This window comes from Hyperolius riggenbachi, chromosome 2, assembly GCF_040937935.1.
Source record: "Hyperolius riggenbachi isolate aHypRig1 chromosome 2, aHypRig1.pri, whole genome shotgun sequence".
NCBI lineage: Eukaryota > Metazoa > Chordata > Amphibia > Anura > Hyperoliidae > Hyperolius > Hyperolius riggenbachi.
The window spans coordinates 537,565,590-537,637,678 of record NC_090647.1 but is presented as its reverse complement, the minus strand read 5'-3'; the positions used below and the strand labels follow the sequence as shown (position 1 = coordinate 537,637,678).

Genomic DNA, 72,089 nt, shown 5'->3' with positions numbered 1-72,089 from the left:
AGATTCCAATAAGACAAAAGCCCTAAAATATATACAAGAAAAGTAGTATCAGTCCTTTGTGGACCACGTGGCTCTGGCGTGGCCCCATAACCACTTTGCATTCTGGGGTTTTTACCCCTTAGGGCTGGTTCACAAGGATGTCTGGCTAGCTTTTGCCAGACGTTGCGCTCAAACACTGACGTAATTACGCAAGCTTTCAAAGGCTTTTGCGAAGCCTTCAAAGCTAGCGGTTGCGGTCCCTGCACTGTTTTACATGCATTATCTGCAACTGAAAGCAACATGTTGCTTTCGAAACGAGACACGATGCCGGGATCTACCGCCAGGCTTCCAAGAAAGCCTGCAAAAGCCGATACGGAACGCTCCCATTCACTTGAAAGGGATGGCGGTAGATCCCTGTAAACATTGCATCATATAGATCAATAAATTGTGTTAGGTAGTGATAAAGTTATTAGCGAATGAATGGGAGGTGAAAATTGCTCTGAGGCATAAGGTGAAAAATCCCCGCGGGCTGAAATGGTTAATATCAATAAATGTACAACGCTCAATACATTCATTCTGTGGACAGAATGGGCTTGATTCACAAAAGAATGCTGACTGCTAGCACGGCCGTTTTCGTGCGAATTTTCGCATTGCGCGCGATCGCGAATTGTTGCGCAAAAATGATATCAATTTCGCGCGAAAATTCGCGTTTGCGCGTGAAAATGTAATTGTTTCGTGTGAAAATTCGCAATCGCGCGCAATGCAAAAATTTGCGCGAAAACGGCCGTGCTAACAGTTAGCACTCTTTTATGAATCAAGCCCAATATCTTTGAAATAAGTATAGAACAATAAATAATAAACAATAAAATATAAGAATCCTCACGCAATGGCAAAAACGATGCTAAAAAATGACTGCATTTAAAATATGTAGGGAGGATAGTGATAAGACATCGCCTATATCCCTCTGCTATGCGCGTAATCGCATGAGTATATCCACATGTGTACTTAGTTCCTGCATGCATGTGCATACATGTATATATATGTGTTCATAGTTCCTGCGTGCGTAAATAAACATATACACATACTGTACATGAATACATGCGCATGTGCGCGCCCGCACGGCATGCACAGTAAGCCAGAGCCGAGGGCTCCGTGCAACTGCACATGTGCGGCCGTGCTCGCATGTCTACTGCGTGTCCATGCTGCACGACTGGCAGGAGCGTGGCCCCGATCTGGAGGGGGGCTACGCTCAGCGACAGGGGACATCTGAGTACCGAGGGAAGCCTCAATAGGATCCTGAGACTTCATTCTCTTAAGGTGAGTACTTGATTTTGATTCCGAGCTTTGGTTCGGGGTCGCTTTAACCTACGATTATAATTTTAAGGATCAGTATCGCAAAAAAATGTAAAATGTAAAATGCATGTGCAGGGGTGTAACTTCCATTCACGGAGTCTTCCCAGCGCAACTTTGATGGGGCTCCCCCAATGCTCACACCCTTGGTGCCCTTAATGGCCTTGGTGGCTCATCTCACAAATAACATAAAGAAGTGTGGCCATTATGATCTTCACACCCTTAACAAGCAGGGGCGTAGCTATAGGGGGTGCAGAGGTTGAGGCCGCATCTGGGCCCTTGGGCTAGAGGGCCCCCAAGGGGCCCATACTCTATTTCAGTATTAGCTTTTTATTTGGTTCTGTGCTGTTAATATTCACTAGACACTGTTCCCCATTCCCTTCTTGCTCCTCTGACACTGTAGTTGCCATTGGCAGGTTTTGGTGCACCGTATCCATTGTTATGTATAGAGTGCTTGGGGGGCCCCAATGTAAAACTTGCAACAGGGCCCATAGCTCCTTAGCTATGCCACTGATAACAAGTGTAGCCACATAAACACACGTCTGAAGGAAGGTTAGAGGTTGGGGGCCGCCCAAAGCTCTGGGCCCCTCTGCAATCGCAGGGGCTGTTCCCCTCTAGTTATGCCCCTGTGCATGTGTATGCATGTGTATGAAATGTACATTTTTGCCAGCGTAAAATGCACTATACATTTATTTTCACCTATATTCCTGTCACAGTAGGTGGTAAAAATCTGACAGATCTAGTCCATCTCCTGATGGGGTATTCTCAGGGTTTTCTTTGCAGGTAGTCTCCAACTTAAAAACACTCAGCTTACAAATGACCCACTGATGCAAGAGGTCCGAAAATGTGAAATTTGTCAAAATATTTTTTCAAAAAGACCTTCTAGTTTTTGAGAAAATCTGTTTGAGAAAAAATTCAAAGAATTTTTTTTTAATAGGTAAAATGACATTTTAGGGGCACAGGGAGGCAGAGGTGACAAAGTGGTGGTGGTGGTGGTGGTGGGGCATGGGGCAGAGGTGGCACAGGGAGGGCACTGAATGCACAGGGGAATGGAAGTGACGCAGAGAGGGACACTGAACGCACGGGGGGGGGGGGCACAGAAGGGGGGGCAGAGGTGGCACAGAGAGAGACACTGAATGCACAGGGGAATGGAGGTGACACAAAGGGGGACACTGGAGGCACAGGGAGGGGACACTGGAGGCCCAGGGGGGTACAGAGGAGGCACAGGAAAAGCACTGAATGCATGGGGGAACAGAGGTGACACAGATGGGGGACACTGGAGGCACGGAGGCACAGAGGGGGGTGGAGTTGAGGGGGCAGAGGTGGCACAGAGGGGGACACTGAATGCGCAGGGGAACTTAGGTGACACAGAGGGGGGCACTGGAGGCACAGGGGGCACAGTGGGGGGGGGGGGAGGTGGCACAGAGAGGGACACTGAATGCACAGGGGAACTTAGGTGACACAGAGGGGGGCATTGGAGGCACAGGGGGCACAGTGGGGGGGGGGGGGAGGTGGCACAGAGGGGGACACTGAATGCACAGGGGAACTTAGGTGACACAGAGGGGGACACTGGAGGCATATGGGGGCACGGAGGGTGTACAGGGGACAGAAATGGCACAGTGGTTTGGCTTAAAAACAGAATAAGGTTAAGAATGATCCTACAGTCCCTATCTTGTTCATTACCTGGGGACTACCTTTATTTTCAAAAGCTCTTACTGAATGGAGGTTGCTCCGTCCCACTGCCAAAATAGTGTGCAAGCGAGGCTGGTCAGCATCTTTGTATCGAGCCTTTCTAGGAAGGCTTTTTGTAAAGAATAAAAGGAGATACTGAGAATCCTTCATGAAGAGATGGACTAGTCCAAAACCTGTGCAGTTCTGTCAGATTTTTACTGCCCGACTGTAAGGAACAGCAACATATTAGAAAAGTAATTTATAGTGCATTTTACTCTGGAAGAAATGTACTTCTTATAAGCATACTAGGACTTTAGGCCCTCTCCCGCCACCTCCACTGCAATACCCTCACGGTCAGTGCGCAAACTGCGGTGTATGGGCAGGCAACAGATTTCTCTCCATTGGTCAATAAATTTTTTTTTAAAAAAAGCTTCATAATTCAAAAATACAGCTTAATCTAATCTCTCACTCAGAACCATCCCCTGGTGGTGCCAAACCCTAAGACTTCCCCCGGTGGTGCCTAACCCTATGACCCCTCCCCCCAGTGGTACCTAACCCTCAAAGTCCCCCGGTGGTGTCTAACCCTAAGACCCCCCTGGTGATGCTTAACCCTAAAACAACCCTGGTGGTGCCTAACCCTAAGACCCCCCCTTATGGTGTCTAACCCTAAGACCCCCCCCTTGTGGTGTCTAACACTAAGACGCCCCCTGGTAGTGCCTAACCCTAAGACCCCCCCGGTGGTGCCTAACTCTAACCACCCTACTGGTGGTGCCTAACCCTAAGACCCCCCTGGTGGTGCCTAACCCTAAATCTCCCCTGGTGGTGCCTAACCCTAAGACCAAACGTAGAAATGATAATATATTTGATAACGTAAAATCTGTACATACAAACAAAATAATAGGACCAAAAACTACCCCTCCTCTTGTTGCCCCCCCCCCCCCATTCCCATTAGATTGTAAACTCACAAGGGCAGGGCTCTCTCCCCCTTTGGTGTCTTGGAAATCATTATACATTTTATTCATCATGTTACTTTTATCACTGTCATTACCAATTCTGTATTCTGAATTCTGTATTTTGTATTTTGTCACTAATTATGTATCTTGTATATTAGTGTACACCATTGTCTGTATTATGTACCCCATGTTTGTTTCTTACTTTGTACAGCGCCACGGAATATGTTGGCGCTTTTTTAAATCAATAAAAATAATAACAATACATAAAACCCTAAGACCCCTCCCCCCAGTGGTACCTAACCCTAAAAGTCCCCCGGTGGTGTCTAAAACTAAGACCCCCCTGGTGATGCTTAACCCTAAAACAACCCTGGTGGTGCCTAACCCTAAGACCCCCCCTTATGGTGTCTAACCCTAAGACCCCCCCTTGTGGTGTCTAACTCTAACCACCCTACTGGTGGTGCCTAACCCTAAGACCCCCCTGGTGGTGCCTAACTCTAACCACCCTACTGGTGGTGCCTAACTCTAAGACCCCACTGGTGGTGCCTAACCCTAAGACCCCCCTGGTGGTGCCTAACCCTAAGATGCCCCCCTGGTGGTGCCTAACCCTAAATCTCCCCTGGTGGTGACCAACCCTAAGACCCCACTGTTGGTGCCTAACCCTAAGCCCCCCGCGGTGGTGCCTAACCCTAAGACCCTCCTGGTGGTGCCTAACCCCAAGATCCCCTGGTGGTGCCTAACCCTAAAATCCCCCCAGTGGTGCCTAACCCTAACCACCCGGTTCTACCTAATCCCAAGAAAATCCCCCCCCCCCCCCGTGATGCCTAACTCTAGCCCCTCCCCCGCGAAAAACACCCTTACAAATGTAGAAATGATAATATATTTGATAACGTAAAATCTGTACATACAAACAAAATAATAGGACCAAAAACTACCCCTCCTCTTGTTGCCCCCCCCCCCATTCCCATTAGATTGTAAACTCACAAGGGCAGGGCTCTCTCCCCCTTTGGTGTCTTGGAAATCATTATACATTTTATTCATCATGTTACTTTTATCACTGTCATTACCAATTCTGTATTCTGAATTCTGTATTTTGTATTTTGTCACTAATTATGTATCTTGTATATTAGTGTACACCATTGTCTGTATTATGTACCCCATGTTTGTTTCTTACTTTGTACAGCGCCACGGAATATGTTGGCGCTTTTTTAAATCAATAAAAATAATAACAATACATAAAACCCTAAGACCCCTCCCCCCAGTGGTACCTAACCCTAAAAGTCCCCCGGTGGTGTCTAAAACTAAGACCCCCCTGGTGATGCTTAACCCTAAAACAACCCTGGTGGTGCCTAACCCTAAGACCCCCCCTTATGGTGTCTAACCCTAAGACCCCCCCTTGTGGTGTCTAACTCTAACCACCCTACTGGTGGTGCCTAACCCTAAGACCCCCCTGGTGGTGCCTAACTCTAACCACCCTACTGGTGGTGCCTAACTCTAAGACCCCACTGGTGGTGCCTAACCCTAAGACCCCCCTGGTGGTGCCTAACCCTAAGATGCCCCCCTGGTGGTGCCTAACCCTAAATCTCCCCTGGTGGTGACCAACCCTAAGACCCCACTGTTGGTGCCTAACCCTAAGCCCCCCGCGGTGGTGCCTAACCCTAAGACCCTCCTGGTGGTGCCTAACCCCAAGATCCCCTGGTGGTGCCTAACCCTAAAATCCCCCCAGTGGTGCCTAACCCTAACCACCCGGTTCTACCTAATCCCAAGAAAATCCCCCCCCCCCCCCCGTGATGCCTAACTCTAGCCCCTCCCCCGCGAAAAACACCCTTACAAATGTAGAAATGATAATATATTTGATAACGTAAAATCTGTACATACAAACAAAATAATAGGACCAAAAACTACCCCTCCTCTTGTTGCCCCCCCCCCCATTCCCATTAGATTGTAAACTCACAAGGGCAGGGCTCTCTCCCCCTTTGGTGTCTTGGAAATCATTATACATTTTATTCATCATGTTACTTTTATCACTGTCATTACCAATTCTGTATTCTGAATTCTGTATTTTGTATCATTTTGTATTTTGTCACTAATTATGTATCTTGTATATTAGTGTACACCATTGTCTGTATTATGTACCCCATGTTTGTTTCTTACTTTGTACAGCGCCACGGAATATGTTGGCGCTTTTTTAAATCAATAAAAATAATAACAATACATAAAACCCTAAGACCCCTCCCCCCAATGGTACCTAACCCTAAAAGTCCCCCGGTGGTGTCTAACCCTAAGACCCCCCTGGTGATGCTTAACCCTAAAACAACCCTGGTGGTGCCTAACCCTAAGACCCCCCCTTATGGTGTCTAACCCTAAGACCCCCCCTTGTGGTGTCTAACCCTAAGACGCCCCCCTGGTAGTGCCTAACCCTAAGACCCCCCCGGTGGTGCCTTACTCTAACCACCCTACTGGTGGTGCCTAACCCTAAGACCCCACTGGTGGTGCCTAACCCTAAGACCCCCCCGGTGGTGCCTTACTCTAACCACCCTACTGGTGGTGCCTAACCCTAAGACCCCACTGGTGGTGCCTAACTCTAAGACCCCACTGGTGGTGCCTAACCCTAAGACCCCCCTGGTGGTGCCTAACCCTAAGATGCCCCCCTGGTGGTGCCTAACCCTAAATCTCCCCTGGTGGTGCCTAACCCTAAGACCCCACTGTTGGTGCCTAACCCTAAGCCCCCAGCGGTGGTGCCTAACCCTAAGACCCTCCTGGTGGTGCCTAACCCCAAGATCCCCTGGTGGTGCCTAACCCTAAAATCCCCCCAGTGGTGCCTAACCCTAACCACCCGGTTCTACCTAATCCCAAGAAAATCCCCCCCCCCCCCCCCGGTGATGCCTAACTCTAGCCCCTCCCCCGCGAAAAACACCCTTACAAACGTAGAAATGATAATATATTTGATAACGTAAAATCTGTACATACAAACAAAATAATAGGACCAAAAACTACCCCTCCTCTTGTTGCCCCCCCCCCATTCCCATTAGATTGTAAACTCACAAGGGCAGGGCTCTCTCCCCCTTTGGTGTCTTGGAAATCATTATACATTTTATTCATCATGTTACTTTTATCACTGTCATTACCAATTCTATATTCTGAACTAGCTGATTGCCCGGCGTTGCCCGGGTATGTATTTGGCTGGTGTTGGCTCCGCCTACTTTTTCTAACCCTAACACACAATTACTCACTGACCAAGTTTGTGAGCTTTGCGGTCTTTGGTATCAATAATCTGCATTGAAATGAAACAAATCTGATTGGGTGTGTGTGGCTCCACCCCCTTTTTTGAATTTGAACCCCAGTCACCCAATAACCAACTGTACCAGGTTTGAGGCCTGTGCCATTAACAGTTCAAGAATGGTAGCAATTAAATATTCCCCTTGAAAAACAACAGGTGAAGTTTGATTCACTTTTGTAGGCTCCACCCACTTTTCTGAATATTAATTTCAGTCACCCAGTGACCAACTGTGCAAAGTTTAAAAACCCTGCCATTAACAGAATGGCTGCAGTTTACTTTTTCTCAGTGAAATTTGTATTTGTCTTCACCCACTGATGACCCGGCGTTGCCCGGGTATGTATTTGACTGGTGTTGGCTCCGCCCACTTTCTAACCCTAACGCACAAACACTCAATGACCAAGTTTGTGAGCTTTGGGGTCCTTGGCATCAATAATTTGTATATTCCCATAGAAATTAAACAAATCAGATAGGCTGTTTGTGGCTCCACCCCTCTCCAGCATTTGAACCCCAGTCAACCAATGACCAACTGTAGCAGGTTTGAGGCATCTGCTATTAACAGTGTAAAAATGGCAGCAATTTAAATATTCCACTTGAAAATCAACAGGTGAATTTTGATTGGCTACTATAAGCTCCACCCACTTCCCTGAATATTAATCTCAGTCACTCAGTGACCATCTGGGCAAAGATTGGGAACCCTGAAATAAACAGAAGGGCTGCAGTTTACACTTTTCCAGTGAAATTTGGTTTTGGCTCCGCCCACTTTTTGTAACCTGGACACAAAGTCACTACTCAATGCCCAAGTTTGTGAGTTTTGGGGTCCTTGGCATCAATAATTTGTATTTTCCCATTAAATGAAACAAATCTGATTCACTGTTTGTGGCTCTGTCCCCTTTTCTGAATTTGAACCCCAGTGACCCAATGACCAATTGTACCAGGTTTGAGGCTTGTGCCATTAACAGTGCAAAAATGGCAGCAATTTTAATATTCTCCTTGAAAAGTGACATGTGATTTTTGATTGGCATTTTTAGGCTCCACCCACTTTTCTGAATATTAATCCCAGTCACCCGGTAACCAGCTATGCTAAGTTTGACAACCCTGCCATTAACAGTGAAGACGGGCTGCAGTTTACAATTTCCCAGAAAAATCTGTTTTTAACTCCACCCACTTTTTGTAACCTTGACACACAGTCACTACTCAATGACCAAGTTTGTGAGCTTTTGGGTTCCTGGCATCAAAATTGTGCTAATATAAGCAGTTTATCCAGCAAAGAAATCTGGCTGTTTTTGGCTCCGCCCCTTTACTGAATTTAAACCCCAAACACTTAAAGGGAACCTGAAGTGAGTAAAATTATTTAAAATAAACACATGACGTCGCTGCAAATGAATATTACATACTTACCTCACTGTCAGTTCCTCTCAGAAGCTCACTATTTTCTCCTTACAGTGATCACTTCCAGTTCTGACAATATTTTGTCAGAACTGAAATATACCAGTTGCTGTCAGTTATATATCAGCAGCTGTCAGTTACAACTGAATGTACAAGGTAATGTCCATGTTTCCCTATGGCTCAAGTGAGCGATATTACAGTTTAACAGTGTGATGAGCAGGAAGCTGTTATGGGGTAATGGCCATTTTTAAAATGGAGGACGGAGAATTCCATTGATCACAGTGGACAAATGGGACACGGGAGAGGAGAAAGAGATTGGGGAGTAGACTGCACGGAAGGTAAGTATGACCTGTGCATGTTTATTTTGACTTTTTATTTTCAGTTCAGGTTCTCTTTAACGACCGACTGTAGCAGGTTTGAGGCCTCTGCTATTAACAGTGTGAGAATGGCTGCAGTTTCAACATTCCCCTTGAAAATCAATAGGTGAATTTTGATTGGCTCTTGTAGGCTCCACCTACTTTTCCGAATATTAATTCTAGTCACCCAGTGACCAACTGTGTGAAGTTTGAGAACCCTGCCATTAACAGTGTAAGAAAAGCTGCAGTTTACATTTCCCCATGTAAAAAGTTAGTTGTTTTTGGCTCTGCCCACTATTTCTAATCTTGACATACAGTCACTTAATGACCAAGTTTATGAGCTTTGGCATCAATAAGTTGCATTTCACCATTGAAATTAAACTAATCTGATTGGCTGTTTTTGGCCCGCTCCTTTCAGAATTTAATCCCCAGTCTCCCAGTGACTGACTGTAGCAGATGTTAGGCCTCTGCCATTAAGAGTGCATGAATGTCAGCAATGTAAATATTCCCCTTGAAAATCAAAAGGTGAATTTTGATTGGCTGCTGTAGGCTCCACCCACTTTTCTGAATATTAGTCCCAGTCACCCAGTGGCCAACTGTGTCACGTTTGAGAACCCTGCTAATAACAGAATGGCTGAAATCAATCTAACAAATCTGATTGGCTGTTTGTGGCTCCACCCCTATAGTGAATTTGGACCCCAGTCACCCAATGAGTGACTGTATCAGGTTTGAGGCCTCTGCCACTAACAGTGTAAGAATGGTAGTAATGTGAATATTCCCCTTGAAAATCAATAGGTTCATTTTGATTGGCTGTTGTAGGCTCCACCCACATTTCTGAATATTCATCCCAGTCACCCAGTGGCCAATTGTGTAAAGTTTGGGAACCCTGCAATGTAAAAAATGAAGTTGTTGGCACTGCCCACTTTTTCTAACCTTGACATACAGTCACTCAATTATCAAGTTTATCAGCTTTGGGGTCCTTGGTATCAATACTTTGTATATTCCCACTGAAAAATAAACAAATCTGGCTGTTTGTGGCTCCGCCCCCTTCCTGAATTTGGACCCTAGTCACCCAGTGTCCAACTGTACCAGGTTTGAGGCATCTGCTTTTACCAGTATAAGAGAATGGTAGCAGATGAAATATTCCCTTTGAAAATCAAAAGGTGAATTTTTATTGGCTGTTGTAGGCTCCACCCACCTTCCAAAATCTTAATCTGTCACCCAATGACCAACTGTGCAAAGTTTGAGAACCCTGCCATTAACGGTGTAAGAATGGTTGCAGTTTATATTTTCCCAGTAAAAGTTGTTTTGGCGCCACCCACTTTTTGTAACCTTGACACACGGTCACTCAATGACCAAGTTTGTGAGCTTTCAGGTTCCTGGCATCAAAAATGTGTGAATGGAAGCAGTTTATCCACTAAGGAAATCTGATTGGCTGTATGTGGCCCCGCCCCTTTAGTGAATTTGGACCCCAGTTACCCAATGACCGACTGTAGGAAGTTTGAAGCCTCTATCATTAACAGTGTAAGAATAGCAGCAGTTTAAATATTCCCCTTGAAAATCAATAGGTGAATTTTGATTGGCTGTTGTAGGCTCCACCCATTTTCTTGAATCTTAATCTCATTCACCCAGTGACCAAGTGTGGCAAGTTTGAGAACCCTGCGATTAACAGTCTAAGAATGGCTGCAGTTTACATTTTCCCATTTAAAATGAACGGCTGAAATTTGATTGGCTGTTTTATGCTCCACCCACTTTTCCTGGATTTGTAACCTCGGTCACCAAGTGACCAACTGTGCCAAGTGTGGGGACTTTGGCTTGATTACTGTGAGAATGGCAGCCTTTTACATTTTTTTCATTGACTTGAATGGGTGGAATCTGATTGGCTGTTTGTAGCTCCGCCCACATGTGCAGGGGGGCCGCGAGACCCCCAGAACATATCATCCCAGGTAGTAAGGGATCTGTGTACCAAGTTTCGTTCAAATCGGTCAAGCGGTTTTCGCGTGATCGCGGCACATACACACACACATACACACACACATACACACACACATACATACATACATCCAATTTTATATATATAGATTCTGTATTTTGTATCATTTTGTATTTTGTCACTAATTATGTATCTTGTATATTAGTGTACACCATTGTCTGTATTATGTACCCCATGTTTGTTTCTTACTTTGTACAGCGCCACGGAATATGTTGGCGCTTTTTTAAATTAATAAAAATAATAACAATCCATAAAAACGTTGCAAGTTTCAAAACATATTTCAAAAACTTAAATGTTCTAATGTTGAAAACGATATTTATTGGGCGCCCTTTGGATTTCATATTAATGACATTTTCATTAGCACCTATGGGGAACGCAAATCACCCACTAGCCGCCGGCGCACAAATTTCCTGCTTCCGGAGAAAGGGGTACGTTTGCTCCAGTTTTCCAAAACACCATTCTTGATAAATGAGTCCTATAAACTCCTAAATTCCATGAATGTTATTGTCCAGGACAATACAGGTACACTTTACCGTGCTGCCATGCTGTTCCTGTACTAACTCTATAGTTATTAGTGAAAATTGTCCAGGGTGACACACAGAAGTGGAATTAGCGGCTGAATGTTCAACCTGCTGTACCAGAAATGGAAAGGGTGACTGGGCGGAGCCTCTCTCGTGTTTATTGCACATGCTATGTTATTAATTATACCTTATTTAAGCCAGCCTCTCCGTGACATGGCTTTAATGTAAAGGACTATCCTGAACTCATCCAGAAGGAATACAGTTATTTTTCTATTGGGATACTGAGGAGGAAGCAACACTCAGGCTGTATGGAAGGCAGCCACACTAGGTAAGGCCACCTTCTCATTGGTTTTCATTGGGCTGTTTGTGTGGAGTTTGGATGTTGTGGTTCTCATTTGTACTGGTTATCATCAGCAAATGCTAGCCTTATCTGCACCTGTGTAGTAGGCTGCTGTAACATTGGAGCAGAGATGGATTAAGATATTATGAGGCTCTAGGCAAACCAGTAGATTTGGACCTCTCTTATAGCCCTTTTGGTAAGCTGAAGTGGAGAGAGGTCACAGAAGGTGGCAGTTGGGCCCTTTGACACCCACTACGCCCCAAGCACCTGCCTAGGTTGACTGGTGAATAATCCTGTTTTGCTTTGGAGGTATTTAGAAAGAGCCTTTTTTGTATCTTTGGTAACAGAATACGTTGTGGGCAGTTTTGCGGCCTTTTCAGATGTTGAGGAACTGATGTGTTTTGTCACTTATTAATGGACTGTAAGCTCTTGAGCATTGAGTTGAATCTGGAGTGTCCAAGCCAAGGTTTTTTCTACCTATTAATATGTTGCACTGAGTAATTATTAGATATAACATTTATTTGATATTAGGATATGTTGAAAACCATATCATGTGATAGCAGCTCTAGACTGTTGACTATGTAATCTGTATCTGGCAGGTAAATCTAACTGAAAATGGTATGGTATGTACCTAGCAGCCTTTGATGAATTGAGGCCGTGCTAGGTACACACCATACAATTTACTGTTAGATTTACCTGCCAGATAGATTTTTCTGGCAGGTAAAACTAACAAAAAATCTAACAGAAAATTGTATGGTGTGTACCTAGCATAAGGAGATAAGTTAATAGTACAGATATCCAATAAGATTAGTAGAATCCCTATTGCCAGCGACTATTTTTCCAAGGTTTGTTCAATTTGATTTTTAACTTTTGATTTTAAAGATCTGTTACGTGTAAACATAACATGTCATAATGTGTGTTGACACCATAGAGGAAGGTCACCAGGTTAACCTTATTGTAAGTCTGTGTATCTAGTGTTTTAGACATATTATATAGCCATAAAACAGACAATTCATATAATTCCATTTTAGCATCTGCTGCAGAGATACATCTAGAGAGAGAGATTGAGATCTGTGCTGGCTGATAGCTACAGGATAGGCCAGAGATATTAGGGTACCACTGTGCAAAATCTTGAATTCCCGGCCAAGTACGAATTATCTTTTTGGCTGAGAAAAGCCTACAGTGTGTACATTGTTTTAGCTTTGTTATTCCCTCAAAATGCTACCCAGTAGGAGCTGTCTCTTTCATCTTTACCATTTCCAACTTTATCTCTTTAAGGGCTGGTGCACACCGAGCGGGTTTTCCCGCATTTTTACAGCCGCTTGCGGCTGCGGATACGCTAGAGTAATGTATTTCAATGGGGTGGTTCACACCAGAGCGGGAGGCGTTTTGCAGAAACGCATACTCCCGGGGTGAGGCATTTTTTGGATTGCGGAGGCGTCTCTGCCTCCAATGTTAAGTATAGGAAAAACGCAAACCGCTCTGAAAAACGGCAGTTCAGAGCGGTTTTGCAGGCGTTTCTGTTACAGAAGCTGTTCAGTAACAGCTTTACTGTAACAATACATGAAATCTACTACACCAAAAACGCTTCCCAAAAACGCAAAACGCTAGCTAAAACGCTTCATAAAAATAAAAAAAAGCGTTTCGAAAACCGCTAGCGTTTTGCGAATCTGCTAGAGGTTTTTGGTGTGCACCAGGCCTAACTCAGGTTTTGCAACCCTTTTATTACTTCATGTTTTAAAGTTTCTTTCCTATCATCAATAATGAAAATGAGGGAAGACCTGATACATATTTCTCCCGTGTCAGAGGGGGAAGGGTTAGAGGTACATGAGGTTGAGGTTCCTTTGATGTACTATTTAGCCAAGGTGTTTTTGTTTGATAATTCTTTTGTGGGTACTTTACTACCTATGTAGTTTGTTTGGAGTATTGTTTGTGAATATAATGCTGCAATCCTCTGCTGTTGAGAGTTCTGATATAAAGTCGTACTCATTGCCATTGCTTTGAATTAAAGCTTATTTTTTTTTAGTAAAAAGCACAGAGGGGCGTGTGCAACCAACAGGTTAAACAGAGAATTCTCTTAAAGTGGACCTGAACTCTTGCACAGGACAGAAGGAAAACAGAGAGAAATGCACCCTGTATGTATTTAGAGAGTTTAGCCTGTCTAATCCCCTCTCATTTGTGACTAATCACAACTGTAATTCAATCTCTCAGCTGTGTCAGCTGGCTGCCTCGGCAGAGCAGCTAATTTGTAAACACAGGATGTTAACCCTATGACTGCTTCCATGAAAGCAGGAAGTAGACACACAGCAGATTAATTGCAGGATTTGTATCAGCTGTAGCAAAGAAATGCTTTTCTTTATGGGTTATTATGCTGTTGCTTATCTTTTAGAGCAGAGAGGAAGTTCTGAGTTCAGGTCCACTTTAACCTCCCTGGCGGTATAATTACAACACCAATAAAGTTTTCAAAATGCGTATTATTCCTTAGTGCATTTGTCAGCACTGCATGTGACAATTGTTTAGGATCATGGAGGGTCCACTTCTTCAGAAAGTGCAGACATACCAACGGTATAATTTTTTCTAGATTTAGGGACTAAAAGCTGTGCAATTTTTTCATAAGCTTTTAGACCCAAAAAACAAGAAGGAAAAAAAAACACCGAGAGATCTGCAGCAGCTCCTGCATATAAATCACTCAGGTACAGGATTCCCACTCTGAGCTGCGGATTTCTGTCCTGAGCCTGACTCTGGGTTACCGCTAAGGTGAAGGCAAGCCCAGAACTTCCACCTGCACCTTCCATAGGCAGCCACATTCATCAGTATCAGGTAGAAGTATTCCAGAATCTATAATATTATATAATCTTACAGTCACAACTAGACAACTTTGGAGTATCCAATTGCTGATGACTCTTTGCAATTTCTTATCATTACCCCAACTTTTCTGACAATATCTCTGTACTCAGTAACAGGTCCACATGTGACAATTTAGTTGATAAGTGGTGATCGTTCCTCAGCACATGTGGAATCCTTGTCACAGGAGCGTTTGTTTGGAAACGTGACTGAATGACTGCAAGCTATTACTAACAGGTTCACATTAATGCCGTTCATTGTCACGGGAGTGAATTATCAGCTGCGCGCCTTCTGTTAATTATAGGTGTGCTATGTCTGGGCGCAAGTCAGAATGACAGCTTAAATTTAGGATCTTTTATTGCTGAGCCTGGTTCATGTAGGAGTGGTTTACAAAAGGCGGGAGGAGGTATTTCAGGGAATTCCACTATAGGAGCTCTGGAAGTCCAGACATAAGTGACTGTCTAGATCCATGTAGGCAGGCAGTGGTCTTTCTCTGTCTATAAGCCCCTTGATTAAGCAGTGTTCCCAGTGGCGTAGCTAAGGAGCTGTGGGCCCCGTGGCAAGTTTTACATGGGGCCCCCCAAGTACTCTATACCTAACAATTGATACGGCGCACCAAAACCTTCCAATGGCAACTACAGTGTGTGAGGGGCAAGAAGGGGATGGGGAACAGTTTGCTAATGATTACCACAATTCAAAGCATCTATAGAAGTGATTATTATGAGCACAGGACCAATAGAGAGCTAATACTGTAGTTGAGGGAGGGCCCTTTGGGGCTCCACTGGCCCAAGGGCGCTGATGCGGTCGCAACCTCTGCAACCCCTATTGCTACGCCCCTGAGTGTTCCATAAATAACCTTTAAAGGATACCCACATGGCATGATGAGCAGTGTTGTTCACACATTTTCGCCAAAGTGATTCTCGCATTGAAAATTGTATTTTTGATTTTGAGAAAATGTTTGTAACATTGAAAACATTCTCGAAAACGCAAAAAATCTTTATTTTTACCATGAAAATGCGATACTTTGTTATTTTTGCTACAAAAAAATGTTATTTTAGCACAAACATTTCGTGAAAAAATTTGAAAAATCGCAAACTTATTGCAAAATGATTTTTGATGGCATTTTCGCTCAAAAGTCAAATTTAACATTTGCGTGACAATTAATGTGAAAAGAATATTGGCATTTTTGTTGATCACTGATGACGAGATAAGCATTTATATATACAGTATAGTTTCAATTCTACATAGAATTAGGCTGGGTTACTTTTTTTTTTCTTTACTCACTGTAAGGGTTAAGTATTCAGGGCTGAAAATGACTCCTTTGTTACAGTCAGATTAGAGTCGGTCTGCACTGTAACTCTCACTGATAGCTAATTACAGACCATAAATCTCCTGCATGGCGCAGAAACATTTCTGAGTGCAGGGCACAGGTAAAAAGGTCAATAGCTCAAACTATGATATTTTATTACTGCCTACTGAAGATAGATAGACCCGTGAAAATCATTGCAACATTATCAGACTGAACAATAAATTTCAGATTTGTCAAATATTGACATGGTGAGTCTTTAATGAGGAGGTAAGTACACCAATGCCTGCCTTTTTAAACTGTTTTTTAATAAATGTTATCCTGCACTGGCACCTCTGTTTCACTAGTACATGTCCAAACAGAGTAACGTTCCTATTTTTAGATGTAGGCACTTTTTGTAACACCACTTTCATTTCTGACAAGATTTTGTCAGAACTGAAATATATCAGTTGCTGCCAGTTGTAACTGAAAGGACAACCGATGTGCAAGGTAATGTCCATGTTTCCCTAATGCTCAAGTGGGCGATATTACAGTTTAACAGTGAGCAGTTATGTTGTAGAGTCCATTTTTAAAATGGAGGATAGAGAATTCCATTGATCACAGTGGACAAACAGGACACAGGAGAGGAGAAAGAGATTAATGAGTAGACTACACGTTAAGCATAACGTTTGTATACAAGGTAAGTATGACGTGTATATGTTTATTTTGATTTTTAATTTGCAGTTTAGGTTTGCTTTAATGCGATTGGTTGCTCATAACAACAGAACAATAAGTAACTTATACATGCAGACGTGTTGTTGGCACTCAGTGAGGTTGTAAAGTTTGGGAGAGGTTCTCATGATGCAGCAAGAATAGTTTGCATACTAAGCAAATTATGGATTCAGAGTGTATAATTATGCTTCATTATATCTTCTATTATTGACAATGCAGATGAAGGAGAGGAAGGCTCAATAACCAGAGCTGTACTGCTCTTAGATTAGATGGATCAGAACCAGGATCTATGGCAGGGAAATCTTTCCAGCAAAATGCAGAGAGCTGTGGGGAGGCCTTGCCCTTGTACCTAAGATTTTCAGATTGCAATGCTTGGCTTAGTGCAGGGGTGTCAAACTCAAATACAAAGTGCACCAAAATTGAACACAGGGACCAAATCATGGTCCAAACATCTAGTAGACCCCTCCCTCTCTCCCTCATACAGTTCCTTGGCGTCTAGTGGCCCCCTTTCTTACCCTATACAGTTTCCTGGTGTCTATTAACCCCCTCCTTCCCCTATACTGTTCCCTAGTGTCTAGTGGCCCCCCTCTTTCCCCTATATAGTTCCCTGGTGTCTAGTGGCCCCCTCCTTCCCCTATACAGTTCACTGGTGTCTAGTGGCCCCCTCCTTCCCCTATACAGGTCTCTGGTGTCTAGTGGCCCTCCTCCTTCCCTTATACAGTTTCCTGGTGTCTAGTGTTCCTCCCTACTCTATACAGTTCCCTGGTGTCTAGTGGCCCTCCTCTTTCCCCTATACAGTTCCCTGGTGTTGAGTGGTCCCCCCTCCCCTATACAGTTACTTGGTGTCAAATGGCCCCCTCCTTCCCCTATACAGTTCCCTGGTGTTTAGTGGTCCCCCCTCCCCTATAAGGTTACTTGGTGTCAAGTGGCCTCCCTCCTTCCCCCATACAGGTACCTGGTGTCTAGTGCACCACTCCCTCTACAATATAGCTTTCCTGGTGATTTAGGTCTTCACCTCCAATACAGCTTTCATGGTGGTCTAGAATGAGCCAAACATAATGCAGAGTGGGGAAACCACTTGCGGGGCAAATTTGATGGTTCTGTGGGCCAGATTAGGCCCGTGGTCCAGAGATAGACATGCAAGCCTTAGTGCAATGTGGCAGGCATGATCCGCAGGGCCTGGGAAGAAGGGAAATGCAGCCCTCTGCACATAATGAGCCAGAATCAGCTCCATTAACATAAATCAGGCTTAGAGCGAAGGCACTCACGTTTTCCTGTTCATTGCTTTTTATCGCTCTGCCTCAGCTACAGGCGGCTCACACGCAGAGGCGTATCTAGAGGGGTACAGGCATGGCTCAAGTCGTGGGTGCCACAGCACCATGGGAGCCATGCCTGCTCCTGTGCTGCCCCTGCCATACCTGCTCCTGTGCTGCGCCGCCATGCCTGCCCCTGTGCCTCCCTGTCACTCAGACCTCAGATCAGATTAATTCTGTTATCTGGGGAACATGGTTACTTATGTAAGTAGTGTGTACTTAGCTTAGGCCTTTTTTCCATGGACTGTTGATAGGCAGTGAAATGCCTCTCAAACTCTCACAACTGCTCCCTGTTGCCTGGTAACTGCTTACTGCAGCCTGGCAACTGCTTGCTGGGCACACATTTTGTGGAAAAGAGGCATTAGTGTTAGAAAAGAGGATGAAGAGGAAATAAGAAGAGATATTTCCTAAAAAGTAACATCAGTAATATCCCGAGCCAAAAAACACAGGCAACCATAACACCTATACACGAGAAAGGGTGCTGGTTTTAGGGGGGATGGGGGCGCAGTTTCAGTATTTGCCATAGGCTCTGTATTACCCAGGTACACCTCTGCTCACACGGCTTGTGAAAAAAAAAAATATGCAAAAGAAAAGACTGGATAAACGCCTAATGAAATCCTGGCAGCAAGATCACCAGCAGGGATTGCCCTCCAAACAGAATGCCAGCTAAAGCAGGTCTTACCGGTCTAAGAATAGGCATGACCAAATAAAATATTTTAATAGGAGCTTCAGGCAGCAGAAGTGCTTCTCCAGGGCAGCAGGATGAGGCCGGGGGCACACATAGCAGAAACGCTAGCGTTGAGTAAAACGCTGCGCTTTATGCAGCAATGTTAGTCTATGGGACGCAGAAGAAGCTGCGTTGCAATGCGTTTTACAGTACGCTGGTAGTGTTGCATATTATGCAGGCTGGATGCCTAACACTCATAATGAAAGTCTATAGTGATGCATATGCATAGCGTTTTAATGCGTTTTACATGCTTTTCTATGCATTTTTGAATGTTGATGATGTATTTCTGCTTCCTCTTTACTTCCTGGTTATTTCGGACAAAGGGCAGGTAAAAAAAGCGAATGCACCAAAACACACCAAAAACGCAAACAAACAGTAAAATCCCACCTGTGATTCGCAAATGGGAAATGCAAAACGCAATAAAAACGTAATTCAAATACACAAACGCACCCCCATTTTTCAAGCTATGCCATATGTGGACCCAGCCTGAATATTAGCATACAGTCAGGTTGGGCTGGTGGCCCGCAGGTGGGAACCATTAGACCAAACGGCGTTGTTGTATTTAAGGCGTTGTATTTAAGGCTGCTTTCACATTAAGACGTTACAGGCGCACGTTAGAGCAGCCTGTAACGCAACCCCACTGCACAGTAATGAAAAATCAATGGGCTGTTCACAGTGCCCACGTTGCGTTACAGTGTAATGCAGCACATCTGTTGAGAGTGCTGCATGCTGTGCGTTATGCGCGGCTAAGTCGCGTTAGACTGTCTGCACATGCTCAGTAGTGTTGGGGAGGAGTGGAGAGCGGCCAAGCACATGGCTAATAAATATTCACTGCATGGTGTGACGTGCAGTGTTTACATCCTGGAGCGGCCGCTCTGTGCGGCGATTGGCCGGCGGGACCACATGATGCCGCATGCGTCCAAGAGTACGCATCACGGCATCACGGACGCCAGAGTGAGCTGCACAACGCGGCTCACTCCGACGTCCACACCAAAGAGCACCAGGCGTTGCGTTAGGGGCACGTTATGTGCCCTATAATGTCCCCTAAACGCAACGTCCTGGTGTGTTACTAGCCCAAAGGACCACTATCGTGAGAAATTGTAACATTTAAGGTGTACACAAGATGACATGTGACAGGATGAGATAAGCATGTGTATGTAGAGTGCAGAACATATTAATAACCAGGCTGTTTTACTTGTTTTATTTTGGTGCATAAAAGAGTTAATTTTCTAGGCATGGAAGTACCTTGTCAGTAATATAGTAAACATCACTGATAAGCAAATTACAGCCATACAAGTTTTCCTGGCAGAATACAACTTCTGAGGGCAGAGGGAGATAAAATACATGCACTGTTGACCTTTTTCTAACTCTGGGACACTTATTAGGCTGCCACTGAGCAGAGGCAAAAAAATAATAATATTCAATCTAGTTTGTAAATGTTTAAATATAAAGTAAAACCATGGGATAGCTAAAAAGGGTAATTTTAGGAGTAGGAGCATAAATTCAATAGTTTATTTTCACTTCGGGTTCAAAACTTGAAACATTTTACACATAATGTACATTTCTCCCACAGTGATTTGCACTATAAATTAAATTTCCCTTAAGTTGCTGTCACTTTCAATAGGCAGTAATAAGCTGACAGATTTTGGACTAGTCCATCTCCTCATGGGAGATTCTCTTTATTCTTTACAAAAACTTTTCCTGGTAAAGATCTATACAAAGATGTCAGTCAGCCAGCTTCCCTACTCACTTGCACATTATTTTGGCACTTGGATGGACCAGCTGCCATTCAGTATGCAGGGGCGTAACAATAGACCCTGCAAGGGATGCAGCTGCAGGGGGGCTCAGAAGCTGCAGGGGGCCAAGTGGGGGGAGGAGTTTCTTTTCCCTGTCCTTAGAGACTGACAACTAAGGGTATGGAGAAAAAAAATTCTGTTCTCTACACAATTTTTCTAATGACTGCATCTGCTCAGCCACTGATAAGGAATCATACAAAGTTTTGCAGACACAGATCTGTAGACAGTCCCTATTCAGTGTTCAGCAGGGTCAAGGGGGGCCCACATCTAAAGTTTCGCAGGGGGGCCCAATGAGTTCTAGTTACGCCAGTAAATATAGAAATAACTGAGAATGCCCCATGAGGAGCTGGACTAGTCAAAACCCTGACAGATCTTTCAGAATTGTACTACCTACTGTAAGTGACAGCAGCATAGGAAAAAAAGTTATGTATAGTGCATTTTCCTTTGGGAAAAAGGTACTTTTGTAAGTATGTATTTTAAAGTTTACAATTTTTCAGGACCGTTGTCCCTTATTGTAAAACATTGGCCCAGAGCCTATTAACTTTTCTCCTGAGTTTTTTTCCTAAAAGAGATTTTAAAACCTTATCGATAAAGTACCTTTAAAGCTCCCACCATTCAAGAAAACACACTATACATTTTCAAATTGATACAGATTTTTTAGTACTTATAACTACTTTTTGATACCTACTTTTTAGTACTTTTTAAAATGCTAAGTACTGAAAAGTTATTTTTAGATGAGATGAAAAATTATCTCCTGGGAGAAAACTCAGGAGAAAAGTTAATTGGATATAGGCCATTGGCCCTTATCTAATTCCCTTTTTCTCCTAAAGAGGAACTGTAACCAAGGATTAAACTTCATCCCAATCAGTAGCTGACACCCCCTTTCCCATGAGAAATCTTTACCTTTTCTCAAATAGATCATCAGGGGGCGCTATATGGCTGATATTGTGATAAAACCCCGCCCACAGTGTGATGTCAGGACCCTGTCTGTGAACCTTGTTGAATTGTGGGAAATAACAGCTGTTTCCAACTGCCTAGCATCCAGTATCTCCCTCTGTGTATATGTATATCTTTTAAAAAAACAACCTTGTATCCTATCACATTGTCAGGGGGTACGGATAAATAACGGCAGTTGGGGCTGTCCGTTTTTTTTTTCATGTCTGCCAGTAGTAAAGATGATGACCTGCATGCTGATTGTGGATCAAACCATATGAACAAATTACATGGCGAATATCAATCATTTTTTGGCCTCTCTTCTATTTTTCAACTTTTCACTGCGCAATGTAATTATTTATTTTTTTCCCCTTTTCGCTAAAGTTCCTCTTCTGTTTTCACATCATAAAATGCCTCTTAAAGAGGAACTCCAGCCTAAACAAACATACTGTCATTAGGTTACATTAGTTATGTTAATTAAAATAGATAGGTAATTTAATCTCTTACCCACCCTGTTTTAAAAGAACAGGCAAATGTTTGTGATTTCATGAGGGCAGCCATCTTTTTGGTTGAAAGGAGGTGACAGGGAGCATGAGACACAGTTCCAACTGTCCTGTGTCCTGAGCACCTCTCCCAGTTGCTAGGCAACGTTAACAACAACAACAGGAAATCCCATCATGCTCTGCACATCATCAGGGAAAAAAAGCCTGGGCTTTTTTTCTTTGATGGGTGGAACTTAGGTAAAAATGCTGCTAAAAATGATGCTTTGGTAAGAAAAACAAAGTTCTGATGCTGTGAAACTGTTAAAGAAACACCAAGCTTTTTCAGTTCTGCTGAGTAGATTTTTAGTCCGGAGGTTCACTTTAAGCCAGCAGCAAGCAAAAAAATACTCGGAATGATTTTGACAGTACTTCTTCACCTACCTTTGGTACTTTTTGAATTGCAGAGTGCTTAAAAGTTTTTTTAAACGGAAGGTGAAAATGTATCCCCTTGCAGAAAACTTGAATAAGGGCCACACATAACGTGTTTATTTATGGAAAGTGATTTCCTGTTTTCTTCTCTGCTTTTTGTTTCCTGTGGTTTGCAGCTGAATTAAAAACAAATATTAAATGACATGTCAACACAGTGTGAGTGTTGTGCATGTTGCGTAACTGAATTATGACTTAACTGCAATACAATGCTTGAGCCAAACACTCTGCATTCTTGTCTTCATAGTTGTGTACTACGTCATTCAATTTAAAGGACAACTGAAGTGAGAGGTATATGGAGGCTGCCATATTTACTTCCTTGTAAGCAGTAATAGTTGCCTGGCAACGCTGCTGATCCTCTGCCTCTAATACATTTAGCCATAGCCCCTGAACCAGCATGCAGCAGATCAGGTGTTTCTGACATTATTGTCAGATATGACAAGAATAGCTGCAAGCTTGTTTCTCGTGTTTTTCAGACACTACTGCAGCCAAATAGATCAACAGGGCTACCAGGCAACTGGTATTGTTTAAAGAGGACCTGAACTCAGAGCATCCTCTCAGCATAATAACCTTTAAACAAAAAAACATTTCTTTGTTGCAGATGATACAAATGCTAAAATAAATCTGCACTGTTTCTACTTGCTGGTTCATGGAAGCTGACATCTTATTAACAGCCTGTGCTTTCAAATGAGCTTATCTGCCATCTCTGCCATGGCAGTCAAGTGACACAGAGGAGAAATCAAATTAAAACTTGTGATTACACACAATTGAGGGGGAATTAGACAGGCTAAACTCTCTAAATACATACAGGGTGCATTTCTTTATGTTTTCCTTCAGTCCTGTGCAAGAGTTCAGGTCCACTTTAACAGGAAATAAATATGGCAGCCTCCATATTCTTCTCCCTTCAGTTGTCCTTTAACCACTTTTCCCCCGCCCGTACGAATTTCTCCATCCCTTTTTCCATCCTTTAACCCCCAGGGACGGAGAAATCCGTACTTTCCGCGCTCCCGCCGCTGCCCGCGCTCCCGCTCGTAAACACGCCGCCGGCCGCTCGTAAACAAGCCGCCCGCCGCTCGCCCGGAGATCAATGAACGGGAAAATCCATTCCCGTTCGTTGATCTAAGCCCTGCAATGATCCGCTGCTCTCCGATGAGCAGCGCGATCATTGTGAAAAAAAAAAACACTTACCCAGCCTCCTACTACTTCCTCCAAGCGTCCGGAAGGACGCTTGGAGGTCGCATTAAACAAAAAGTTACTGTGGCTATCTTGTGGCCAAATAGTAAAACTACACCCTAAACATTTTTCACATACAAATAAATTACTTTTACACAAAAAAATTAACTCATTACCTCCCACACTCCCAATTTTTTTTTTTTTGTAAAAAAAAAAAAATAAAAAATGTACAATAAAAAAAAAATACATAAATAGTTACCTTAGGGACTGAACTTTTTAAATATTTATGTCAGGAGGGTACAGCACTGTTACTTTATAAACTATGGGCTTGTAATTAGGGATGGACGCAAAACTGAAAAAAATGCACCTTTATTTCCAAATAAAATATTGGCGCCAAACATTGTGATAGGGACATAATTTAAACGGTTTTATAACCGGGACAAAAGGGCAAATACATTTCATGGGTTTTAATTACAGTAGCATGCATTATTTAAAAACTATAATGGCCGAAAACTGAAAAATAATGCATTTTTTCCCACATTTTTCCTATTTTCCCATTAAAACACATTTAGAATAAAATAATTCTTGGCATAATGTCCCACCTAAAGAAAGCCTAATTGGTGGTGGAAAAAACAAGATATAGTTCGTTTAATTGTGATAAGTAATGATAACGTTATAGACGAATGAATGGAAGGAGCGCTGAAAGGTGAAAATTGCTCTGGTGGTCAGGGGGTAAAACCCCTCAGTGGTGAAGTGGTTAAGCCAACTATTACTTCAATGCAGAGGCTGATTTATGGCCAGGTGGGCCGATGGGGGTGTGGCCATGGCTGTTGTATGTTTATAAAAAACAAAAAAAAGTACAGGCAGTAAAATTCAAGCAAAATTTGTGTCAGCTTTGATGCAGGTTTGCTTTCAATGTGCCCAGGCTCTAGAGCTGTCAGGCAAGCTGCAGTAACATAAGATTTCTTCTGAAGTGATACTGTGCAGAGCATGTTCTCTGGTGTCCATTGGGATGGCCAGTGGAATAATAGTTACATAGTTATTTGGGTTGAAAATAGACATACGTCCATCAAGTTCAACCAGTACAAAGTACAGCCTGCTCCCTCCCATATCCCTGTTGATCCAGAGAAAGGCGAAAATCCCTTACAAGGCATATTTCAATTAGCCCCAAAAGGGAAAAATTCCTTCCCGACTCCAGATGGCAATCAGATAAAATCCCTGGATCAACATCATTAGGCATTACCTAGTAATTGTAGCCATGGATGTCTTTCAACGCAAGGAAAGCATCTAAACCCCCTTTAAATGCAGATATAGAATTTGCCGTAGCCACATTTTAATAACTCTTACTGTAAAGAACCCTTTCATAAAAAAATGTACTGCCAATTTTATTCAAATGTACACAGCAAACATTGAAGCAAAATATTTGCATCAACTTGTAACAATTACCATCTCATTGACTATCCCCTACATGCAACAACATTTTCCTCTCATGAGATGCATATTATTAGAGAATTGTTTTTTATCTGTTGTTTTCATGTTTTCTTCCACTCAGCATGACAATGACAAGGCGAAACTACCTATAGAAGCGCTGACACACTAGACTTGTTTTGGCAACCCTATTGTATGATCTTAATCATTGCATACATGGTCATGCTTCCAACAGGTTGTTGTGTATCTATTATAAAGTCAGCATAATTATGAGAGGGAAATAGTGCAGAGCTGCAGGTGGCGTCACCTGTCTTTTATAAACCAATCAGGTTAGATTAAAAACTCTCACAAGTGAATAACATCCATTATCCCATTGCAATGCCACCTAATAACAGATAGGAACAAGAGGAACTGTAACCAAGGACTGAACTTCATCCCAATCAGTAGCTGATACCGCCTTTCTCAAATGGATCATCAGGGGGCTCTGTGTGGCAGTAATTGTGGTGAAACCCCTCCCACAGTGTGATGTCATGACCATGGTCCTGACAGTTTCCTATCTGTTATACATATAGAGACAGATAGCGTGCATCTTCCGTCTTAAGCATGTAGATTTATTGTCAGTGTTGTACATCAAAATTGAATTCTGTGCATTGCATATTCCATAACTGCATACAAAGTTTGTCAAGTATTGCGCATATATAGTACCTTGCGGTTCCTTGTGAGGGCCTGTCAGCGTGGGAGGTGGGAGTGAGGGACTGATGTGGGCCTAGCGACGGCCGTTTCGCGTCCTCCTGGACGCTTGGTCACGCCGTGTTCCACTGCCGTTTCCTATCTGTGAAATTTGTTGCATTGTGGGAAATGATGGCTTTTCCCAACTGCCTAACAAGCAGTATCTTCCCTTGGCGATTAGAACTCTCAGTAACAAACATTCCATACAGATCACCATTCAGAACTAAAGATGTCACCACCAGTGATACATTTCAGAATGTAAATCAGGAGAGGAAAGATTTTACAATGGGCAACACTGACTAAATAATCTATAAAGGAATATTATAAACAATAAGCCATTTTATTCATTATGTTATTTTCACTACAGTTAAAACTTAAAGTAGATTTAAACATAAAATAAAACTGTGGAATATCTTAAAAAGTTATTTTTAGGAGAAGGAAGATAGATACAATTGTTTATTTCATTAGTTTTTTTTTTTTTGCCTCGGGTGCAAAACCCGACACCTGAGGCAAAAATAAACTAATGAAATAAATAATTGTATCTATCTTCCTTCTCCTAAAAATAACTTTTTAAGATATTTCAGTTTTATTTTATGTTTAAATCTACTTTTAAAGGGACACTGTAGGGGGGGGGGGGGGGTCGGGGGAAAATGAGTTGAACTTACCCGGGGCTTCTAACGGTCCCCCGCAGGCATCCTGTGCCCGTGCAGCCACTCACCGATGCTCCGGACCCGCCTCTGGTTCACTTCTGGAATTTCAGACTTTACAGTCTGAAAACCTCTGCGCCTGCATTGCCATGTCCTTGATCCCGCTGATGTTACCAGGAGCGTACTGCGCAGACACAGACCATACTGGGCTTGCACAGTATGCTCCTGGTGACATCAGCGGGATCGAGGACACGGCAACGCAGGCACAGTGGTATTCAGACTTTAAAGTCTTAAATTCCAGAATAGAACCGGAGGCGGGGCCGGAGCATCGGTGAGTGGCTGTGCGGGCACATGATGTCTCTGGGGGACCATTAGAAGCCCCGGGTAAGTTCAACTCATTTTCCCCCTGACCCCCCTACAGTGTCCCTTTAAGTTTTAACTGTTTTATTGTTTTTTGCTCAATGACACATTCATTGAAGTATGCCAGAGCTAAAATTTATGAACTATTGACCTTTGTTATCTCTTTCCTGCGCCCAGAAGCCATTTTCTGCTAGGAAAGTGTTTTATAGTTGCAATTTCTTATCAGTGACAGTCACACTGTAGTCACTTCAGTCAGGACTGAGTCAGCCACTTACATATGTGATGCTTAACTCTTTCAGGCAGAGAAAGGAAAACAGGAGCACAGCGTAGTTATTTGTGTGCTTGGCACTGTACATACCCATGTCTATCTCTTCATGTCACATGTCATCTCGGGTATCCTTTAAGTGCAGTTCACCAAGTAAAATGACTCTGCCCATCCCAAAACACCAGCAGGGGTTTGGCCCTCAAGGACTGGTTTGGGCTGCCCAGGTCTAGATATAGAGGAGCAGGGAATGGGGAGGTTAACTTATAATGACTTAAAATATAATGGTAAATTAGTTATTGATAAGAACTACTTACTAATGATTATTTGACATCAAAGTTGAAAGAGGTTATAAAAAAAAAACCTTCATGATTCAGTTGGAAAGTATAACAAATATTTTAGATTTATTTTCTACCACAAAAATATATGAATAAAAAAAAACACATTCTTTTAACATACGAAATGTTGCAAATAAATGTTTCAAGTAATAAGCCTGAAAAGTTGACCGAAAAAAGGAATAAGGGAGCACACACCTGCAATTATTGTCCCTCTGTAGGGATTGGGACTGGATCCCTCAGACGAAAGTTCAGAGCCGAGATTTGTACGTATGCGCCACTAGCCTGCAGCCTAGCAACGCATTCTGTTACTACGGAGGAGGGCGGAGGGATAACGTGTGCTGGATATTTACTCTCTGTCTCTTTTTATCTCTTGAATGACTCTTCTTTCAGTTGAAAGATGAAGTGTGATGATCCATGAGCTAAATTGTGTGAAGCAGCCGCATTGTGAATTGAAACAAATCCGAAGCAAAAATAAACTTATGAAATAATGACTTGTATGTGTAGTACGGATAATAAATAGAACATTAGTAGCAAAGAAAGGAGTCTCATATTTTTATTTTCAGTTAAATAGCTTTATTTATAACATTGCATCAGACTGTCACAATTGGGACTTGTAGTTCCGTAACAGCCGGAGGGCCGAGTTTGCCCATGCCTGATTTAGAATAACTTTTCAGCACATTGCAATCGAAAAAGTACCAAAAAGTAGGTGAAAAAGTACTATGAAAATTATTCTAAGTATTTTTTACCTTGATGGTGGGTTAAAAGGCATTTTATTGACAAGTTTAAAAATTTCACCTAGGAAAAAAATCATCAGGAGAAAAAGTTAACTGCATATGGGCCTCTGTCTTTTAAGTTATAAAACAAAGCAAAGGTAATCACCCTTTGAACTTTCCTGAAGTAAAACCTTATCTCAAGTTGTCTCTCATTGTTTCTTGACTGTTAAAGCTCTTCAGAAAACAGGATGGAGTTCAACCAAGTTAGCGGATTAGCTCAGAGAAGCTCTTTTGCATAGATAACAACTCAAGTGTTTTAACTCTTTCTCTACTGGAAAACAAAAGCAGACTCTTTACTTATTAACCGTACAACACATGGGGCCTGATTCACAAAGCGGTGCTAACAGTTAGCACGCTGGTGAAAAGCCCTTTATCACGCCTAAACTCAGTTTAGGCATGATAAGTTTAGGTGTGATAAGTTTAGGTGTGATAAGTTTAGGCATGTTAAGTTTAGGCGCGATAAGTTTAGGTGTGATAAGTTTAGGCGCGATAAGTTTAGGTGTGATAAGTTTAGGTGTGATAAGTTTAGGTGTGATAAGTTTAGGTGTGATAAGTTTAGGCGTGATAAGTTTAGGTATGATAAGTTTAGGCGTGATAAGTTTAGGTGTGATAAGTTTAGGTGTGATAAGTTTAGGTGTGATAAGTTTAGGCATGATAAGTTTAAGCACCAACTGGGTTAGCACTGCAGTGCACAGCTGATCAAAAGTTTTGCGCTAGCAAAGTCTGGTGCACTTTCGCATAGAGTTTAATGGCGCTGCTTTGCGTGCGGGACTTTGCGTGCGATCTAAACTTATCTAAACTTAGCATGCCTAAACTTATCACGCCTAAACTTATCACGCCTAAACTGGCTTTTCACCAGCGTGGTGCAATGGTTATCACGCCTAAAGTCTTTTAGGCGTGCTAACTGGGTTAGCACCGCTTTGTAAATCAGGCCCATATAATCCATTATTTCATGAATTTGTATTGGCTTCAGATTTGCTTTAAGCCAGGATACAGTGTAGTTTAGTTTGTTACGTAATAGGCATTTGTGTCTCTATGTATTTGTCTCTGTAGCTGTTACATCACCTGCCTCTGTCAAGTGACTGATTCATTGTGCGTTTTGTGTCTATTATCCTTTTGTGGAATCTGTCACAACAACAGCAGCAGAGGACACATTTGGGATTAGCAGTGACTGCTGGACAAGTTCTCTTCTGCAGTATCTGTCATATCACAGTCATGCTAATAGATGACAATTGCGGTATTCTCCTAACTGCTTCCAGGGCTGCTGACGTACCTGACATTAATCATCACAGCAGATTGGACATGAGATGCCTGATAGTGTGCTATAGGTTGCTTCAGAGATCCTACAATGTTTTGGTTTGTTTTTGTTATTTTTGTTTTAACAGTAGAGTAGTGTTTATAGGCTTGCTTTTGTGATATATTTGATTTAAATGTTGAGTTTATTTAGTAAACAGACAGTATGAACTCCCCTTCGAATAGGGCGAAAGACAAACAACATTTACGTGTACAAGATTTCCTTGATGACTAAAAATGAGAACGTTATAATGTTTTGATGATTAAACAATGTTTTGATTTACAACAACAAAAAAGTGTGGTCCCAAAGTGACTTTTGAGCTTTAAATAAATAGTAAAAATTAATTAGCAGGAATTTACTGATAAATGTTTTGTCTTGCTTGCAGAACAATGAGTAAGAACGAAGGAGTACCACTCCTGGCCAAGAACCTGATCCCTCCAGGGACTCCACCAAGAACGCAAAAACTTTTGGACAACGGGCTGAAGAAGAGGTGAGATATAAGTAGTGGCATGTTTTTCAACCTATCCCAAGAACTCTATGTTGTACTCATGAGCGATTCAATCCACATTCATCTGCTTAGATATCAACCACGACAAGTACTAACTGTCCAACATCTTTGAAAAATTCAGTAGGCACCATGACAGAAAGGTCTTAGAACACAAAGGCCTTCTGAGCTGGAGATCAGTCAGGGTGTCCATGCTCACTCTGGTCCACTGACCAAAAACATGTACAGTGGCCATGTGAGCATCAGAACTGGAAAAGTGATGAAAGAAAGTGGTCTGGAAGGATGAATCCAGGGGCGTAGCAATAGGGGTTGCAGAGGTAGCGACCGCATCGGGGCCCTTCGGCCAGAGGGGCCCCGAAGGGCCTTCCCTCAACTACAGTATTAGCTCTCTATTGGTCCTGTGCTCATAATAATCACTTCTATAGATATTTTAAATAATAGTCATCATTAACAGACTGTTCCCCATCCCCTTCTTGTACCTCTGACACTGTAGTTGCCATTGGCAGGTTTTGGTGCGTCTTATCAATTGTTATGTTTAGAGTGCTTGGGGGGCCCCATTGTAAAACTTGCATTGGGGCCCACAGCTCCTTAGCTACGCCACTGGATGAATCACATCTTCTTTGGCCTCCAAATTCCCCATATCTCTGCCCAAACCAAGCTGAGATATGGAGAATTTTTTTCTTCTTTTTTTGTTTCGGAGAGAGACATTCATTTACCTTCTCTTTTTGGTGACAGCGTTTTATGAAATGGGAAGAGAGGGGTAGTGTTTGTGGCCGACTTTGACACCACATGGTTTGAAACCCAAGCACAGACTTTCAGTACCTTTTCAGCAATGAGCAGCAGGACAGGGTGCGTTTCATACTTCTTCCTTCCAACCTGGAAAGTGGAAGATAGTATTGGAGTTAAATGAAATACACCCGTCCTACGCTGAAATGGTGCTGAATGCGATTGTTTGGGTTCCAAACCACACATTTCCGAAATCAAACAACAACAGGGGTAATGTTGTCTCCAACAAAAAGAAAAGCAAAAAGACAAAACTGAAAACCTCTGTTTACTCTGTTCAAAGCTAAATTAAATGTTTTGGGTTGGGTTCCACTTTACTAATAGGTTAGTGTAGATGGACAGTTTTAGAAAGTCTTCAGGATTTAGTGTCAAAGTTAAGCACAAAGAATGGGTTAAAGGAACACTATCAATGCCCAAGTGTTCTAAAATGACAATGTACAAATAATGTCTAAGTAGCTTAGCTGTGTAAACATTTTCCTACTTTTCATGTTAAATATCAGAGACAAAAGCTGTAATTGTGTAGATTTTAGCTGCGTTTGGAATGTCTTATTTGCATAGGTGAATCTCTGCAGTCTGACATGCTAAGAACAGTGTAATATTGAAGCAGTTTTATGAAAACAAAAGCCTATCAGGTTTCACACACACAATTACAGATGTTTATGTTGCACATAAGATGTATTTCCTCAGCTCTCTGTGAGAGAAAGCTCTGCCTGTCTCTGACTGAGCTCTCTACACACACAGGATTAGCAGATACACTGTGAGGTAATTCCCCCCTCCCCTCATGGCTCACTCTGGTGTCAGATTACAGCAGACTGCCATCATAAAGATGAAAAAGGAATTAGATAACAGTTAACAAAGATATAAGGATTCAAATGTATACACCAGTACTTAGCAGCATTTCCCAAACATTTCCTATCTCAATTGAAAAAAAAACATGTTAATTGATAGTGTTCCTTTAAGGTGACATACCTCAAATAGTGAAGGGTTAAAGAAACAGGCACAGCTGAGGAGGACATTTAATGTTAGGGCCTGAGCCCACTGACGCAGAACCGCACCGCAAGTGTGCCAGCTACCCCAGCTCTCACTTCTCCCTTTCTTCCCTTGCCCATCGTAGATAGCTACAGGTGACCCTTTGCTTTAGGTAGCCAGAGGTACCCTCAGTATTAAGTAGCTATTGTTGCCTCTGACTGAAGGGAAATCTCATCAGCGGAATGCCGAGAGCTGGGTGAGTAACCTCTCATTTACGCTCTGCTCGGGACTCTGCATAGGGAAGGAAGGAGAGAGGGAGGCACACTGGGAGGGGAGTGAGCTGCCTTTCCATCTTCAGGTGCCTGTAGGCATGTGCCTACAGTGCCTTATGGTCAATCCAGCCCTGTGTGAGGCTTAACCTGCCTGGCGTTCTATTAAGATCGCCAGGCAGGCTGCGGGAGGGTTTTTTTTTAATAAAAAAAAAACTATTTCATGCAGCCAACTGAAAGTTGGCTGCATGAAAGCCCACTAGAGGGCGCTCCGGAGGCGTTCTTCCGATCGCCTCCGGCGCCCAGAATAAACAAGGAAGGCCGCAATGAGCGGCCTTCCTTGTTTTGCTTACATCGTCGCCATAGCGACGAGCGGAGTGACGTCATCGACGTCAGCCGACGTCCTGACGTCAGCCGCCTCCGATCCAGCCCTTAGCGCTGGCCGGAACTTTTTGTTCCGGCTACGCTGGGCTCAGGCGGCTGGGGGGACCCTCTTTCGCCGCTGCTCGCGGCGGATCGCCGCAGAGCGGCGGCGATCAGGCAGCACACGCGGCTGGCAAAGTGCCGGCTGCGTGTGCTGCTTTTTATTTGAGCCAAATCGGCCCAGCAGGGCCTGAGCGGCAGGCTCCGGCGGTACTGGACGAGCTGAGCTCGTCCAGACCGCCCAGCAGGTTAAGTAGGGGGGAGGTGAGTATAAGAAGTAGGAAGAGGGAAGGTTAGTATTAGACGAAAAAAGGAGACAGCACACAGGTTGCTTCTTCGAGTAATCTGTATTCAAACCATGCAGTTACAGAGCGCACAAGGACACAACATGTTTCGGGCGTAGCCCTTCCTCAGGTGGTTCCAAGATTAGTATTAGGCATAGTGTTAAGCATAGGTAGTTAGGGGATTTTTGTGGGGTAAAAGGGGAGTTTAGTGTAAGGCATAAGAGGGGAGGGGTTACTCTTAGACATAGTTGGGGAGGGGAGAGAGGAGTCGAGGTTTACAGAAGCCGATGGTAGAATATCGGTAACATTACCGTTATTCTATTGGCCAGATCTAGAGCCCAAACTACCATGTTCTCTTCAGTAAAAGTATGCAGAGAGAGAGGCATGGCAGCCAGGGAGTCAGCAACGGCAAAAGGAAGGATGGCGGTAGATCCCATAATTTGACATTTATATTATAGGCTGACCTGTGCATACACCTGTGCAAGGGATCATTTAAGTACATGTGCCGACATCCTAACATTAATCTGGATGCCGGCAGACTAGTAAATTTTACGCAGTAGCTCTTTTCTTGGTGACAGATTCGAATTCAGTTTATTTGTTGTATATAAAGTTATTATTTGCTTTTGATGACAGATTATCTCTTAATAACAAGCTGTACTGAAGCCAAAAGTGTAGCGTGAATATGAGAAAACTGACATTATATTTAAAGAGGAACTTTAACCCAGAATTGAACTTCATCCCAATCAGTAGCTGATGCCCCCTTTCCCACGAGAAATCTTTTCCTATTCTGGAATAGATCATCAGGAGGGTCTGTATGGCTGATATTGTAGTGAAACCCCGCCCACAGTGTGATGTCATGACCATGGTCCTGACAGTTTGTTGTTTGTGAACCTCGTTGCATTGTGGTTTTTTCCCAACTGCCAACCAATCAATATCTCCCTCTGTGCATAGAACTCTCAGTGAGGAACATTCTATACAGATCACCTGGCAGAACTAAAGATGTCACCACCAGTGATACATTTCAGAATTTAAATCAGGGAGAGGAAATATTTTACAATGGGCAAACACTGACTACATAATCTATAAGTGAATATTGTAAAAAATAAGCAATTTTATTCATTATGTTATTTTCATTTAAAGGGGCACTATGGTGAACATTTTAAAATTTAAAATATGTGCAAACATATACAAATAAGAAGTACATTTTTTTTCCAGAGTAAAATGAGCAATAAATTACTTTTCTCCTATGTTGCCGTCACTTACAGTAGGTAGTAGAAATCTGACAGAAGTGACAGGTTTTGAACTAGTTCATCTCTTCATAGGGGATTCTCAGGGATTTATTCATTTTCAAAAGCAGTTAGTGAATGGCAGCTGCTCTGTTCAACTGCCAAAAAACTGTGTAGCAAGCAGGGAAGCTGGCCAGCATCATTGTTTAAATCCTTTTTAGGGAATATCTTTATAAAGAACTAGCTGATTGCCCGGCGTTGCCCGGGTATGTATTTGGCTGGTGTTGGCTCCGCCTACGTTTTCTAACCCTAACACACAAACACTCAATGACCAAGTTTGTGAGCTTTGCGGTCTTTGGTATCAATAATCAGCATTGAAATGAAACAAATCTGATTGGCTGTGTGTGGCTCCACCCCCTTTTCTGAATTTGAACCCCAGTCACCCAATAACCAACTGTACCATGTTTGAGGCCTGTGCCATTAACAGTTCAAGAATGGTAGCAATTAAATATTCCCCTTGAAAAGCAACAGGTGAAGTTTGATTCACTTTTGTAGGCTCCACCCACTTTTCTGAATATTAATCCCAGTCACCCAATGACCAACAGTGCAAAGTTTAAAAACCCTGCGCTTAACAGTGTAAGAATGGCTGCAGTTTACATTTTCCCAGTGAAATTTGTATTTGTCTCCACCCACTGATGACCCGGCGTTGCCCGGGTATGTATTTGACTGGTGTTGGCTCCGCCCACTTTCTAACCCTAACACACAAACACTCAATGACCAAGTTTGTGAGCTTTGGTGTCCTTGGCATCAATAATTTGTATATTCCCATAGAAATTAAACAAATCAGATAGGCTGTTTGTGGCTCCGCCCCTCTCCAGCATTTGAACCCCAGTCACCCAATGACCAACTGTAGCAGGTTTGAGGCATCTGCTATTAACAGTGTAAAAATGGTAGCAATTTAAATATTACACTTGTAAATCAACAGGTGAATTTTGATTGGCTATTATGGGCTCCACCCACTTCCCTGAATATTAATCTCAGTCACTCAGTGACCATCTGGGCAAAGTTTGGGAACCCTGAAATAAACAGTGTAAGAAAGGCTGCAGTTTACACTTTCCCAGTGAAAATTGTTTTTGGCTCCGCCCACTTTTTGTAACCTGGACACAAAGTCACTACTCAATGCCCAAGTTTGTGAGTTTTGGGGTCCTTGGCATCAATAATTTGTATTTTCCCATGAAATGAAACAAATCTGATTCACTGTTTGTGGCTCTGTCCCCTTTTCTGAATTTGAACCCCAGTGACCCAATGACCAACTGTACCAGGTTTGAGGCTTGTGCCATTAACAGTGCAAGAATGGCAGCAATTTTAATATTCTCCTTGAAAAGTGACATGTGATTTTTGATTGGCATGTTTAGGCTCCACCCACTTTTCTGAATATTAATCCCAGTCACCCAGTAACCAGCTATGCTAAGTTTGAGAACCCTGCCATTAACAGTGAAGAAGGGCTGCAGTTTACAATTTCCCAAAAAAATCTGTTTTTAACTCCACCCACTTTTTGTAACCTTGACACACAGTCACTACTCAATGACCAAGTTTGTGAGCTTTTGGGTTCCTGGCATCAAAATTGTGCTAATGAAGCAGTTTATCCAGCAAAGAAATCTGGCTGTTTTTGGCTCCGCCCCTTTACTGAATTCGAACCCCAAACACTTAACGACCGACTGTAGCAGGTTTGAGGCCTCTGCTATTAACAGTGTGAGAATGGCCGCAGTTTCAATATTCCCCTTGAAAATCGATAGGTGAATTTTGATTGGCTGTTGTAGGTTCCACCTACATTTCCAAATATTAATCCTAGTCACCCAGTGACCAACTGTGTGAAGTTTGAGAACCCTGCCATTAACAGTGTAAGAAAAGCTGCAGTTTACATTTCCCCATGTAAAAAGTTAGTTGTTTTTGGCTCCGCCCACTATTTCTAACCTTGACATACAGTCACTTAATGACCAAGTTTATGAGCTTTGGGGTCTTTGGCATCAATAAGTTGCATTTTACCATTGAAATTAAACAAATCTGATTGGCTGTTTTTGGCCCGCTCCCTTCAGAATTTAAACCCCAGTCTCCCAGTGACTGACTGTAGCAGATGTTAGGCCTCTGCTATTAAGAGTGCATGAATGGCAGCAATGTAAATATTCCCCTTGAAAATCAAAAGGTGAATTTTAAATGGCTGCTGTAGGCTCCACCCACTTTTCTGAATATTAGTCCCAGTCACCCAGTGGCCAACTGTGTCACGTTTGAGAACCCTGCCAATAGCAGAATGGCTGAAATCAATCTAACAAATCTGATTGGCTGTTTGTGGCTCCACCCCTTTAATGAATTTGGACCCCAGTCACCCAATGACTGACTGTATCAGGTTTGAGGCCTATGCCACTAACAGTGTAAGAATGGTAGCAATGTGAATATTCCCCTTGAAAATCAATAGGTACATTTTGATTGGCTGTTGTAGGCTCCACCCACATTTCTGAATATTCATCCCAGTCACACAGTGGCCAATTGTGTAAAGTTTGGGAACCCTGCAATGTAAAAAATAAAGTTGTTGGCACTGCCCACTTTTTCTAACCTTGACATACAGTCACTCAATTATCAAGTTTATCAGCTTTGGGGTCCTTGGTATCAATACTTTCTATATACCCATTGAAAAATAAACAAATCTGGCTGTTTGTGGCTCTGCCCCCTTCCTGAATTTGGACCCTAGTCACCCAGTGACCAACTGTACCAGGTTTGAGGCATCTGCTATTACCAGTATAAAAGAATGGTAGCAGATGAAATATTCCCTTTGAAAATCAAAAGGTGAATTTTTATTGGCTGTTGTAGGCTCCACCCACCTTCCAAAATCTTAATCTGTCACCCAATGACCAACTGTGCAAAGTTTGAGAACCCTGCCATTAACGGTGTAAGAATGGCTGCAGTTTATATTTTCCCTGTAAAAGCTGTTTTGGCTCCGCCCACTTTTTTGTAACCTTGACGCACAGTCACTCAATGACCATGTTTGTGAGCTGTCAGGTTCCTGACATCAAATTTGTGTAAATGGAAGCAATTTATCCACCAAGGAAATCTGATTGGCTGTATGTGGCCCCGCCCCTTTAGTGAATTTGGACCCCAGTCACCCAATGACCGACTGTAGCAAGTTTGAAGTCTCTGCCATTAAAAAGTGTAAGAATAGCAGCAGTTTAAATATTCCCCTTGAAAATCAATAGGTGAATTTTGATTGGCTGTTGTAGGCTCCACCCACTTTCCTGAATATTAATCCCAGTCACCCAGTGACCAAGTGTGCCAAGTTTGAAAACCCTGCGAGTGTAAGAATGGCTGCAGTTGAGATTTTCCCATTTAAAAAGAATGGCTGAAATTGGATTGGCTGTTTTATGCTCCGCCCACTTTTCCTGGAATTTTAACCTCGGTCACCAAGTGACCAACTGTGCCAAGTGTGGGGACTCTGGCTTGATTACTGTGAGAATGGCAGCCTTTTACATTTTTTCCATTGACATGAATGGGTGGAATCTGATTTGCTGTTTGTAGCTCCGCCCAGGTGTGCAGGGGGGACGCGAGACCCCCAGAACGTATCATCCCAGGTAGTAAGGGATCTGCATACCAAGTTTTGTTCAAATCGGTCAAGCCGTTTTTGCGTGATCGCGGCACATACACACACACACACACACATACACACACACACACACACACACACACATACATCCGATTTTATATATATAGATAAAAGCCTTGCTGAGAATCCCCTATGAAGGGATGGACTAGTCCAAAACCTGTCACTTCCGTCAGATTTCTACTACCTACTGTAAGTGACAGCAACATAGGAGAAAAGTAATTTATGGCTCATTTTATTCTGGAAAAAACACACTTCTTATTTGTTTATGTTTGCACATATTTTAAATTTTAAAATGTTTCGCAATAGTGCCCCTTTAAGTTCCTCTTTAACACTGAATGATGGTTCCTTCCTTCAGACAGAGAATGGTATATCCGGGGCATCCTCTGGGGTCCAGCTTCCCCCAGTGTCGCTCTGTTACATTATATAAATATTCAGCGACACATCGATAAGGTAATTGGGGCAGATGCCCATAACTAGGACCTACTCAGAATACAAATGAGGAAATATGACTGTTGCCAATACAAAGAGTTTGATTTAAAAAAACAAAAACTGCACAATACCGACAAGATTCTATGTCGGTGGGGGGAGGTTGTTGGTTGAGCTACAACCCTGTAACAAAGAAAAAAAAACTTTGACACGTTAAAATAAATAAACTTTATTAACATACACCAAATAAAAAGTGCCAAACTCCCATTTAAGGCAGCCAAATATGCTGTATTATTCAAACATAGATGAAAATTGATGTGCAATGGGGAGGACACTAGTCTGTTTTGGACCTCAACAGGTCCTTTATCAAGCTTTTATACATTAAAATAAGCTGAGAGTGGAACAGACAAAGAATTAAAATAACACACACAAAAAACAGCAAAAAGATGAAAACAAAAAAAGAACACCCATGTAAAAAGTACTAAAGCAAGAAAAAAATCAAGTCGAAACCACAATAAATGCCTAAGTGAAAAACAAACGGCATCACCGTCCCCATTGTACATCAAATTGTATCTATATTGGAATAATACAGCATATTTGGCCACCTAGAAATGGGAGTTTGGAACTTTTTTAGTGTATGTTGATAAAGTTTGCTTATTTTGAACTGAGCTTTTTTTTTCATTCTGACTGGGTATCCCCCTCAAAGAATGGTGTCATAACAAGTGGGTGTAGTGATCACTGTTTGGGTTTGCCCTTTCCTTCCACAATCACAAAAAAAGTATGTGTTTACAATCCAGAAGGAGAGGGAGGAGTCAGGAAGTAGAAGAGTGAATAAGCTGTGATGGTATCCTGACCTTCCACATTCTACAAGTGGAACAGAGATGAATCACTAATTAAATCTACTGCTGTCATAAGTGATACCATCCGACTGTGGTCAGCTTGATACTTGGATGGGACTGATTGTAAATATTCTTTACAACCAACGATCGGTGGTTAATTGATTATTTGTGTCCTCAAAACACATAGGAAGAGTAAGAAAATATTGATCATTTGACAGAACAATATTTTTTGTTTGTGAGCACAGATTTAATCAATCATACTTTCTAGTGTGATGCTGTGTGAAGGTTTTTCTGATGATGATTTTTTTTTCACTAAAGGAGACAAAGTCCTTGGTAGAGATGCAGGGAGTGGGAGGTGGAGGTGGGGGCCGGGGGAGGGAGTTAAAGGTAGCAAATAGTAGTTTTGGGTTGTGGGACTGTGAGGTGAGTAGTGAGGAACAGTATGAGTGTCTGGCTGCTAAGAGGTGCTGTCTAAGTGTGTGTGTGTGTGTGTGTGTGTGTGTGTTGCCAGTGCCATTCAGCTATCCCAGAGAAGTGTTTCAGTAGTTTAAAGGTTAAAGGGTTAAGTGGCTTTTGCTCCCCACTCAGTGCCAGTAGGGAGATGTGCAAAGAAGTTACATACCGTATACTAGCACAGCATTGATAGAAAAGGATCAGTGCTCTGCTCTGCAAGTAAGGGCTCTAGGTCAGCAGCATGCAGGAAGTGACACAGCAGCTCATGTTAGTGGACAGGATGCTGTCATGTGATTAAGGGTTGAGACATCCCCCCAACTTTTTGAAATTAGTAAGATGGACACTTAAAGATCATTTTAACCCAAGATTGAACTTTATCCCAATCAGTATCTGACCCCCCCCCCCCCCCCCCCCTTCACATGATAAAACTTTACCTTTTCTCGAACAGATCATCAGGGGCATCTATATGGCTGATATTGTGGTGAAACCCCTCCCACAGTGTGATGTCATAGCCATAGTTCTGACAGTTTCCTGTCTGTGAATCCCAATGCATTGTGGGTAATTGGTAATTTTTTACAATATTCATATATAAATTATTTAGTCAGTGTTTGTAAATTCTTTCCTTTCCCTGATTTACATTCTGAAATGTATTCCTCGTGGTGACATCTTTAGTTCTGCCAGGTGATCTGTACGGAATATTTATTACTGAGAGTTCTATGCACAGAGGGAGAAACTGCTTGCTTGGCAGTTAAAAATGCCGTTAATTCCCACAATGCAACGAGGTTCAATGGCAGCAAACTGTCAGGACCATGGTCATGACATCACACTGTGCGAGGGGTTTCACCACAATATCGGCCATACAGAGCCCCTGATGATCTATTTGAGAAAAGGTAAACATTTCTCATAGGAAAGCGGGTATCAGCTGCTGATTGGGATGAAGTTTAAAATAGCCACTATTTGTAATTATATTCAGCTTGAACATTATTTGTGTATTTATTATTTTGGGGGAGGATGGGAAGGAAGGAAGGAGAGTATCTATACTTACAATAGGTATATAACAATTTAGGAAACTAGAGCAGAATTTACAATTGAATAATAAACATATGAGGAAGACAATTAAAATCTGAGTAACAATTTTGTCTTAGCTCGATGTTGGAACACTTAATTAGAAGGATATAGACAATCTATTCTTAGTCTCTGGGGATACACCTCATTCCTCAGTCACACAACAAGTACTGGGTGGAACAGGGTGACTCTGCCCTAATTTTGCCACATCGGTGTAGTCAGTCCAGTGCGACCAGTACAGGAGCTGTCATTTCCCTCAGTAGATGTTCTGACACTATTCCACACATCGGTGTAGTCAGTCCAGTGTGACCAGTGCAGGAGCTGTTGGTCCCCTCAGTAGATGTCCTGACACTATTCCACACATCGTTGTAGTCAGTCCAGTGCGACCAGTACAGGAGCTGTCATTTCCCTCAGTAGATGTTCTGACACTATTCCACACATCGTTGTAGTCAGTCCAGTGTGACCACCAGGGCAGGAGCTGTTGGTTCCCTCAGTAGATGTCCTGACACTATTCCACACATAAGATCCTTCTTCTTTTCTCTGTGGCCATCGACTGTTCATTTTTATCTATGTCTGTCCCGGATCTTAATCTCGCATTCACCGAAACATCTCCTTACAGTGACACCACGGACTTCCCGCCCCCAACCAAGACCTCCTTTCCTGTGTTTTCCAAGCCTATGGACTCCAATATAAAGAACTCGTGAGTACCTGTTTTTTTTTATATGCTCCATCAATTAAGTTCCCATTTCCTGTGATATTTAAAGTGGTGCATTGAATATGATGTGTTGTTTGTGTTTCTCCTGGAACTGCAAAATATACAAGTGGAACAATTTAGAGCCGGGGGGGGGGGTTGTGATTTACTAAAGGAGATGTGCAGGACAAGCTGTGATGTAAAGATTTCATTTTAAAGCGGATCCGAGATGAAAAACTAACTACAACAAGTAACTTGTCTATATATCTTATCTAAAGTTTAGATAGTTTACACAGCAAATCTAGCTGCAAACAGCTTCAATAGTATATGATTATTTCTTCCTGTGATACAATGACAGCAAACCTAATCCCCCCTCCTCCTCCCCTCTGTCTCTGAAATCTCTGGCTAGTAATACTTCCCCCTCCTCCTGCCCAGACTGAGCTCCCATGAGCCCTTGCTACTGTCTGAAAATGCCAAGGCTCTCTGAAAAGCTGAGGGCGAGGCTTGTTTAGTTTATAGGGAATTAGAGTATTAAAACAAAAACAAAAAAGTATTTGGCCTGAATGTCCTATAAACAATAGGAAAGGAACACAATTGTGCAATGAGTAAAAGTTAATCTCGGATCCACTTTAAATGAATGCTATGCAGGGAGTTTCTTAAAAGGAACTCGAGATGAGAGACATATGGAGACTGCCATATTTGTTTCCTTTTAAACAATACCAGTTTCCCGGCAGTCTTGCCGATCTCTCTGGCATCAGTAGTGTCACACATCTGAAACAAGCATGCATCTAATCTTGTCAGATTTTTGTCAGAAATATCTGATCTACATGCTTGTTCAGGGTCTATGGCTAAAAGTATTGGAAGCAGAGGATCAGCAGCACAGCTGGGCAATGTGCATTGTTTAAAAGGAAATAAGTATGTCAGCCTCCGTATCCCTCTCACTTCAGGTTCCCTTTAAGATTTAATTTGTCTGCTCATTGTTGGGTAGGGAAGTAACGCCAAATCAGAAGCCCCCCGCAGCAAAACTTTGACGGGGCATCCCCTATCTTCATATGCTACCCACCCCCACCCCGGGTGGCCCCCGCAACCGAAGGGACCATGTACCAAGAGTCATATGACAAGTGTGTCTACCATGTCTCCTCGACCCATGAGAAGTGTGGTCACAACCAGGGTTGTAAAGGTAGGGGTGGCAGGGGGGTTGCCCAGGGACTAAGGGGGCGTACGTATATGTATGCTGCTGGTGAGCTGCGCATAGGGTGAGCAGAATGATGGTTACTGCTATGGGGCGCCTAGTTTCTGTGCTGAGTGCCGTGGGCTGAAACAACCTGCTTCGCTAAGGGGGCCCACTACTTGGTTAACATGCAGAGCAGCAGCAGCAGTGGAGAGTTACACATTACCTACTCCTAGCAGCAGAAAAGGTCCTCCTTACTCCTCTTCAGTGTAGCTCATGATTGGCTGCAGGTACCCCCTTTGCCCCCTGCACAGCGTTATGGAAGGGGGCGTGGTCCAGACTGCCAGACTCCTTCCTTTCAACAGAACACAAGGCAAAGGTGCCATGGCCCAGATGCCTAGACTGGGAGAGTCCGAGGAGTGCAGGCGGTCGCTCGGTGGTCCAAGATAACCAGGTGAATCACATGACTGTGGGCTTCAAAAAAAGGGAGAGGGGAGGCATTGGCTTTTCTGTGTTTATGAACGTTTATGAGTTGTTTAATGGTTGGGAAGAAGAATCTCACTTTAAAGCATCTCTCCAGCCAAATATTTTATTGACCCTTGTATTCCAGCAACATGGGCTTTATAGGTGTCAAAAACTGATAAGAAATTTTGTAAACCGGTGTCAATTTTTATGTCAGTTTGTGTGTTAATTTGACAGCCCAATCAATGGTGCTGTGTGTGTGACAGAACATCGGACCTGCAGTGAGTTTTAAAGGGAACCAGAGAGGATGAAGTATACATACCTGGAGCTTCCTCCAGCCCCATACGCACGGATCGCTCCCACGCCGCCGTCCTCCGCTGCCTGGAACCGCCGGTACCGGGTCCCGTCATACCGCAAGTCGGCCAGTCGGCCGGCGTACGCGGCCGAATCTCCGCATCACAGGGCGCTCCCTCCATACAGGTACGCGTGTGGATGCCTACTGCGCAGCCGCATGCGTACGGGTATGGCGGGAGCCCCTGTGATGCGGACAATTGGCCGCGTCCGCCGGAAGTGACGAGATCGGTACCGGCGGATCCAGGAAGCGGAGGTTGGCGGCGTGGGAGCGATCCAGGCTTATGGGGCTGGAAGAAGCCCCAGGTATGTATAAACTCTTTTTATATTTTATAAAATCATTCCTCTCTGGTTCCCTTTAAATATGGACAGTCAAATCTGTTAGAATATATGCATGCAACAGTTTTCATGCTTAGACTGTGCCACTGCGTATTTTGTTAATATGCACATGCCAAACTAGAATATGATGAATTGTTTGCGCAATTCTGGTTTGCTATACAATAGGACTGCATATACTTTTCTACGTTTTTTTTTCTCTTTATGTCCATGTACTGTATGGTAAGAACCTTCCCTTATATATTTTTATTCCACATAGCGACAGCAGGAAAGGAGAGGACATTGACTCCCCTCAGACTCCTCCCGATGTGACGGAGCACTTACTAAAGAAATACAATAATGGGTAAGACCAAGTTTCATAAGAGTCCTCCTGCTTCTAATATGTTATACAGATATGGACAAATCTGTTGGTACCCTTACAGCTCATTAAAAAAAACTTTTAAAGGAAACCTGGGAGGTTTGCAATGGCTTACTAAGGATACCCACCTCAGGAGATGGGGGAGCCTCTAGGTCCAGCACTGAAACCCTGAAAGCGCGGCTGCACTGCGCCTGCACTGCGCCTGCACAGTAGCATGGACTTGATCGCGCTCCATCGGAAAAAGCCGAACCCAATCCGGTCCGTGCTACTGTGCAGGCGGCTTGCTCTTGCGCAGTAGCACGAACCCAATTGCTCTCGGCATTTCCACTGGAGCCCGTGCAGGTCTGTGCTACTGCGCATGTGCGAGATTGCGCTTTCGGGGGTTTACTATGGCCTGTTTATGCAAATAATCTCTCCCTAAGGCTGGCCACTAACGGTCCAATTTCTAGCGAAAAATCGTTCGAGCGATCAGAAATTCTGATCGGACGAAAAATCGTTCACTACACCATCAACTAACCAATCATTTCTTCCTATCTATCACGACCACCAAGAAAATCCAAATTTTCGTTCGACGAAAATTCATTCGGGCGACATTTTTTTCACTCGATCATAATCGATTGTGTCCACCAATGGAGATTATTTACAACCAATCCGATCAGAATTTCTGATCGCTCGAACGATTTTTCGCTAGAAATTGGACAGTTAGTGGCCAGCTTTACTCACAAAATGATTGGTTAAGAAATAATTGCAACATTCCATCCTGTTCCGATATCTGTTGAAATCACTGATAATAAATATGGCAACGGTCACATGACCAGAACTTCGGAAGACAATTTAAGAAGATTTAAATTAAAACTTTTTGATTTCACCATTACGTCTGATAAATGCTTTCAGCTGGTTCCTGTAGATAGTTTGAATTATTTGCCTGGAATTCCATTTGACATAAATTGGTACTTCCTAGTTTCATAAATCTGAATTGGCAACATAATCCTTCTTACATCACTCCATCCATGTAAATGCAGTTCTGTGAGATTCCCTTCAACCACAGATGTAAACACCCTTTATGTGGAATGTAAGAGAATTACGTCAAGCAAGATTATTATGGAACTGCTTTAAGGCATGGGATGTCTACAATATTACGGTACTATTAAGTAATGTACAGAAATGTTTTCTTCTTCTGCAGCACTTTACAGAGTACATTGTCACGTCACAGACTGTCTTCAGAGGAGTTCACAGTCTAATCCCTACCATAGTCATAGTATCATGTCCTACCATATTATAAATATATGTATTTATATAGCACTGACCACTTCTGCAGCACTTTACAGAGTACATAGTCATGTCACAGACTGTCTTCAGAGGAGCTCACAATCGAATCCTACCATAGTCATAGTCCAATGTCCTACCATATTAATATTATATATTTATACAATACTGACATCTTCTGCAGCACTTTACAGAGTACATAGTCATATCACTGACTGTCCTCAGTAGAGCTCACAGTCGAGTCCCTGCCATCATATTACAGTCTACGGCCATTTTTTTTTAAAGCAGTAGGATCAGCCATACTATAACAGGAAAAAAATCACATATATAAGTAGATAAATACTTGATCTACTTACATAACACATGTATTATACTGTCCAAGTTTTGATTTCAGTGAATGTTATATAGTAAATTACGATAATTCTGTTCCTGGTGGGGGCCATGTCTTTTGTCCACAGTTAACTCGTCATTTTTGCCCTTTACTTTTTTTCTTGTCTCCTCCAATCGCTGAGTCGCCTCAACCTTGCTTGTAAACACAAGTGATTAGGGGATTAGGTTTCAGATAAGCAGCTGGCAGGGAAATAAAGGGAAGAGGAGGAATATATTATAGATAAAAAGAACCCCCAGCATGCAATTCTTTGGCACCGACTACTAAAGGGCCAGTGCTCCTTAAGTATGTGATAACTCCAAATCATAACAGCAGAACATTTTTAGAAAGTTTTGAATGAAGGATTAGCATCTTTATCACTTAATACACTCAGACCAGTTGCTGTTGAAATTAGATTTTTATGGTGACGATACCGCTTTAAAGGATTATCACTTAACCACAAGAAGAACATACCAGTCCAATGCAGATAGTGGGCCATATGCAATTCCCTTTTCACCTCAGTTGTCTCCTAGGAGATAGTCTTTTATCTTCAATTTAAAATAACTTTCTGGGACTTTTTTAACAATAAAAGTACCAAAAAGTAGGCGAAAAAGTACTAGAAAAATAATTTTGAGTATTTTCTTGCTTTATGGTGGCATAAAAGGCATATTTTTTACAAGTTTAAAAATATCACGTAGGAGAAAACACAGGAGAAAAAGTGAATTGCATATGGGCCAGTGTCTCATAAGTTGACTCAAAAGATGACTTGTTGAATGAATTTGTTATGTTCTTGTACTCATGCTTAAGCCCCTTTTACTTTGACATTGCAGTCCTAAACCTGTCCCATGCTTCACCTCAATTACCTGTGTGAATTTTCTGCACGACTCAAGTGAGTAAGTATCTGTTTCCTCTAAACAGAATATGTGCTGCTGTTGAGGCCTAGGGACAGCTTTGAGAACTGCTGTTTTTCACAAGTAAATGGGTAGTAATAAAAGTAGGGTGCAGGAAAATCACTTTCCATGCGATACCTGCCCATCTATGGTTGTCCTATATTGGGCCATAGTCTTGACAGAGGTGTTGGGGGTTGTAAACTTGATCCAGCTGTGAAAAGTAATTTTTTACATTACACATGCCCGTTGCCCATGGCTGGTCTCACGGTTGGTGTGTGCTTCCACCGGGTTCCTCTCTTAGAGGTCTTGGTTAAAGGGAACCTTCAGCCTAAACAAACATACTGTCAATAAGTTACATTAGTTATGTTAATTAGGATAGATGGGTAATATCATTTTTTACCCTCCCGGTTTTAAAAGAACAGGCAAATGTTTTTGATCATGGAGGCTGCCATCTTTGTCATGGGGCAGCCATCTTTTTGGTTGAAAGGAGGTGACAAGGAGCAGGAGACACAGTTCCAACTGTCCTGTGTTCTGATCACCCCTCCCAGCTGCACACGCTAGGCTTCAAATGTTAAATTCAAAATGTAAAGAAAAAAAAATGTGCACCAAAACAGCAGAACGAGAGCAACAACATCAGAAATCCCATCATGCTTTGCACAGCATCAGGGGAAAAAAAGCCCGGGCAGTTTTCTTCTGTGCAGCTAAAAATGAGGCTTGTATAAGAGAAACAAAGTTCTGATGCTGTGAAACTGTTAAATAAACACCAAGCCTTTTCAGTGCTGCTGAGTCGATTTTTAGTCCGGAGGTTCACTTTAAGTCTTGGTTACTACTATCCATAAACCTTATGTTTCAGAATGTCAGCTCATTTTAGAAGTTCAGCTGAATGTAATTGCTTGGCATTGTTCAGTAAGGCTTAGGTAAGCTGAGAATTACTGTAAATAACAAAGCAATGGTCCTTAAAGGAGCACTGTACTGAAAAATTGTAAAATGTAAAATAAAGGTGAACATATACACATAAGAATTATGATTCAGGGAATGTCTTTATAAAGAATAAAAGCCTTGCTGAGAATTCCCCATGATGTGATCGACTAGTCTAATCGGTTCTGTCAGATTTCGACTATCTACTGAAAGTGACAACAACATAGGAGAAAAGTCATTTATGGCTCATTTTATTCTGGAAGAAACATACTTATTTGTATGTGTTTACATGTATATTACATTTTCCGATGTTCCTTTAAATTGACCAAACCATGAAGCACAACCAAGTTTTGTCAATTATAACCAACAAGTTTATCTTTTTTTGTTCTTTTTTTAAAAAGGCACGAAGCTGTAAGTCCAAAGAAATCCACAAAGAGACCACCTAAAAGCCTGCTGTTTAAAGCCGTCTCTGAAGGAGATATCGAGTCACTGAACAGACTGTTGCAAGAAGCTAAAGAATCAGCTGCTGCACTTACTGATCAGGAAGCACAAGGTAACACTGTGACTTCTACAGCAAATTCCATATTACCACTGATCATGGAAATCACAAGCTTTCTCCCCGGAGTATACATAGTACATGTAGGAGAAACTGATGAGCTCTGCCCTTGACCGTAAAGACAGCTCTACTACAACCAGGTCTGTGGAGTCGGTACAAAAATCACCTGACTCTGACTCCCACTCAGACTCCTCAGTTTATGAAACCTCCGACTCCAACTCCTTCTCCATGTACTCCAAATTGCTCCTCGACTACAACTCCTTAGTCTAATACTTAGCAGGGCTGTGGAGTTGGTACAAAAATCATCCGACTCCGACTTCTCAAGTTAATGAAACCACCAACTCTGACTCCAGGTATCCCAAATTGCTCCCAGTCCTTGACACTGACTCCGACTCCACAGCACTGCCTACAACTAGACCAGATCGGATGGGTTTGTGTACGCGAATGGAACCCAAACCCATTCCTAAATATATTTAATTAGTACAATGCCCCAATTACACATCAGTGAGGGACGATATAGTCTGACCAGGTCCCAACTGAATATAAACTGTCACTTGCATACCTTACATAGTTAAATAGTTATTTTGGTTGAAAAAAGACATACGTCCATCGAGGTCAACCAGAACTTAACCTTAATATTAACTTTTTCAGGCAGAGAAAGAAAAAAAAATGAAAACAGCCTAGTTATGTGTTATTTGTGTGCTTGGCACTGAACATACACATGGCTGTCTCTTCATGTCACATGTCACCTCAGTATTCCTTTAAGTATACAATTAAGAAAAAGGACACAGTGGTTGACGAAAAGCTATAAACTTCTAAACATATCGCGTGTGCTGTATTTCAGACTTCTACATGTACAAATTGACATCAAAGGACACTGGGAAAACCTGTCTGATGAAGGCGTTGCTGAACATAAACGACAACACGCCCGGGATCGTCTGCATCCTGCTGTCGTTTGCTACGGAGAATGGATTCTTAGACAGATTCATTAATGCTGAATACACAGAAGAGAATTATAAAGGTAAGGATGAGTTCCCTGTCCACAAGAGGATCACAAAGGAGGCTGATTACAGTTTTCTCTATGTGCACCATCAAAGCAGACATTGTTTTGAGCAACCCTGTTATGCCTTAGGCCCGGTTCACACTTGCGGTTGTTTGCCAAACGGACCGGATGACCTGACCGGATCCGGACCGGATCCGGATCGGAACCGTACGGTTCTGATCCGGATCCGATCCGGATCCGGTCAGGTTGCATCAGGTGTTCATCAGGATGCGATCCGGATCCGTTTGGCAAAAGTAACGTAAAAACAAAAAAAAAGTTGGGGTCTGGGAGGTCAGCAGAAGGGGGACCTGTGGAATCAGGCCCTCTGCTGTTTAGCACTCACCTCCACCTGCGACATGCTGCCAACATCTCCGGATCCGGATCCAGCTGTGCTGCTCCACTCCAAAATGCTTGCCCACGTGTCCCCATCCAATATCGCCGCAACAATCCGCATAGGAAGTGGGGTAGAACATCCGGATTTCTCAGCCAGTGTGTTGTGCGCTCTCCGGTTCCCATTGGTTTGTATTGGCCGGATGGTGCAGTCCGGCTCCGCCCCGGATACGGCTGCCGGAGGAGCCGGATCAAAAAATAGCGCATGTTGGAACGGAGGCCGGAGTCCGGATCCGGCCCGGATCCGGTCCGGCTCCGGTCCGGCAGAACGGACGCATGTGAACGGACGCATAGGCTTTCATTGCTATGCCGTGCGTCCGTTCCGTCCGTTCTGCAAGCGGTGCGGCTCCGGCACGGCGATTCCGGACGGCCACCGCTAATGTGAACCGGGCCTAAAAGTGGCTTATATTGGGCTTCAACCACATTCAGACATCAGGAATCAGAAAGAATTTTATTCGCCAAGCATGATGGGTCGTGCCCAGAATTGGGTTTTGGCACATTACAATTGCTCAGAGTAGACAAATGAAGTACAAGTTAACAGAACATGCAAAAACAGGAGTACAAATCAATAATACAAAAGTAAATACAAAACAGGAGTGCACAGTAGGATTAGAATTCAGTAAACAGTGTACAGTTTCGACATAGAGTTACGCTAGGTAGTTCAGTCCAGCGAGTTCAGGAGGTTGAAAAAAAAGGGAGTTACTGTGCCTCAAAGTTTTGGTGTAGATGGCCCGAAACCTGCAGATTGAGGGGAGCTGGATAAAAAAGCGGTGACCAGGGTGTGAGGAGTCGCCGGCAATCCTCAGTGCTCTGGAGCGTAGTTTGGAGTAGTGGAGGCAGTCAAGTGAGGGGAGCGGTCTTCCAAAAATTCTTTCTTCCGATCTAATGATCCTCTGAAGTTTGTATTTGTCTCTGGTGGAAGAGCCAGCGTACCACACTAGAATCGATGACGATGAGCAGTAGATAGGCTCAGAGGTGGCAGTGTAAAAGTTTGTCAGCAGTTCTTGGGCAATGCCAAGCTTCTTCATTTGACGGAGGATGAATAGCCTCTGTTGGGCTTTCCTCTGGGTTAAGGTAGAGTTTTATTTCTAGGTCAGGTCTCTAGAGATGGTACTGCCCAGGAGGCTGACGCTGGCTACTCTTTCAACCACGATGCTGTCGATATAGATTGGTGGAGGGGCGGGGGCATGCTTCCTAAAATGTACTATCATCTCAACAGTTTTGGTTGTGATCATTGTCCAAACAGCTTGTTTTTCTGCAGTTGGATTGGGGGAATAATATAAGTTGTGTATGCCTCATCTGTCAGGTACCTTATAGGGATACTCAGTGATGAGGTCAGCCTTTCTTCCAGCTCACAGTACAGAGCCCTTGAAGGTGAAGAAGGAAACCCCAGAGAAGTGCAGAGTGGTGGATGATCTGGGTTGAGGTGTATGTAGGTAGTCGGCACGGCAGAGTCCAACAACAGAGCGGGAAGCCAGACATGCAGTGTGAGTAGCTAGCCAGACATCGTTTAATAACAGAAGCATAACTACTGGGCACTAGCCTCTGGAAATACAAGGGGGGCATAGCTGTGGACCCCAACCTTCTTACCCTACTACTCTGCAATATGCCTCCTTTATTGTGGCCACGCTTGTTATAGTTGAGTGATATCATGGACCATTGCCAGATGGACCCTGAATGAAAATGCAATGCATAAATGGGAACGTTGTAACTGGGTCCTATGGAAAAACGCACGACCTTCCAAACAGTAAAATGCATGCCTTTTGCAAAGCACAAAATAAAACGTACAGTGAGGAAAGGCCCATACCCCAGCGAGCAAGGTTTTTTTCCGCTGTCCGACATTTCCTTGTTTTTAGGTACAGTAGTCCTTTAAGAAAGTTTGCTGTGTGTTCCGTATAAATATTGTACATAATAATTTGGCTTTGTTGCATCTTCCTCTAGGCCAGACAGCGCTGAATATCGCCATCGAGAGGCGGCAAGGCGACCTTGTGAAGTGTCTGATAAGGAAAGGTGCCAATATAAATGTTCGGGCCAAGGGACGGTTCTTCAACCCTAAGAATAAACATGAAGGTTTTTATTTTGGTAAGTACCACAATAACAAGTACAGATTTTGAGTCGAATAAAGTAAAACAGGATCCTGTCCTATAAAACTGCCAACTTTTTAAGCTGAATGTACATTTGCCAGATGTGATAGCCCTGAAGAGTGTCGACAAGGGCTTGTTGAATGACCGTTGCCCCTGCACACTTGCACAGAGCCACACAGGCTCGGCTTTTTGCACTACTGCAAGCTGTCCTGTGTCTGTGCAGTGTGTGCCACACTTGTTCGAGTACGGGAGAGCGGCCCTGAACTTCTGATGGTCCCAGCACTGGATCGATGCTTGGGAGGAGGAGCTTTACTCAGCCTAGGTAAGTATCTAAATTAGGCAACTGTGGATCTCACAGGTTTTCTTGTAATTTGCATGCAAGCTGGAATTTATAGCTCCTTAGTGACCATCTTTAGAAAGCAGTAATGGTTTTACCATGCTGCATTAACCATGTATGTTGCTCCAGTAGGCCGGCACTGTTGAGTTTGTTTGAAGCATGTTTTAAATAAAGTTTTGCTTGTTTTGTAGGGGAAACACCCTTAGCGCTTGCGGCTTGTACCAACCAACCTGATGTAGTGCAGCTGCTGATGGAGAACAGTCACACCGACGTCACCATTCAGGACTCTGTGGGGAACACCGTCCTCCACGCTCTGGTGACGGTGGCAGAGAATTCCGAGGCACAGAACAACTTCATAATACGCATGTATGACACTATTCTACGAACATGCAAAAACAAGTCCTTGGAGAGCATTGAAAACAGAGAAGGACTCACCCCAATGCAGCTCGCTGCCAAGACAGGCAAGACCGAGGTAAGATTTATAAGTGACAATGTATTGCGCCCATCCAGAAAGCAATCATGTTTTCATATATCCACAAACTTTTAGTCTTTGCCTAAGTAATATCTTCAAACTTGTCAATAAACTGGTTGTCACATGATGGTAGATGGGACCAAGCAAGAATAGCACTAACCCCATGCCAGATTAGTGTAAATACTTATTTTTCACTGTATGGAAGTATGGCCACATACAGTGGATCAGACCACACTGCCAACTGGGTAACTTTGCATCATTTTGGAGCTTGTTCACAGGTACACATCGTCCCCTTCCCTACCCCTCTTCCTCTCTGGAACTCCCTTCCACCGCCATCACACTTGCCCCCTCCTTCAACACATGATTCAAGCAAGCCCTCAAAACCCACCTCATCAGGATGGCCTACCCAACCCCTACCACACAGTAACTCTCTACTGTTTACTTATTCTACACCCCTACCTAGTGTGCCCATCTCCCCACCCATTAGATTGTAAGCCTTTGGCAGGGTCCTCCCTTTGTTAGTGTATTCTAAATGTTCATGTGTCCTTTCCTATGACCGCTTTGTACTTATATTACTGGGTCTACCTATCCAGCCCAAAATCGCTTGTATTTTGTACCCTGTTTGCCTTGTATAACTTTGTCTGTATAACCTTGTTACGTATGTCATCCTGTGTATCGTTCAAAAGGAAAAGATTTCTCATGGGAAAAATGCCCAGCGCTGCATAATATGTTAGCGCTTTATAAATAAAATATTAATAATAATAATGGCCAAACTACAACTCATTGTAAAGGTAATAATATTTTAATTTGTCTTGTATTTTAATGTCTTAATTTTTTGTTGTGTTATAGATCTTGCATTATATTCTCAGCCGGGAGATAAAAGAAAAAGAAAATAGGGTCCTCTCCCGGAAATTTACAGACTGGGCTTATGGACCCGTCTCGTCTTCTCTCTATGACTTGAACGACGTGGACACCACCTCACGGAACTCCTTACTGGATATTGTGGTTTACAACACCAACATTGATGTAAGTTGTGGCTATGTTACCACTAATAAATTAAGCTATAACCGCAAAATCCAGGCGGAGACCCGGCCTGCTTATTCTTCACAAATCCTGTGAAGGCCTCATTTTATATATAGTGAGACCTTTTTTGAAGGACTTTACTTATAAAAGACTTCTTTTCTTCTAGAACCGCCACGAATTGTTGGCACTGGAGCCTCTACATACGTTGCTTCAGCTGAAATGGAAGAAGTTTGCAAGATATATGTTCCTCATTTCCTTCCTCCTGTCGTTCACTTATAATATTGTCCTGACGTTAGTCTCTTACTACCGGCCACGTGGAGAACAAGTAAGTCCTCATTATACCGAGATACAGTTCACCCTTACAAAGCTTTCATTTTTGATGATGTTGATTGAAGCAGATTATTATGTCAGAATAGCATCTTCAGTATTTTATCTGTGTCTATAAAGCCTGCATAGACCCAGAGCCGGGACAAGGTCCTCCAGCACCCAAGGCTGAGACACCAAAGTGCGCCCCTCCATCCCTGCCTCCCCAGCCGTCACACACTGATTGCTATTAGACTAAGAGGCGCTTCCATCCCTCCCACCCCAGCCATCACACACTGATTGCTATTAGACTAAGAGGCGCCACAGGGCAAACAATCTCCCCAACACCTTAATATCTAGTTATCTGGCTTGCAGTCACTGCCATGTATCCCCTTTTCTTCTTTCTTTCTGCTTCATACACAATTAGGAATGACAGCTGAATGAATTCTGCGCCTCCTCCTACACTGCGCCCTGAGGCTGGAGCCTCTCCAGCCTATGCCTCGGCCCTGCAGACCTCAGGTTTATACTGAATAGCTTGACTTCTCACTTCAACCTCTGTTCTGCCCCTTCCTGCTTTTCACAAGCCAATAAGATTGAAGCTGCTATAAAATTAGATGTAATAATTGGTTTGTGAATGGTAGGAACAAGCAGGATGGAGCTCCACGCCCGATATCACTTCTTTTCAGTGTCAGCCTGAATTTTGCTAAAGTTTCCTTAGTGCGCAGGAAATGATTTTAAAGTATAACAACAGTATTTGCAGGTTGGCCCATTCCCGGGCTGAATACAATTTGTACTACATGTACAAGTGAGCTGGAAAAGCATCTAGTTGATCATCTTTATTGATCAGTTCTCCTAGATTCCCAGTATTGCAAGGTGTGGACTGGTGGAAGTAATCTTCCTGGAGTGGTTAGGAGGACTCATAAGGTACCATAGAGTATCATGGAGAAGCATGTACAATTGAAGAGAAATCGAGAGCCCAATATGGTGTAGTATGTCAAGACAGATTGAATAATCGAGACAGTGAGATGGTCATACTCACAAACATGGGTTACCGCTCAGGTAACCACTCAATAGGCAGGTGAGGAGATTAGACCTGTCCTCACTCAGGATTAAGAAGTCGCTCTCTGTAGATAGGAGAAAAAGGGTAGATCACCACTCCACCTGGGGTGGACTTGAATATACTGGTAGGTGAACAGAGGCGCCAGTAGAATAAAAGTACATAAAATTTGTAAAAATTGCTGGGAGGAAGTGATGGACTTGCCTCCGTTAAAGCAGACACCAAGGACTGTGATTAAATAAATACACATTTATTGAAGATACCCCAAGGATGCAACGCGTTTCGCGGGCACAGCCCACTTCTTCAGGCAATAAACAGGGGATAAACAACAGCAATTCTGTTATAGCAAGCAGTGCACCTCTGTGAACAGAGGTGCTCTGCTTGCTATAACAGAATTGCTGTTGTTTATCCCCTGTTTATTGCCTGAAGAAGTGGGCTGTGCCCGCGAAACGCGTTGCATCCTTGGGGTATCTTCAATAAATGTGTATTTATTTATTTAATCACAGTCCTTGGTATCTGCTTTAACGGAGGCAAGTCCACCACTTCCTCACAGCAATTTTTACAAATTTTATGTACTTTTATTCTACTGGCGCCTCTGTTCACCTACCAGTATATGGAGAAGCATGTGATTTGTTTGGTCAGCTGATAGATTTGCAAAGCTCTGATTTGCTGTGATCACATCTTGACTTACATAACTATCACATGATCACATGCTTCTCCACGAGTTCTCCTAGACAAGACATCAACATTCCTGCTGTATGGCATTCCACAAAATGTGAGGGGAATAGAAGAACAATAAAAACATGACAGTGGTTCTAATTCTTTCCAACTACATTGTTAAACATGGCAGGAGTTTTAGGGCCGTGTTCTCAATGAACCATTCAATGCACTGACCTATATCTCTCGCCTTCCCACAGTCTCTCTACCCACTGAGTCTGCAATATGACCGAGGCTGGCTGCAGCTAATTGGACAGATGTTTATCATTGTTTCTGCCACCTACCTCATGATCAAAGAGGTGAGTGATCGCAATGCTTTCCAGTTACGGAAGGCAAAAATATGAATGATTCATTTTGTTGTGCAACTATTTTTACATTTTGGAGTTCCTTGCATAGTTCATTGTGTGCTGTCTTGTGACCTCACCCTCATATAGTCCTATGATGAGCAATTAAATGGGTGGACAGGCCAGTGTCAAACCTGACTGTGAGATGTAAACTTACTACGCTATTTACTTATTTACATCTGTACAGTGGTAGAGAGGAAAAAACACAGAAAGTCCGGGAGCCCAATCTGGTGCAGTATCGTTATTAGATCGGTGTAGGTTAAGAATATTTGAAAATATACTCACAAAACTGGGTTGCGGAAGAGGCAACCACTCGTACTCGCAGGTGGGAAGAATACCGTCCCCACTCTGCCTTTTATTTCCTGGACAGTCGCTGCTCCGAAAAAAGATTTATATCAGTCGAGGCCCTCGACTGAAATCACCCTTAGAATATAAGGGACTATACCTGGTTCAGTTTGGGTAGGAGGCGCCCGGTCCGGGTAGGGTTTTACAAGTCTTTGTGCTATTTATTATTATGTATCATTTAAGTTTTATATTTTAAAATCATATTGCTTCAGCAAAAATAAAAATAAAAAACAAACTTAGCTTGTCCTACCTTGGTGGTGTGTGGTGGGACATAAACGAGTGGAGGTTCAATTAAGATAAATCAATTTTATTATGCACTTGACAACGCGTTTCGCGGCCTGCAGCCGTTTCTTCAGGTCAATAAAATAAGTGCCTCAAGTCTCTGGTATCCTAGTGTCCGGGCACCAAGACATCGCATTTCCTGTATTTCATGGCACATGGCTGCTTGAAATTAAAAAATACCAAAATCTTATTTTGTAGTAGTTTGCTTGCAGAAATATAACACAAATATCTCTTTCATTATTGTGTGATCGCTTTTCAGGGAATCACTCTAAAGTCAGTCATGGCCCTAACTAAAAGCAAAGCAAACCTGAAGTGAAAATAAACTTATGATATAATGACTTGTATGTGTAGTACAGCTAAGAAATAGAACTAATAGATTAGTAGCACAGATATAAATCTCATACTGTTTCTAGCACAGGAAGAGTTAAAAAACACTTCAGTTATCTATGCAAAAGAGCTTCTCTGAGCTATTCCACTGACTAGGTCGAATACAGTGCTGTTTTCTGAAGCAGTTAAACACCAAAGAAACAATGAGAGACAGCTTGAGATAAGGAAAGTTTAAAGGGTCATTATAAGTAGAATATCTCTAATAAGGAGGGTTAGAGCCAAGAAAGGGTAGAGGAGGTTAACTTTATAAGTTAAGGTTAACAGTAAGGAAGGGGTTAGTGTGGGGGATGGGGGAAGGTAATGTACCAAGGAGGGTATTTTAATGTTAAAGAGAAGGTTAGGGTTAAGAATCACGCAGGGGTTAATATTAAAGGGAGAGGTTAGGGTTAGGCATCAGGAAAGGGGTAAATGTTAAGGAAGAGGTTAGGGTTAGGCGTCAGGAAGGGGTTAAGGTTAGGAGAGGGAGGGAGGGGGTTGATGTCAAGGTGAGATATCTGGTAAGGAGTTTAGGGTTATCTGAATGACAGGAGGAGAAACAACAAAACGGGGTCATATGTGTCCAAAATGTTTTCATGTAACCACCCTACACAAGCACCACCATACACAGGGACAATTCTACATAGAAACCGGGAGCCCCAGGCCATGGCCTTTGAAGAAATCCAGACTTGGTGGAGAACCTAGAAGTATTTTCAAATTTGGACAGGTTTTATTAAAATTGTCTGCTATTTAGCAGAAAAACCATGGAACCTTCTCCAATTGGATCCAGGGTCACTGACTTTTATTAATATAGCAGTTAATTTTTAAGAAATTCAGGCCAGGTTTTTTTGGATCACTACGCTTCTGTACTGTTCTCAAAGCCTTTAAGAAATCAGGTCCTGAGTTTTTCAACTCCACGACCACTAGTGAGTGCCTTCTTTCCTATGATGATATGTCTCATGTGGTCTGTTTTCTGTCTCCTGTTTAGGGTGTGGTCATCTTCTTAGTGAAGCCCTCTGATCTGCGATCTGTCCTGTCTGACGCTTGGTTCCATGTGCTATTGTAAGTATCTGAATTCACACATATGGCTCAAAAATGTTTAAACTGTAGTTTAAACTTCATAGTTTTTTAAACTATCTAGTATAAATCACATTCCAAACTGATCACCGTGTTATTTTTTCCTTCCAGTTTGATACAAGCAATCCTGGTTATCTTGTCGGTTTTCTGTTACCTTTTCGGTGTCAAGGAATACCTAGCCTTCCTCGTCTTGGCCATGGCGCTAGGATGGGCCAATATGTTATATTACACAAGAGGGTTCCAGTCCTTGGGGATCTACAGTGTGATGATTCAGAAGGTAGGCCTTGCTTCTGTGTGATTAGATGCCTGTAGAACCTCATACACGCACCATGGAGTCACGAACAGGAAACTGGAATATGTGCTAATGGTTCCTTAGCCTTACAACTCTAAAGCTTGTAATATGCAGTGTGGGGATTACAGATGGTCAATACAGTTGCAACTGGGACTAATCTAGTCATAAGTGCATTTGATTGACCTCGTTCATAGCTGCAAACAATTTGCATTAAATTTGCATGCAGAACAGAGTTATTAACATCTCATTGACCATATCTAGTATTAAGCAGTGATGGAGTAGAGTGGTCAGTACACATAGATAGGGACCCAGTATAACAAGTTAGAACTCTTTACTGAAGAAAAAAGGCAGAGATAGATCATACATCACCATCCAGAAATGCAGCTTACTTAGAACGGAGAGGAGCAATGAGAGAAACAGGAAATAACCATAGAGATCATCATCACATCTTACAGACAGTGACATCTTGTGGTTGTTTTACTATACTGTAGGTTAGGTAATAATAATCCCGTTGATACCTCCAATAATCAGAGGTGCAAATTTTCATTCTGCCTGAATCCCGAAATTGTTTCTGAAAGATGGAGAAGCTCCTTGTAACCATATTGGACCTGCACTTGGGCCAATCAAGCACCTCAGTTCAAAGCAAGGCGTGGAGGTATCAAGACCTTGTTAAATTTATTCAGGATCATTACCAGTTGGTTTTATAACATGGTCCAAATTCAATAATTCTATTACTCCTGAGTTTTTCTTGGGGATATGTCCTGTCATCTTATCTTTTTTCTAAAGGTCGATAAAAACCCCAAGGTTTGACCTTCTCTGGTGGTGACGAATAAAATTCCCCCATAAAAGAACATATAGGCCCATATGCAATTATTTTTTTCACCTGAGTTATCTCCTAGGAGATAATTTTCATCTTCTCTGTAAACCAAATTTTCTTCATTTTACAATTGAAAAAGTACCCAAAATTTGGTGAAAAAGTACTATTAAATTTATTTTAAGTAATTTGATGCTTGCTGGTGACTTAAAATACATTTTATGACAAGTTGTAAAAATATCACCTAGGAGAAAACTCAGGAGAAAAAGTGAATTGCATATGGGCCATATTATTAACAGGCAGAATAACAGACATGTTTATACCATATTCAGTTACTTCACTATGTTGTATGACTAAACATTACTACGGTGACATTTGCTTATTCAATATCTACATCTACCTTTCTTGCAGGTCATAATGAATGATGTTCTAAAGTTCTTGTTCGTGTACATTTTATTCCTGTTTGGGTTTGGAGTGGGTAAGTACATTTTATTCTGTAACATATTAACTATATGTATAGACATCTCAGTGATTGTACAGTGTAATGGTTAAGGGCTCTGCCTCTGACATAGTAGACCTGGGTTCGAATCTTGGCTCTTCCTGTTCAATAAGCCAGCATCTCCTCAGTGAGAAGTTCTTGGGTGAGACTCCCTCACAGTGCTACTGAGTGTGCTCTAGTGGCTGCCATGTAATACTGGAATTATTATTTTGGTGACCTCTCCTACTGGCTTTCTCTCCTTCTTGTTGGCTGTTGGGGGGGAAGGGGGGGGGGGGGGTTCGCACCTGCTACAGAAAACAGAGAAGCAGGACCTAATTTCAAGGCCCAGGAATGAGGCCAATTACATTGGCTCACAGTGATCGCAGGGTCAGGAGCTAATGGAATTGGCCCCTGGCCAGCTCACGGAGGTCTGCTGTCATAGCGATGGCAGAGCGAGTAGGCTTAAGCGACAGGAAATCGGTGCGAAGGGCGAGAGGACCAAGCAGAGCAGCCATGAGGCAGCCCAACTTCTTATCTTATCTTCTTTAATACAGAATTCCACTCTAGAGAAATATTTGATGTGGCCACACTTGTTATGGGTGGGGGAGTCATGATGGCTTATTGTTATGATTGGGGCATGGTGGCCACACTGTTCATATAGCACTTTGCAGATAGACCTCCTAGCCAAGGGGGACACAAAAGGGGAGGGGAAAAGTAGAGCTAACATAGCGTGGGGTGTTGCTTGGGAGCCCTATGATGTCTAGCTTTTGATGTACTGCTCTGATGTCTCCATTTACAGCTTTGTTTAGTGATGAGCACAAATTTGGCATAGGTGTCATTTCGCATCAAAATTCACAATGACGATGCAGAATCGTAATGCAAAATTTCAGGAAAAAATGTCATCAATTTTGTCTGTACTTATAATCAATAGTAATTTTGCTTAATTTTTGCTTAATTTTATGCCAACTTTAGAGGTTAATAGCAAAGCCCCCATACATACTATTGCTACCTATGTTAAGGAGAAAAGTGAGTACAATAAAAAAAAAAGATTTTTTCAAAAAGACCTTGTAGTTTTTTAGAAAATCAATTTTAAAGTGAATTGGAACCGCATTTAAAAAAATAAGACAGATACTTACCCAAGGAGAGGAAAGGCTCTGGGTCCTATAGAGCCATCCTGCTCCTCTCCTGGTCCCCTCGTTACAGTGCTGGCTCGCCCGGCAGCAGTATGTGACTAATTTAGTCAAATACTGCTTTACCCGGCCGAAGGAGGATTCAGAAGTCTTCAGGGTGCCCGAGTGCTCCTGAAGAAGGGCGGCCCTGTACTGCACCTGCACAAGCTTGCTCTCGCACGATCACGCCTGTGCAGTATGGAGCCGCACGTCTACGGGAGGACATGGCTCCCGAAGACTTCCAAATACCCTTTTGGCGGGGGATTGAAATGGGGGGGAGCCAGCACAGGATAGAGGGCACCGAGAGAGGAGACAGAAGGCTCTATATGACCCAGAGCCTTCCCTCTCCTTAGGTAAGTATTTGCTTTATTTTTTAAAAAATGAGGTTCCCATTCACTGTAAACATGCAAATGAAAAATGGGTTTTAAACTGTCATTTTTTGGAGTTTAAAACACATATTTCCTTTGCATTATTAAAATCTATTTTTGAAAAAAAATGTTTTGACTTGTACCCACTATGCTCCTTAAAATGAACCTAAACCGATCTTAAAAATAAAGAGTTTCAGTTACCTGGGGCTTCTACCATCCCTCTGCAGCCACCTTGTTCCTGCCCCGTCACTCAGCGATGCTCAGGTCCCCCACAGCTAAGTTTTGTTTTAGAGTGATTAGCCAGTCGACTGTTGGACACAGGGCAGCTGCAGGGGGCTGGTAGAAGCCCCGGGTAAGTGAAACTTTTTTAGAGTTCAGTTTAGGTTCATTTTAACCTACGTAGCAATTTTGGTGGCAATAACATGTATGGGGGCTTTGCAATTGATCACTAAAGTTGGCACTAAATGACGCAAAAATAATGCAAAATTTACACAAAATTGCGAAATGATTACACAAAATCTAAATTATTTACAAATAGTAATTATGTATAGGCGTAATTGCAAAAAAAGTATCATTTCAGTACGATAAGGATCGTAATCAGTATTTAGCTGATTACGACCATCACTAGCTTTGTTGTAATTTTAAGTGAGGCAGTACAAACTAGTGAATATGTATTTTTGTTTTTTCTTCTTGAAACAGCACTTGCCTCATTAATTGAAAACTGCCCGGATGGTGATGAATGCAGCGCCTACAAGAGCTTCAGCACAGCTATCGTGGAGCTCTTTAAGTTGACCATCGGGCTCGGAGACCTGGAGATACAGCATGACTCCAAATACCCGGTGCTGTTCCTACTACTACTCATTTCCTACGTCATCCTAACCTTCGTCCTTCTCCTAAACATGCTCATTGCTCTGATGGGAGAGACTGTCGAAAGGATTTCTAAAGAAAGCGAGAACATATGGAGACTCCAGGTGTGTAGATGTAGCTTCTTTACATTAGCACCTACACGTTTTCATCATCGATTATTCAGTGTATATCAACATATGGGCTCTCAATCTAATCCTACCATAGTCATAGTCTAATGTTTTACCATATTATTATGTATTTATATAGCACTGACATCTTCAGCAGCACTTTACACAGTACATAGTCATGTCACTGACTGTCCTCAGAGGAGCTCACAATCTAATCCTACCATAGTCATAGTCTAATGTTTTACCATATTATCATGTATTTATATAGCACTGACATCTTCAGCAGCACTTTACACAGTACATAGTCATGTCACTGACTGTCCTTAGAGGAGCTCACAATCTAATCCCTACCATAGTCATAATTGAATGACCTACCATGTTATTATTATTTATTTATGTAGCACTGAGACCTTCTGCAGCAATTTACAGAGTACATAGTCATGTCACTGACTGTCCACAGAGGAGCTCACAATCTAATCCCTACCATAGCCATAGTGTAATGTCCTACCATATTATTATTATGTATTTATATAACAGTGACATCCTCTGCAGCACTTTATAGAGTACATAGTCATGTCACAAACTGTCCTCAGAGGAGTTCACAATCTAATCCCTACCATAATTACACTTGTGATTACTTGAAGATGAAAAATTAGACAGGCTCTTCTCTCTAAATACATACAGGGTGCACTTCTCTCTGTATTCCCTGTGTCTTGTGCAAGAGTTCAGGTCCACTTCAAATCCTTAATGATTAGCCACAAAATAGGGACTCAAACGCATAGCATCATACATAGAACATACTGTTAATACTTTCTCTCTTGTGTTTCTAGCGGGCTCGGACTATACTGGAGTTTGAAAGGAGTTTGCCAATCTGGCTCAAAGCAAAATTTCAGCTTGGAGAATCGTGCACTGTCTCCAAGAATGACAACAGGACATGTCTGAGGTAAGTGCCTGATCTGATAACCCTATTATTATTTTAAAGCTAGCTTGACATTACATCGATAAATAAAGTGGCTACCTTACACCACATACAATATCTAAATATTCATCTTTAATGGTTCCCGGGTGTTTTAAAAGTTGTCAATCCATAATAGGTCTTTTTGGCAGACTTGGTGGACCTACCCATCCATTAAACTGATCTGGTCTAAAATGTACATAGTTGAGAGTGCACTATTTCATAAACCCAACTCCCCTTGCTCGATTAACACGTTACTTAATGCAAGAATAGATTCAACATCTTAAACAGAAAATAAACTACTAGCTAAATCAGTGTTGGCAGTGAGAATCTCTACAGGGGCCAAGTGGTTATCCAACCAAGGATGTAGACTGGAATCAAATAGTGACAAAAATGAACTATATACTGCATGCCAAAATGAATATCCAACAAGTTGTACCCAAGATAATACCCCCCTTATTTGTTAAAGGGGAAACTGAAGTAAGAGGTATATGGAGGCTGCCATATTTATTTCCTTTTAATCAATACCAGTTGCCTGGCAGCCCTGCTGGTCTATTTCTCTGCAGTAGTATCTGAATAACACCAGAAACAAGCATGCAGCTAGTCTTGTCAGATCTGACTTTAAAGTCTAAAACACCGGATCTGCTGCATGCTTGTTCAGGGGCTATGGCTAATAGTATTAGAGGCAGAGGGTTAGCAGGGCCGCCAGGCAACTGGTATTGCTTAAAGAGAACCCGAGGTGTGTTTAAAGAATGTTATCTGCATACAGAGGCTGGATCTGCCTATACAGCCCAGCCTCTGTTGCTATCCCAAACCCCACTAAGGTCCCCCTGCACTCTGCAATCCCTCATAAATCACAGCCATTCTGTGTTTACATCTGTAGTGTCAATCTCAGCTTCTCCCCCACCTCCTGCATAGCTCCGGTCCCTGCCCCCGTCCTTTCCCTCCAATCAGCAGGGAGGGAAGGGATGCAGGCGGGGACTGGAGTTCTGCAGGAGGCGGGGAGAGCAGCAGACTGACACTATAGAGATAAACACAGCCAGCTCTGACAAGCTGTTTGTCAGCAGCGTGGCTGTGATTTATGAGGGATTGCAGAGTGCAGGGGGACCTTAGGGGGGTTTGGGATAGCAACAGAGGCTGGGCTGTATAGGCAAATCCAGCCTCTGTATGCAGATAACATTCTTCAAACCCACCTCGGGTTCTCTTTAAAAGGAAATAAACATAGCAGCCTCCATATACCTCTCTCTTCAGTTATCCTTTAAGATTTGGGAACCCTGGCTCTTTTTATCTTATGGTTATCATTTATCTTTTTACATACCAAACTAGTATTCATTTACTTGTTCACAGCCTCAACAGGGACTGTTTCCTTAACCTTGTTATATAATTAATAGGAAATGTTTTGTGATCTTGTTTATTACCATGGTTATTAGATCTTATCCATTATGTTATATTTATCCATGTGTTATATTTGACATAAAGCTCTAACTTTCATGAGTTGTTTTATTTAATGCTTTCAATAAAGCTGTTTGATAGCAAAAGAAAAAAAAAAGTGGCCACAAGGATTCGCCGTCACTTACCTAAATCCATGTCACTTACCACTGCTCTCCACTGTTACGTGTACATTCAAGTAACTCACACTTGCACAGTTTTATACTGAGGGTTGAAGCCTGAATCCTACAACCAGAAAGTGGTTTGATAGGTCAAAGCAGTAACTATGGCAAGAGACATGGAGTTAGGCTTTTTAAATGTTAAGATATTATTGTAAAGATGCGTAGGTCGATAGTAGCCTGACCCGTCAAACAATTTTATTTTATGACTGTAGCATAGTGATGATCAGTTTACCACCTTGTACCACTATTTCCAGGGTTGTATAGAGGGTAGCCTCTAGGTAGTCCAGGGGCTTCCTATTTCCTCATCAAACCCTCTGTTGCCACACACAGACCCTCTGAACATATTTGACAAGAGCTTGTCGGATATGTTCTTGTGGCTGCCACCAGGGCCGGTTTAAGCAACAATGGGGCCCCAGGGCAAAATAAACCGCCCCCCCCCCCCCCCCCCCCCAACAGTTACCCCGGAGCAAAAATTGGCATTAAGGGACCTTTTTTGCAGCTGGTAAAGTCAGGATTTGAAGCCCCAATCGGTCGGAGCTCCACATTCTGGCTATCCCAGCCTGCATGGGGGAAAAGGGGTTAAAAAGTTTCAGGAGAGGGGACCCCGCATAATTTAAAAAAAAAATTCCCACACTTGAAACATAAAAAAAAAATTGGGAAAATAGGAAAAAAAATGCCAGGGAGCTCCATACAGCCATATTGCAGCTGTATAGCGATCCCTGGCCAAAGCGCTGCGGCTGCGTATGGACCCCCTGGAAACCCTGTCAGGAAATGTATTGCTCTTTCTTTTGATGCATGTAAAATTACACTACCATTAGGTACTAAAAGTGACATTTACCGCATTTAAAAGTATACTTTTTTCCTTCGAAACTTTAAAATCGGTTTTCTCAAAAACTATAAGGTCTTTTTGAAAAATATTTTTTTCCTCTTATTCCCAATGATCTCCTTAACATATCCTGCGAATGTAGGGTTTCTAGCATTTAAGGTGGATTTGCTATTAACCATTAAAGTCGGCTGGTTTATAAATGTGTATTTTTTTCCTTTGAAACTTTAAAATCGATTTTCTCAGGAACCATAAGGTCGATTTGAAAAAATTGTTTTTCTCTTGTAGCCACTGGGGGCCCCTACAAGCTCTGGGGCCCTGGGGCAGCTGCCTCCTTTGCCTCTATGGTAGCGCCGGCCCTGGCTGCCACTGTACTGCGCCTGCATGAGAATGGCCACACCCGTGCATTAAGCCAAAGCTACTAATCCACGATCAGATCCATGCAACTGCACAGATGCAGCCTTACTCTTATGGCAACACTTGTGCACAGAGGAGAGCATGGACACAAACTAAAAGAGGGGCCCAGGCAGTGGCGGTGGTCTGGAGGAGAACATGAGAAATCTCTGGAGAATTCAGAGGGTCCCCTCTTCTTAGGTAAGTATAGGGGGGATGGGGGGGCAGCCACAGCTTTTGCTTTAAAGGGGTGTGGCTGAGGGTGTGGTATATGCTGAGGGGGTGGAGTTAAAAGCATCAGGTCCACTGTACTTTTAGGCTCTTTACGTGTAAATCTGGCCTCATCTCAATCTGATTTCACCAATTTTCTGTTTCCTAAACAGGATAAATGAAGTGAAGTGGACTGAATGGCACAATCATGTCACCTGTATAAACGAGGAGCCTTGCTTTGCCATTGGTACGTAAACTGATGATAAACCAATAAAAATAATAAAATCATATTAGTGGGGAGTGACATGACTATAGGGGAGTAGCTCTTGTGACCGCAGGGAGACTCAGAGCTATGGGGTCCCTCAACCACTAACCTTCCCTCCGCTATAGGGCTCCATCCTCCCAATCGGTAGGAAGATCATGATGGCCACCCTTGTTTTATGACCCTTGCAGGATGGGCTCCCAGGCAATGAGGGTCACCAAAGGAAAGCAAGGGAAGGCGTGAGAACACTGAAGGCCCCATTAACGTTTTTTTAGGTGCCCCATGATTTGTAGTTACAACTCTGTAGCGGGTGATAATCATGGAGTGAAGCACCAAAACCGAATGCAGAAGCTGACATTCATAGGATTGCATTATTAGCTCTTTAAAGTGAACCTCCGGACTAAAAATCGACTAAAAAGCTTGGTATTTCTTTAACAGTTTCACAGCATCAGAACTTTGTTTTTCTTACCAAAGCATCATTTTTAGCTGCATTTTTAGCTAAGCTCCACCCATCAAAGAAAACTGCCCAGGCTTTTTTTCCCTGATGCTGTGCAAAGCATGATGGGATTGCCTATGTTGTTATTCACATTGCCTAGCAACTGTTAGGGGTGATTAGCACACAGGACAGTTGGAACTGTGTCTCACACTCCCTGTCACCTCCTTTCAACCAAAAAGATGACTGCCCTCATGAAATCAAACATTTGCCGGTTCTTTTAAAACAGGGTGGGTAAGAGATTATATTATCTATCTATTTTAATTAACATAACTAATGTAACTTAATGACAGTATGTTTGTATAGGCTGAAGTTCCTCTTTAAAGTGTATGGACAGTTCCCCAGAGATTTCCTTTTGATACAGCATACAACCCAAAACCTCTGCAAAGTTCACAAAACATCTAGGTCCCCACTCCTGCCCTATACTTCAGGATCCTCTCTACTCTTCCCATTTATCGTTGGCTTCAATCTCTGCGCTCAATGTATAACTTAGCTGTACAAATTCATAGGACCTACCGGCAAACAGAAAGGCAGCTGCTTTTCTGTTTAGCTGCCTGTTAAATTTGTGTGTCCTGCCCTGGAGGGTTCGCCTGGCATCACTGGTAAGCCTAGGGGGCTGTAGCGGTCTATACTGTGTGCTTTGTCCTACCAGGATAGCCTGCACAACTCAGGGCTGCAGGGATGACCCTCCCACTCCCAGTGACCAGTAGAGTCACAGCAGGAAACAGACTCAGGGCTGGTGCACACCAAAACCCGCTAGCAGATCCGCAAAACGCTAGCAGATTTTTAAACGCTTTTTTTTATTTTTATGAGGCGTTTTGCTAGCGTTTTGCGGATTGCTGCTGCGGTTTTCAGTATAGTAGATTTCATATATTGTTACAGTAAAGCTGTTACTGAACAGCTTCTGTAACAAAAACGCCTGCAAAACCGCTCTGAACAGGCGTTTTTCAGAGCGGTTTGCGTTTTTCCTATACTTAACATTGGGGCAGAAACGCATCCGAAATCCAAAAAATGCCTCACCCAGGCATTTTTCGTTTCTGCAAAACGCCTGCCGCTCTGGTGTGCACCACCCCATTGAGATACATTGACCAAGCAGATCCGCAGCCGCAAGCGGATCTGAAAACGCGGAAAAAGCCGCTCGGTGTGCACCAGCCCTCAGTGGCTGGATAGTGTACTGGTTAAGGCCAGGGCTCTACCTTTGACATAGGAGACCAGGGTTCGAATCCTGGCCTACGGTCAGTACCTATTCAGTAAGAAGACTTCCCAACACTGCACGGTGATCCCTCGATTGCATCCTTAGTGGCTGCAGCTCTTGAGCGCTTTGAGTCCAACAGGAGAAAGGCGCTATACAAATGTTAGGATTATTATTATTATTAGATTTCTTACTCAGTTTTAAGGACAACTATCATAGAAAATTGGAAAATTGAAAGTACATACATATAAAATATACATTTCTCCCAGAGAGAGTAAAAGGCATCATAAATTACTTGTTTTTCTATGTCACTGTCATTTACAATAGGTAGTGAAAATCTGACAGATCTGTCAGGGTTTGGACTAGTCCACCTCCTCATGTTGGATTCTCAGGTAGTGTTTTATTTACAAAAGCACTTAGTGAACTGAAGTTACTCAAACTAAATGCCAAAATAGCGTGCAAATGAGTAGAGAATATGCCTGACATATTTGTATACATCCTTTCCAGAGAGTGCTTTTGTAAAAAAAAATATATATATATTTTGAACTCCCCATTAGTAGATGGACTGGTCCAGAATCTGTCAGCTTTTTTACTACCTACTATAAGTGACAACAACATAGGAAAAAAAATTATACTGCATTTTACTCTGGTACAATTGTACATTGTATTACAATTTTATTTTGCGATAGTGCTTAAAATACATTTAACGTTTTTCTTTTTTAATGAAGACATTTTCATATTAAATTGTGTTGTTTTTCATTAGTATACAGATATATTTATTTACACTATTTATTTATTTTTACAGGTTCCAGTTATACAAATTTGAATGCTGAAGATGAACCTGACACTTATGAGAATGACCACCCAGTGACAATTAACTTTAATGATGTGGTAGAGACCACGTATGTGGAGACCACGGTTTAAAATCAGTGAACACTGAAGTGTTTCCGTTTACATCTGTCATTTCCAGTGTATTGTACTGGTCTTATTTCATATGGTCATCCAATGAGGAGTGTGGATGTCAAGGTGCTTGGACCGTAACAACCAATCACATTTCACTTTACTGAAGTCAGAGAGGGAGAAACAGCCGACTTCTTATTGGTTGCTGTCCACACAGCTGTGCTGTGTACACTGTTAAATAATCCCATACGTGTGTGTGATGTGGGATGCAAATTGCCTGGGAATAACTTTCAGGTGAACCAGTTAATAGTGCATTTTTAACTGGATAAGCATAATTAAATCCTTATTTCTACCAGTTTATGATATTTCAGACTCTAATCAGTTTTCATGGTTAGCCTGACCAGTCATTTGTATTGTTGGGATCAAACTTGAAAAACTATTAACTATTGTAAGACTATAAAACCGAACACAGACTGAACTGTCTGAAGGGCGTACATACAAAACGACATTAGAAATTTGGGTGCAGGGTGGAGCCGAAAAAGTCTCACCCTGGTCCTTCAAAAGTCTAGGCAGTGTTTATAAATATTTCCAGCTCATCCTTTTGGTAAGCTGAGGTGGGAGGTGGGCCAGATAAGATAGCATTTGGGCTCCTTGACATCCCCTTGGCCCTAGGCACTTGCCTAAGGTGCCATGTGTAGGATCCTGCTTAATGTAGCAAGTTCTGTATAAGAGAGTGATGTTTGAAGAAGCAAATGTTAAATACTTTACTATAGAACTGTTGTTTTTATTGCACTTTTTTATATATGTTTACATTTCTATCATAAAAATATATATATATATTTGTATTGTAGCAGGTATTAACTCATAATGAGTCATTATTATAATATAGGCACATTCTTTAAGGTTTCACAACCTACAGGCCATCCATACAAGTTAAAGAAGTTATAGAATCACTCAGGATTTCTCATGCACTACGTAGAATTCGGTTGAATAGGTTTACTACTCATGAAGATAGTTTAAAAGAGACATCATTAATAATTCAAGCAGCTACTTGGTAGAAGGATAACCAGTGTTACAATTATGGAACTAGGATCCAAGATATGCTGCACATAAAGTGAAAAGGAGAACTGGAAAACTTGAAAATTGGAATTGTGATTTGCAGTGTTAAAGAAGCCTGAGGTGTATTTTGGGGGGTGCCTAATTTAAACAAAGTCCCACTTAACTGAAAGAGACAATGGGTGGAGACTGAGACTTTTCGCTCCAGTTTCAGCAGACATCCCATATCCCAGCATGCATCTGTGGTTTTGAGAGGATTAGGCATAATCATGTGACAGGAAGCCCAATCAGTTATTTTCTTTGTTTACTCTAATCAGCCATGTGGTTCATGTTCTACATAGACTCCCACATTCAACAGCGGATGAGAAATTGCTGACTACCTACATTTTCCTGAATTGGTGCCACATAAAGTGCCCTACCACTGCCACCTCTGCTGATTTCCGCACACATGGGGGAGTGGCTTGCAGTCATCCTACTATGTAAACAAACACTAAGGAATAGTTGGATTAGAGCTAGGAAACTCCTAGAGCTAGGAATTTTTTTTCTTGTTATTGGCTGCTTTGGATGTATGCTTAGCTTAAGTCCTTGGTATACAGTAGCTCCTCTTTAATAACACTGCAATAAATATCTGTCGAAAGCGGATTATGGACCTTTTAGGATGTGCGTTTGCTTAAAGATAAGAGGTTATCTTCACCCGATTTAACCAAGACTGCACTGTACTTACGTTTAGATGCACTTTTACATCATTATTTGTTTAAAAAAAATATATTTCTTATTTATTTATTTTTCTTATGTTTGCAACGAAGCATTTTTAAGTTTTTTTATTATTCTGTTTATGATTGTGAATGCTGTGTTCATTGGGAAAACCCAGCCAGTGATGGAAATGATGTCACACTGCGGGCGAAACTTTTAGGCCCGGTTCACACTTGCGGTGGCCCTCCGGAATCGCCGTGCCGGAGCCGCACCGCCTGCAGAACGGACGGAACGGACGCACGGCATAGCAATTAAAGCCTATGCGTCCGTTCACATGGGTCCGTTCTGCAGAACCGGAGCCGGACCGGATCCGGGCCGGATCCGGACTCCGGCCTCCGTTCCAACATGCGCTATTTTTTCATCCGGCCCCTCCGGCAGCCGTATCCGGGGCGGAGCCGGACTGCACCATCCGGCCAATACAAACAAATGGGAACCGGAGGCCGCACAACACACTGGCTGAGAAATCCGGATCTTCTACCCCACTTCCTATGCGGATTTTTGCGGCGATATTGGCTGGGGACACATGGGCAAGCATTTTGGAGTGGAGCAGCACGAGCTGGAGGTGTTGGCAGGATGTTGGCAGCATGTCGGAGGTGGAGGTGAGTGCTAAACAGCAGAGGGCCTGATTCCACAGGTCCCCCTTCTGCTGACCTCCCAGACCCCAACATTTTTTTTTTTTTTTACGTATATTTTGCCAAACGGATCCGGATCGCATCCTGATTGCCACCTGATGCAACCTGACCGGATCCGGATCGGATCCGGATCAGAACCGTACGGTTCCGATCCGGATCCGGTCCGGATCCGGTCAGGTCATCCGGTCCGTTTGGCAAACAACCGCTAATGTGAACCGGGCCTTACCCTCATGATAATCATTCATTTTAAATTACAAATTCAAAAAGCCAGCAGGCTTACCAATGATTAGTCAGCGGTCAATAATTTATTAGGGTTTCAGTGAGTTGATTTTAATTATTTAGTTATATAGTTATTTGGAGTCATCCGACAGGAGTATTTAAAGCTGAATGCCAGGCAGTTAGGTAAACATACAGAAAAAGTTCAGTTTATCTGAAACATCTTAACTGGCAAATGTTTTTTATTTCTGTTCAATCTGTGAAAAGCCCCTCCCCCAATCTGCTGATTGGATAGTGTGGCAGAGCAGTATAGGAGTAAATCACCATTCTGCTCTCCCCTCCTGTAAAAAAAGATCAGACTAACAACACTGTTCACTGCCATTATATCTGATTGGCTAACCACACAACCCCTCCCCTCTCAGTGTGAGTGCAGGCACACAGCCCCTCCCCTCCCAGCGTGAGTGCAGGCTGTGCAAGTGATTGCATGAAACGGCTAGAGACAGATTCGGGCACTTCTACTGGCTGTATATAATCACTCTTACTGGATTATGAAAATGATACACCTGGCATTCAGCTTTAAATTTAGCTACTCTTTTATTGCTGATGACTTTAGGATGAATTATAGACACATTTATTTACTGGACAAAAATATTTTATTGCTAAATGCTGTACTTTTATGTATGAGTTATTTAAAACTATTTTGCACAGCTCAATACAAAGTATGGTGGCCTAAAGCAACCAGTCACTATTAAACTTTCATCCAATTGCTTTGAAGGACCACTCCAGCGAAAAAAGGAAGCAGTTCAAATCTGATAGAACTGACAGGCTTTAGACTAGTCAATCTCCTCATGGGGGATTATCAGGGTTTTCCTTGCTTTCATAATCATTTAAGCATTTCCTGCACAGCAGTTGCTCAGGGCCCGTTTCCACTATCGCGGTTTCCGCCGCGATTCCGCACAGTTTCCCCGCACATGA

The 72,089-nt window shown here is 42.7% G+C and overlaps 1 protein-coding gene across 1 annotated transcript; it reads left to right on the top strand.

The window, feature by feature from the left end:
- Nucleotides 1–29,305: 29,305 nt before the first annotated feature.
- TRPV3 (transient receptor potential cation channel subfamily V member 3) lies at nucleotides 29,306–70,628 on the top strand. The gene is made up of 18 exons (XM_068266181.1): nucleotides 29,306–29,490; nucleotides 29,814–29,918; nucleotides 40,942–41,022; nucleotides 43,593–43,676; nucleotides 47,534–47,685; nucleotides 48,533–48,709; nucleotides 51,062–51,202; nucleotides 51,733–52,013; nucleotides 52,863–53,039; nucleotides 53,203–53,361; nucleotides 55,314–55,412; nucleotides 57,436–57,509; nucleotides 57,636–57,801; nucleotides 59,042–59,108; nucleotides 61,345–61,616; nucleotides 62,450–62,562; nucleotides 65,784–65,857; nucleotides 68,363–70,628. Exons 2-18 carry the CDS (start codon nucleotides 29,818–29,820, stop codon nucleotides 68,479–68,481), a joined length of 2,337 nt encoding a protein of 778 aa, XP_068122282.1. The 5' UTR covers nucleotides 29,306–29,490; nucleotides 29,814–29,817; the 3' UTR covers nucleotides 68,482–70,628.
- Nucleotides 70,629–72,089: the final 1,461 nt, after the last annotated feature.

What these genes read in the sequence shown, in the direction of transcription:
- TRPV3 (XM_068266181.1), top strand. Translation starts at nt 29,818, where the DNA reads ATGAGTAAGAACGAAGGAGTACCACTCCTGGCCAAGAACCTGATCCCT. An exon ending in GACAACGGGCTGAAGAAGAG is followed by an intron (nt 29,919 to 40,941) that starts GTGAGATATAAG and finishes ATCTCCTTACAG; the next exon opens with TGACACCACGGACTTCCCGC. An exon ending in GGAGCCTTGCTTTGCCATTG is followed by an intron (nt 65,858 to 68,362) that starts GTACGTAAACTG and finishes TTATTTTTACAG; the next exon opens with GTTCCAGTTATACAAATTTG.